Source organism: Watersipora subatra, chromosome 10 (genome assembly GCF_963576615.1).
Source record: "Watersipora subatra chromosome 10, tzWatSuba1.1, whole genome shotgun sequence".
Classification (NCBI taxonomy): domain Eukaryota; kingdom Metazoa; phylum Bryozoa; class Gymnolaemata; order Cheilostomatida; family Watersiporidae; genus Watersipora; species Watersipora subatra.
In genome coordinates this window covers 3,451,812-3,504,614 of record NC_088717.1, presented here as the reverse complement: position 1 = coordinate 3,504,614, position 52,803 = coordinate 3,451,812, and the positions used below count along the sequence as shown (strand labels likewise).

The 52,803-nt window shown below is 36.2% G+C and overlaps 2 protein-coding genes across 2 annotated transcripts; both read left to right on the top strand.

Annotated features, from left to right (window-relative positions):
• Positions 1–4,066: 4,066 nt before the first annotated feature.
• LOC137405772 (arylsulfatase B-like) lies at positions 4,067–12,283 on the top strand. The gene is made up of 13 exons (XM_068092164.1): positions 4,067–4,372; positions 4,912–5,023; positions 5,873–5,924; positions 6,277–6,380; positions 7,345–7,445; positions 7,559–7,629; positions 7,770–7,874; positions 8,342–8,420; positions 9,022–9,119; positions 9,229–9,478; positions 9,819–9,978; positions 10,876–11,051; positions 11,745–12,283. The coding sequence occupies exons 1-13, from the start codon at positions 4,078–4,080 to the stop codon at positions 11,978–11,980; spliced, it is 1,839 nt and encodes a 612-aa protein (XP_067948265.1). The 5' UTR covers positions 4,067–4,077; the 3' UTR covers positions 11,981–12,283.
• Positions 12,284–17,375: 5,092 nt separating this feature from the next.
• LOC137406389 (arylsulfatase B-like) lies at positions 17,376–52,488 on the top strand. The gene is made up of 13 exons (XM_068092965.1): positions 17,376–17,467; positions 17,830–17,881; positions 18,602–18,705; positions 19,808–19,908; positions 21,741–21,811; positions 22,216–22,320; positions 22,821–22,899; positions 24,872–24,969; positions 26,677–26,926; positions 28,276–28,435; positions 29,874–30,049; positions 32,188–32,337; positions 52,280–52,488. The coding sequence occupies exons 1-13, from the start codon at positions 17,448–17,450 to the stop codon at positions 52,306–52,308; spliced, it is 1,395 nt and encodes a 464-aa protein (XP_067949066.1). The 5' UTR covers positions 17,376–17,447; the 3' UTR covers positions 52,309–52,488.
• Positions 52,489–52,803: the final 315 nt, after the last annotated feature.

The window sequence follows — 52,803 nt, the reverse complement described above, 5'->3', positions numbered from 1 at the left end:
ACTCGGGGAAGCAGAAGACGAGAAGGTCTGTATTGAGAGACTCTATTGACACGCTCAGCCCAACAGAGTCTGAAGAACTTCAACCTACTTGACAATGATCTAGAATCAATCGTCTTCAAGATCTTATTATTTGTCATTCCTTCTTTTCAGGTTTTAGCAAAATTGAAACAGAGGTTGAGGGTTCGAAAGGCACTCGTCTTCCACTTTTTGGCAGACAGGTAGCCCAGGTCTTAACACCATAACGAATAAAAAACAGAAGACTGGCTTCAGCAACACATACTGTTGTACGAAAACTGAGATGCTTGTTTTTCCAGACTCAATGGTCAGACGGCCAATAGCGATTGATCCTTTGTTTAGTCTGGTGAATGTTTCTCATTCAATGGCAGTGTTTATAAGGAGTGGATCCTAGACACATACATTTTTCCACATTCTGTTTGTACATTCATAAGCTTCTTCTATGAGCTAATGTAATAAATACAGAGATAGATAAATTATTATTGCCAAGAAATGCCAATCAAAGCAAATTAGACTGTGAGAAAAATAGTAATGAATATTAAATTAAAATTATTATTAGAAAAATCACCTTTTGGATAATGCTGCTCTATCACACAGATTGGCAAGGTGTTGCTGTCCGGTATGTTTTTGTCTGACGCTATGGATACATGCCATATCAGCGGACACTGCAGAAAAGTACATTTTCAAAATCTTTCTGTTAGGCACGGTCAATATTAGATTTTATTTTAGCTACAAAAAACCTTTAGAATTTAGTCAGATATCTCAGGAGAATATTCAAAATCCCTTGAAATTTTCAACTCATTTGTACAAACTTTCTTCTATACAAAAACTATCGCATTAAGTCATAGATGTACTCACATGAATATTAAGTCATAGATGTACATATGTGATTATTAAGTTATATATGTACTCACATGAACCCTAAGTCATAGATGTACTTATATGAATTTTAAGTCATAGATGTACTCACATGAATCTTAAGTCATAGATGTACTCACATGAATCTTAAGTCATAGATGTACATATGTGATTATTAAGTTATATATGTACTCACATGAACCCTAAGTCATAGATGTACTTATATGAATTTTAAGTTATAGATGTACTCACATGAAACTTAAGTTATAGGTGCACTCACATGAATTTTAAGTCATAGATGTACTCACATGAATATTAAGTCATAGATGTACATATGTGATTATTAAGTTATATATGTACTCACATGAATCCTAAGTCATAGATGTACTCACATGAATCTTAAGCCATAGATGTACTCACATGAATCTTAAGTCATAGATGTACTCACATGAATCTTAAGTTATAGATGTACTCACATGAATCTTAAGTCATAGATGTACTCACATGAATCTTAAGTCATAGATGTACTCACATGAATCTTAAGTCATAGATGTACTCACATGAATCTTAAGTCATAGGTGTACTCACATGAATCTTAAGTCATAGATGTACTCACATGAATCTTAAGTCATAGATGTACTCACATGAATCTTAAGTCATAGGTGTACTCACATGAATCTTAAGTCATAGATGTACTCACATGAATCCTAAGTCATAGATGTACTCACATGAATCTTAAGTCATAGATGTACTCACATGACCCTTAAGTCATAGATGTACTCACATGAATCTTAGATTTATGCAGCAGTCTAAAGATTAAAATGTCTCAAGCAAAAGATGTAAAGATTTAAAGATAAACTAGTTCAATATTTCAGTAGATTTAGTCAGAAATCATTGATATTTTTTATCACTTGTGATTGTTTTTGATGTTTAAAGTGGTCTGACAGTCACAATGTTTCAAAATTAAAATTGATAAAACTTGATCTCGATAAAAAGCTCAGATCAAGCAAAAGTGCAATTATGGTGTTTATAGTTGCCAAGAGGCCAACAGAATAAAAACATGTGTAGCCGTGCAACTTGATCGTATTAGCCAATATCAACTATTGCAACGATAACAACTAACGACGCCATTTTGTAAGTATTTTCCTTCTGAGCGTTTTAACAATGATCAAGTTTTGGCAGTTGCAACTTGAAACATCTTGGTAGTCAGATCAGGTCGAACATCAAAAATAATCGCAAACAACAAAAAATCCCGACATTTCCTAATAAAATCTACTAAAATTTTTGATAAGTTCATCTTTAGTGGCCATAAATAGATTACGTGAGACTATATGTACTAATATTTTATGTTTGCATAGGTTTTTTTTAATTGCTGAAAAGTTGCAATGAAAAAAAAAGTTGTTATCGAGCAGCAATCATAATTATAGTCAAATCATTAGCATTTCTCAGAATGCACCTTATTTTACGCAATACAAACCATCAATGCATAGCAGCCACTGGCATTTCAATCACTCTATTCTCAGTTGTTTAACAATTTTATGAGATGCAAAAACTGTATTTTGATCAAGCTTTTATAATCCTTGCACTAATCTTAAGGATTCCAATGAAATTGTGAATTCTGAGAAAAAACTTCTTAGTTCCAAATAGGCAAAACCAATCTTAAATGAGGCATCAACTTTACACAGTTATTACTTTTTCATATTTTGATCTACATGTGCATTAATAAATCCCACGTTTTCATAGTGTGTGCGTGTGTGTCTGTGTGTCTGTGTGTTTGTGTGTCTGTGTGTCTGTGTGTCTGTGTGTCTGTGTGTCTGTGTGTCTGTGTGTCTGTGTGTTCTATGTAAATGCTATGTATACCATTTAAAATTTTTAGCCAATTTTATCCTAACTTCACAGGCATACGCTTAATGCCTTCCGCAATGTCGCTAAAATATTGTATTTTAAAACTTCAGTTAGTTCTCGAGAACCAGCTTCTCAAACATCCAACTTGTGGGTCATCTGATTTCAACTGAATGAAATAGCAGGCATCGCTGAGCTTACTGTAAAGTTTATAGTAAGGCAGGCTAGATTAAGGATAAACTTGCAAGAGCTTTTAGCTGAATTCATCATAAAGTATCGTATTTTTTTACCTTTTGCGATTGTTTTTTATGTTTGAGATAATCCGACTGCCGGGATGTTTCAAGATTAAAATTGGCAAAACTTGATCGTGGCTAAGACGCTCAGACCAAGGGAAAGCGCGATTAAGCCATTTATAGCTGCAAAGAGACAGACAGAACAGAACCTTGTCAGTCCTGCTATCGGAAGCCGCAGTTGAAAGATGGGAAAGATACTGGTTTGCAACGAATTGCAACTCGCGTCATTTGCCACCTAGCGCCCTCTGGTGCCAATCATCTTTCAGGACATTAGAATTATTGTGCACATTCCTATTCTCAGCGCTTTATTGACACACAAGGCAATATTTTATGGCCCACATAACGGTCTGGGCACTTGTATTGATTACATTGATAGGAAGCCGCATAGAGTAGGTATACATTTTGTAGCAATACATTTCTAAATTGTTAGGCCCAAAAACTATCGCATATATCTAGTTTTATTCCGAGTTTTGCTATTATAAAAATATAACGCTATCTTTAATAATGTTGCAGCAATCCACTTTGCAAAACACCTGCTGTGATAAAGCATTGGTTATAGCCTGAGGTTCTTTTTCTCAGTCAGGCAGATAGTAAGCTACATGGTCACATTTCTGACTAAAGCAAAAGTATGACAAACTGGTATAAGTAGTTCAAGGAAAAACTTATTTTTGATTGAAATAATTTTTTCTGTTCCATCTGGGGTGTGGAAAGTGTCATGGTTTTTTTTACCCAAACACTGTATTTAACAGCATGATTACAGTAAATACGTTTATCCTATGTAACTCAACTAATCTCCAAAATTGAAAATTTCCAAAGACTTTTTTGGACAATAAAGTATTTTAAACTAGTGTTATGTTTGTTATGATGGCTTCAGAGTAGTAGAAATGAGATCACAGAAGATGGTACATGTTGGCTACTAAATAGGACAACAACATTAGAGTGGGCATAGTGGGACAACCAGCATAACTGGCCTCTTCAACCGATCACATGACTTCCCAGTTCTCCTAGCAATTGGTATAAATTTGGGAGCCCGCCAGTAGTTTTCAGCATTCTGCATAGACACATCAGAATGAACACATTCAAGGCGTTGGCTCTCTTAGCGGTGCTTGTAGCACTGTGTGAGGCTTGGGGCAGCTATGGAGGCTATGGAGGAAGAGGTGGAGGCCGAAGAGGAGGTCGAGGAGGAGGTCGACGAGGAGGAAGAGGAGGAAGAGGAGGAAGAAGAGGAGGGAGAGGTGGATGGGGTGGATGGGGTGGATGGGGTGGGACCCCCGAGAAAGTTGACATCAACTCAGCTGATGACTCTTACAGAGATGCATCTGGCAAGCAGCCAAACATTGTCTACCTGATTGCGGATGATTTGGGTAAGAGAAATATTTTATACATTATTCAGTAAAATTTTCAGTAGACAGAACTTTGTGTGAGCGAAAATCATATTAAAATTTAGGCTATTGTGATTTTGTATTATTTGCTTGTATTCGTACTGTTTTCCAAATTCATTTAAACATGTATGCATTTAAATTAGCAAATATTAAATGTTTTTTGCAGATATTATAATATTGTGCTTGAGAAAGTTTTAAACAAAACGAAAATATAGAAAACATGAAAAATAGCAGATCATTCCATGATTGTGAGCTGCAGAAGCCTGTGTTTTGGTTATTATGTTTTTGCTTTCAATTTGTTAAATATGTTTGTTTCCAAATAACGCAGCATTTTAAATCTAATTTGTAAATCTCGTTAAAAGCACTACTATTTTATTTTTTAAATTCAACATTTAATTAAATTTTTCTTCGGTTGATTCGCTGAATAAATAACTATGAAGGGAACAATTCCAAATAGGCAACTACAGAATTTTACGACCAAGCTACTAAAATCTTGTTTATTTGTATAACTACAATTTCAGGATGGTTTGATGTTGGATTTCACAATTCCAAAGTTAACACTCCGAACCTAGATGCTTTGAGGGCGAGAGGAATTGAACTAACTCAGTCCTACATGCAGCCCGTCTGCAGCGCGTAAGTCTGTTGCTATTGAACAAACCCTCTCCTTAATTAAGGCTAAATGCCATACAGCAACAAAGCTAAACTAACGTGCTGATACCAGAACTAAGGCTACATGAACTAAATATATATCATTAGGTTACAATTTTGCCACTGATCTATGATCATCAGCAATTTGAATGACACACCAAGGAGAGAATAAAATTTTATGGAATACTTCATTTTTCTGCTGGCTAAAACAGTCTTTATAAAAAGAGCTTTCTGACTAATTGTAAACTTATATAATATTCCAGAATATCTTATTCCAATTAATGATTTTACCAAAACTTTGCATTTTCTAACGTAGCTTATATTAAATGTTTGTTTCATGTCAATTATAGGTTCCAAAATCTCTCAAGGTTTTTGTTCTCATTTTTGGGTGATAATTGCAGGTTTTCAACTCACTTTGGTTTACATTATAGCAACAAATTCCATACAACTTCAAACAACAAACAATTATTTTGAAAATATTATTGTCAGCTTTTTTAGTAATCTTCTAACTAATATCTGTTCTATTAACAGAGAAAAGTGTTTTAACTTCTCATGACAAACCATTTTTCATGCATTTTTTCTGATTTGATTGATTAACTGTTGTCCTTGATTTGTGTATGACATAAATTGAGTATTAAGTAATAAAGTAATTAAGTAATAAAGTGAGTAATAAAGTTAGTGACCATAAAGTAATAAAATATATACAAAAAATGAAAAATTATGTAGTTTTTTTATGTTTTGATTTTTATAGTAAGTTCTTAAGAGCCAACTTTTAAACATTTTACAAAACTTATAAACTGATTGTTTCGTTGACACTGAAGATTTACATTGTAGGTCAAGGTCAGCCTTCCTAACCGGAAAGTATCCATCCAACAATGGACTACAGGTATGCGAAAGCTAAAATGTGTCATACTACATCCATTTATTTATTTTATGTTTATATTAAATTTTAAGGAAAGCCATCGAAAGAATTTTTTCAACTTATATGCTGTTTTTAAAAACATACCAAGTCAAGTAATCCTTAAATTTCAACCATAAAATATGAAATGCTAAAAATTTCTATTTACATAATTGTTTAGGAAATTTTAGTGAGATTATTTTTTAATATGGTTTTGGCTGTTTGCTAACAGTAAATATAAATAAATATTAGTAAATACCTTTAATGAAATTGGTATGAAGTCTGTGGTTTGATTAAAATGTTAGTTTCTGTGGTTAAAATAATTTTTCTCTTGTTTCAGCTTCTGGTCATCATACAAGAAGCCCCAACTTGTCTCCCCACTGAGCACACAACTCTCTTTAATTATCTCAAAGATGAAGGCTATGTAACCAAACAAGTAGGAAAGTGAGTATATTTAAGTTTTTTTAGGTTTAATCCTGTAATTGTTTAAGATTAGTCATGACTATAAGCTTCTTTGCTTTATCTATTGTACTCATTATTCTATTATAATCTATTCTCATCATCTCTAATATTCCTCCGATCTATTGTACTGAACTCTCAGCTATCAGATTCGTATATCATTATTAACAAAGAATTTTTTTAAAAGACAAGATGCAAGCTGTCGAAGGATGTGTAAAAAAGAAAATGAACCCAACAAAGAAAATGAAAAATCGAGCTTCATCGCCTTGCCGCAATTTCTTTATTTCTGAGGCAGTTTTAATAGTTAACTACAACTCTAACTATAAATTTAACTTCGCTTCAACTAAAAGTTTTTTAGTTTGTTTTGAACTCTCCCTAACACAGTTTAAATACATGGGCATCAAAAAACTTGTACACTATTGTCTCCACTAGTACATACAGTAGTGTCATCCTTTTCGGGTGTATACTAGTAAATGTCAGTCAAAAATGCTAAACTAAATTTGGCTTCAAGCTATCCGAGACTGTAAAGGTCAATATGTCGGAAGTATTTCCTATGTACACCTTCCAATTTCATGTTAACTCTATGTTCAATGATAACTCTATGTTTCATGCTAACTCCATGTGCGACTTTGTCACATACTTCATCCGAAGCCTATCAACACACTTGACATGTAAAATTTGTTTACTGATAATTATCATTCTAATTACCATGTATATCTTATATCAATAATTTACAAATTAATACTATCATATATTTTTTTATCTATGTAATAACTATACATATAAGTAATAATGAACAGTTTTTTATGCCAATTACATGAACAATTTTATTTGTTTTTTTCGTGATTTTTACAAAAATTTGTAACATTAGACAATGAAGTTTACAAAACCTTGTGCGTGTTTTTTGTAAAGAATACTACGCTTAGAATCATGTGATTTAACATTGTAGATGGCATCTGGGTTACTGTGATGAGAGTTGTCTGCCCCATAGCAGAGGTGTAGATGAGTTCAGAGGAGTTAACACTGGAGCTGTGCTGTATTTCAACTGGAGTGAGTAGAAATACGGAGGCGTTTTTTTCAAAATGTTTTCATATGTCATCAAACACATTATTTATCTATTCTAGCGCATAAAATGCACAATAATTAGCTTTTGTGTGTTTTAGCTGATCATGGAATATTCCAAAGACAAGTTAATGGAGAGCCTAACACGGATAATGTTGGAACACATCTGACAGTAAGTCTATGTTTACATTAGAACCAACATACAGAGTCAGCCTTTTCTACTGTTCAGGTTTTTCCAGCAAACTGCTTTGAGTACATCCAAAAATGCTTGAAATAGATCAAAGAGTAAGAAATGAAATCATATAATTCTAGATCCAAGATGCAGCCGACGCAAGAGAGATGATCTTGGACCATCAAGGCAATGAAGCCCCACTATTTATGTGGCTCACACCAACAGCACCTCATGATCCCCTCGAGGTATGCTTCATACTTCAGATAAGCATTGCACAATAAAAGCTCGATGACAGCGTGATGACAGCGCAATGACAGCGTGATGACAGCGCAATGTGGTGATTGAAATCTGGATCTAGATGTGTAACTTTTAAGACTTTGATTTTGACCAATTTGTGCCAAAAGAAATTATTCTAACAGTAGTATATTATTTCTTTAAAAATCGTGAAATCTTTTGATCTGAAAGAGGTTTAAAAGTTTGGACGAGCCATAAATTGGACCGGTTTTATAACCTTATAAATCCTCATCTATGCATTTTCTGTGTAGCCAGTAGCAATATTATATTGTTCGCAATGTAGGTAGTTTACCACTGGCACCAGGTGCTGTTGGCAGTATTTTTAACAGGGTTTGCTTTCATCTGTCCAGCCTGCATTTTAACAGGTCTTGTGGACTTTCTGGCAAGATTTTTAATAGCTTTTGTAAATTTTCTCCAGCCTACTGAGGACCATTATAATGTGCATGACTTCTTGAGCCCGGATGTGGAAAAGGAGCACTACAGAAGACAATTTCTAGGCAAGTTCTATTTTACCAGTTTAAAAGAAAAAATGCAACAAGGCTGATTAATAATATGTCACACCTATTGGCTATTTGAGTATTTATCTTAATTACTCTTAACCCATATGAACTTTTGACTTCCAACAATTGCATTTCATTAAAATAACTTGGTTGGTTCCAGCCAATATTTTATAAAACACTTTTTAAAGCATCAAAATAAATATATTTTGATACATTAATTTTATATATTGTTTATTTATATTTACTTTGATATAGTAATAAATCAAAATAAATATATTGCCAACATTATTATAAACATGAATTTGGAAGCTTGCAAAATTTGACTGTTATAAAGATGTAATTCATTATAACAGCTTCACAAACACTTTTCAGTTAGTTGTTAGCTGCTTGTTGCTTGCCAGTCTAACAGATTTACTACAATTTAAATTCTTTTAGCTGTGATTAACAGAGTGAGCGCTCTGTATTATTCATAAAATACTCAAATTCAAGCCTTCTTAACACCATATATATATTTGCATATAGTAAACCCCTGACAAGGTTTATTTATTAAATTGTGTTTTGAAGTATCTGTCAGTTTACTAAATTCTTATGATAACAGGTCTAGTGTCCCATCTTGATGAGCTTCTTGGAGCTACTGTAGAGGCATTGAGAGAGGCTGGCATGGAAGACAATACTATCATACTTTTCACATCTGATGTGAGTTTCTATACTACTCCATGTGTATTATGAGTTATATATGTGTAATTTTAGCTTATCATTTTTCAATTTTAGATGTGCTAGCTTTGTATCTTTTGCATATTTGTAGAATGGTGGCGCCTGTGAGTCTGTATCATTTGCTGGACATAAATACTATGCCAATAACTACCCACTTAGAAATGGAAAGACCACATTTACTGAGGGTGGTGTGCGTGTACCCACGGTGTATTATGACCCAAGACTAAATCCTAAAACTAGGGGAACCTCCAGAGACTTCTTGATACATGTCACTGACTGGCTGCCAACCTTCATTCAGCTCGCCCGGCCCGGCCCAAAGGAGAAGAACTTCAAGATTGACGGTAAATTGCTACAATAAAAAATCTGTGTAAACTGTCTGTATATTTAAGATTTGGGTATTAAACTTATATATGAAATTTAGTGCAAAACTACCATAAAATTGAACATTTGCTAATTTTCTTATAAAATCTACATAATTAATTATTTTATTCCTTAAATATATATGTTCAACTGCCATTTTTAAAAGTTATACTTTATTAGCAAAACTAAGATAATAAGAAAATTTTATTTTCTTTACTTCAATTTGACTTTGAAATCAATCTTTGTTTATCAAACTCTTGTGTTGGTAAGACAACTCTCGCTTTATTAGAGCCATGATGAATCTAACCCATTTGTTTAAAGGATTAGACGGAGTCTCACAGCTGGCTAACTTGGGTTCGGAGTACAACTCAGCAAGTGAGAGGAAGTACAACCTGAGAGAAGAAATGCTCGTCGCTCTGTCTGATGCGACTGGAGACGTAGTGAATCCATCGACGTGTGCAACTGAAGATGCGGCCTACAGGTTTGTAGTGCTACTTTTAGATAACTTGAGAGCTTATTTGCCTTTGAGCTGCATAAGAAAACGTAAAATTTGCAGCCTCATTAAAAGTATACAGGAAAATGATCATAACAATCAAACAAATGCTGAATGCTGTTTGTTTGAAATTTGTTTGCACAATACCTAAGATTTCTAAAAGATGAACAATTGAATTTAAAAACAGCCCATTTTTTAGGCATTACTAAAACTATACTTTGAGCACTGCCTGTTGGTTTGGACTGTTCTAACTATTGCAATTACACTAATTATAAAATATTTTCCAGTTAGAACAAATTAAAAATTTTATATCAACTTATTTTATATCAATTTTATATCAAAATCTAGTTTCCAGTCTCACTTCTTCTCCTTGGCTCTCGATCTACGCTTAAAGTTCTAAAACTATGTGAACTTGCAAGAGTAATCAGTCAGTCTCAGGTTTATAAATGAGAATAATGATGACATTGTTCTTATATAAGTTAAGGCTTTAGGAAATTTAAAAAATAGCCGTTATATCAGGCAGCCAGTGGCTAACACTCTTACTGTACACCAGAGTAGCAAAGCAAGTTTTTATAACCAAACTAAACTCTTACATTAGCTAAAAATAGTGTGTCACCCACTGCTGGTCTAGGCTAAACCCTTATATAACTATTTGATAGTCTGTCACCATTGCTGATTTAGGCTGAACGCTTATATAAGCCCAGTAGTCGGCCGCATGTTAGCGGTTTAGGCTAAACCCTTACATAACCATAGCATAGATTGTTACCAGCTCTGCCTTTAAAAACTATTAATTACCAATTTATTATAACATTATTACAATTAGCCTTTCAATCAAATCACAGTTTATGCTTTTGTAAAAAAAGATGTCAATTTGATCTTTCACAGGTGGAGAGACTTCAAGCTGATCTATGGTGATCAGTACTACCTCAGAGACCCTGCTACAGTTGAAACTGAGTGGCCTTTGCCACAGGAATGGCCCGAGTTCCCTGCGATTGTTGGAGACGACTGTCACAGAACTATTGATGGTGAACGTGTTGTCAGGTGTCTCTTCAATGTTGTGGGTAAGATCTCAAAATAATGCTGAGGAGCTCCTGAAGATACAAAAACTAGAACAAAAAATGGTCATTGATAATTCTATTTTTCATCAAATATGGCTACAAACCGAAACCAAATTGCAACAAGCTTGTGACTATTTATCATGGTTGAATTACTGAGGTATGCATGCATATATATTTATATCAGGTATGCATGCATATATATTTATATCAGCTATAATACATGCGTATATAATTATATCAGGTATACATGCACATGGTTTTGTATCAGTTATACATGCATATAGATTCATATCAGATATAAAAATATATACACTCATATCAGATATGCATGCATATATACTTCTATCAGATAAACACGCGTATATATCTATACCAGCTACTCGACGTAAGTGTACAGTTCTGTTTTAAACCATCTGACCAGCCTTCATTTTAGTTGGGAGTACGTAAGTCAAATGTTCTATAGCATCTAGTTTATATTGGATTTCTGCTGATTAGTCTCTGTTCAATCTAAGTCATAGAAAATTATTGTTTATATTATATTATATCACCAACTAGTGAATAAAAAGTTATTATCAACTGATTAAAAAACAAGAATTCTCAGTCTCTTCTCATGTGTTCATTATTCAATAATAGTTAAAAAAGTATTTTGCAGTTATTTCTCATGGAAGCGTTTGGACTAAAGTTCTTTTGTTTTAGATGATCCTAGTGAGAAGACAAACCTTTATGATCAGGAGCCAGAGCTTGTCGAGATGTTGATTGAAAAGATTCAAAAGTACAAGGAGATGTCGGTGAAGCCCGTCTACAGGCGATCACTCGGAATTACCGATGAAACGACGGAACAGATGGGAGACTACCTCATTCCTAGACACGACTATTGCAACCCAACTTCTGATTTCTTCGCTCTCGAGCCAAATCCTTCCTCTTGCTACTAATCGAAGGAGGTTATCAGAGAACACCAATCAGTCGTTTTTTTTGTGATGTATTTCACAGAATTCTATTCCATTGTTGACATTATTTCTCTATCGATTACATGTATGTGATCCAACTATGTTGTTCAACCCTGGAAGTTGTAGCTTTAAGTAGTTTGTAGTTGTTAGTAAACTCAACATTTATACAAACAATTTCTTTTTGAATGCATCAACTGATTATATTTAGCGCTTTAAACCAAATTGTGTAACACATTGATGTATTTCATGGTGTGTAATACAGAATACAGTTTTAAGCACTGAAAAGCAGCAATATTTAGTAAAACTGGCAGATCTGCTAAAGATCCTTAAACATGAAGAAATATTCAAAAGATCTTTATGAAGTAGTCAGCTAATCTTTAAGTATGTCATAATTCAAACAGCTCCTTGCTTGAAAATAAGTCTGTATTTTTGCAAAAACTTCTACAAAGATTACAAGTGAAAGAACATGTCTTCATTATTCTAGAACATTCTGCGCACCACATGAGTGCTCATTAGATTAATAATCATCCTTCCTATATCTAGAACACTCTTTACATGAATGCTTATTAAATTGATAAATGTGTCAGCTCAAAAAACAAAAGTTGCTTTTTTACTTATTCGCTGAACATTGATGGGCAAAGCTGACTAAATGATGAATTCCTGTGAACTGATTATGTTTTGTCGAGTTCTATTGAATGTAATTTGATAACTGAGGGTTATTTTATGCTCTCATTCGGGCAATAAGCAAGTTTTTTCTAATTGAAATTATATTATTCGATGAAGTTAAAAGTCATAATGTTGTAAGTTGTGCTAAAGGAATGATATGACAGATGATTCATACGTCAATGAAAACTAGAAACAACATAAAATAACTAACTTTAGTTGTTTTGGACAGTTTAAATATACAATGTAAAATATAAACACCTAAAAACAATTGCTGGTTTTAAAATACATTTTAATAAAATACAGAGAGAGCAGCTGTAAAACGGTCAAACTTAGGCAGGCTTTTATACTATCAGCTGTTTTATTTTTAAATGATTTAAACAAAAAGTTTTAAAGATTAGTTATCTTTCTCTCCAAGCGTTAGTAGAAGTGGTACACTAAGAGAACAGATCTAGGCACTTACACTACATAAATAGCACAGACCTATAGGCACCTGCATCAACAAGATAAATTCCTAATTAACGATTGACAAAATGACGTCTAAATCCGGCAGATCCTGTTTTCTAAAGTCATTATTACAAGTTGCTAGCTGAGAAGTAAAATAGGCTTTGTTGTAGACAGTAGTAAGATAAATGTTACAAAGAAAGTTGCGTAGCATACTAAATTAGCTACTTAGTAGGATGAACTATTCAAACGCGCACGAGACATCTTCGCACATCTCGAACCTTTTATAACAATTCTGTTTTATGAGCAAGCTACAAGTAAGAATATATTTTCTCAAGTCTCAAGCAAGTCCGATGGCATAGACTGAAATCTGCTATACTATTTTATAATGCTTTGCAAGCTTATGTTATTAGTTTCGACCAGTTTTCATGTTCTATCTATGTTATATTTGTTCAAAGTATGTGTGACCTTCCAGCATTGTTACAGATGACCCAGCTAGTGGTATTTTTCAAACTCATCAGTAGGAGGAAACAGCCGAGCTAAGAAGTTGCTTTCCCTTACCTTATATCTATCAATACATTCGTATAATAAATAACCTGGTGAAAACTCCACGTTAAAACATGCTATTAAAAATTGGAAAAATGTTAATTTTCTTACATAATTTAACCTTGTTGATTATGTAAGAAAATCAACAAAGTCAAGACATTCATACTCTCAAAAAGAGTATTCATACTCTCACAAACAATTTTACTGTTTGTGAGAATATGAATATCTTGAAACTCTGTCATGAATGCCAGTAGCTCTGGTGCGAAGAGTTTTATGCGCCACATTGAACTCAAGAAGTACAGGAAAAGCAAAATGATATCCTTTCTTCTAATTTTGATACACTTCACTTAATTATGCCTCAGTAATAAGAGCTTGCTATTTTCTTTTACTTTTATTTATTATATTTAGTAAATTTTATTATAAATTGATGATACTTATCTGTCATAATCGATTGTTTTTGAGGTTTGAGGTTATTTAATTGCCAGAATGTTTACAGATTAAATTCGTGGAACTTGATCGCGGTTCAAACACTCAGATCAAGCGAATGTGTGTTTGTGCTGTCTATAGTTCTAAAGAGACCAATAGAATAGAGACGGGTAATGCTTCAACTTGAATGCAATAGCTTACATCAATGCAGTAACGATAGCAACTAGTGATGTCATTTTGCGCATTTTTTTTCTTCCGACAGTTTTAATCACGATCAAGTTTTGGCGATTTTAATCTTAAAACATCCCGACAGTCCGATCACCTCAAACGTGGCAAGAAGTTGTAAATGATAGAAAATACTGATACTTTTTAATAACATCTACTAAAGTTTTGTGCGACTCCATCTTTAAAATTCTGACAAGCTCTCGCCGCTCGAGTAATATAGCATTCACCCTAATGATGCCTCACTAAACACATGCTGGTACTTGAAACTCTATCATTCCAAAGTTAAACCAATAGATTTAGATTACTTAGCCGGCTGCAGATATACATCATAGCATCTAAGGCGGAGCTTATATAAGCCTCAACTAAAATTGTGTTCTTACGTGGTACATGCGCTCATATTCTTTGCCTTCTGAGATTTCAAGTACTAAATATGAATTATTTGATAGCACTTCACATACTCCTAGCTACAAACATTAGTTTGTGGTTTATAGTTTCATCAGAGTCTATTGATTTGGCCTCTGAGTGCAAATCCTTCAGAGAGAAATATACAACTCCTCCTAATATAGTATATATTATGGCGGATGACTTGGGTAAGTAAATTCTAAAGATGTCAGCTTATGTTTGTTGGTTTTTCTGTGAGCGATATGTAAGACAACTCAGATGAAAGTTTGCATAACTATGGAGTTGTGTTGCTTTCTATCAGAAATGATAGAAGCTGACTGAGTTTACCAGTTTATTTACTTACTCACCTTCTACTTAGTTACTTCCTACTTACTCACTTACCTTCTACTTACTCACTTACCTTCTACTTACTCACTTACCCTCTACTTACTGACTTACCTTCAACTTAGTTACTTACCTTCTACTTACTTACCTTCTACTTACTCGCTCACCTTCTACTTCGTTAACTCCTACTTACTCACTTACCTTCTACTTACTCACTTACCTTCTACTTACTTACGTTTTTACTTATTTCTACGAATCATAAGTTGCTTCTGCTAAGAAGCACTGGCTGATACAAACCTTTAAATATCTCAATATTTCAAGTCATTGGTTAGTCTGAATTTGTATAAAAAGCAAGTTCTTAGCTGTTTGTTCTGAGGAAGCATAAGACCTTTTTTTGAAAATAAACTATTGAACTATATTCTGTAACTTTCAAGGCACTGTCACTTACAAAATTTATACTTTACAGTTTGCTGAACATAACTAATATCTCAAAGGTTTTATGAAAGCGGTCACCATGTGAAAATGGCGTGGTTTTTTAACTGTGCAAACATATCCTTGTTGTTCAGGCAGTGCAATGAGCAACCATATACAATAAATGATCGAGTTACTCTTAGTTTAATTAAAACTTTTGATCTGATACTTTTAAAGATGTAATAATTGTTTAGTCATGGATGGCCTGTCAAGAAATGATCACAGAACAAATAGCTGCGATATAAGTGACATATTCAAGATCAGTTGATTTTTAGTTGAAGACAAGCTATCTGTTGTTATCTCAATACAGCTAGAGCCCATTCGCACACAACTCTCCTATCATGTTATAGTAATCGGCGAATAAAATCACAAGTCAGCTACATAGATCACAGCAATTTAAAATTGACAAAACTTGATGTATGTCTAGTTGGTTTGCTGGTGTAACTTCATCCTTTATTCAATTTATTTTTTAAAAACTTAGCTTTTATTTTATTAAAAACAAATTTTACTGTCACGCAAAATGTTACTTTATTGAATAAAAATGTTACGATAGTTAGCTTACCTAACCAGTTTCATATCAGCTTGACTCCCTATTCAAGTTTAAAAAAGGGCAATCTTTTTAAATATATAAATTCAAAACTCTTCAAAAGATCATTTTTTGAAATCAATATGAACTCACATTGATTTCTGTATATACAGTGTAAAGGCTGGTTTACACTACATATATCATCATGCATCATTGTTGATCACACAATACTTTGGTGATCGCTTGTAATAACAATGTATTCCGAACTGTCATGAACTGTCATGAAAGAAAATGGGGATCAAGCACTTCGCGACGACGAATCATCATCATCGAAGTGACACACAGTGCACAAGCTGTGGTGGTTGCCCGCCGAACTATCGGAAAGGTTTCACAGCTGCAATATTTTTCATGGTATTTGCAGTTCATTGACGATACTATCGGTTTACTCTGCACATAGTCGAAAAATAATTGTCAAAAGGACAACTCCATTATACGTCGATACAGGGTGAACTAGCCTTAACAAGTAGTAGTAGTAGTAGTAGTTCAAACTGTATATGAATAGGTTGCATAAGTCTAATGAGGGAGTGATATATGGGAATATCATTTCAATTCAAACAAGACTTGCCTCTCTAGGTTTAGTTGAGTTCTTACTCTAATGTTATGTTTTTCAATAAATTGAGGTTTATAATGTGATTATTTCAAAGGTTTGAAATGCTGAGTTCTTCCATTCTTTTAATAACAGTAGTAGTTTATTTATAACTTGAGATTAGACTGATGAATACGGAATAGGATTTCATTCATATAGCAATTTGTTGGCTTTATAGCTAGAAAAAGCCCAAGTATCCAAAAGCTTTAATTTAATGATAGAAATATAGTCTTTAGCTTTCGGTAATAGAATAATGGATTTCTTTGCTTTCAAGTATCTCAACATCTTAGCCTTTGAGTTGATGTGAAGTTCCTGGGAGACTGAAGAAAGCATTGCACTGATGAAAATTGGGCAGTCTATCGACTTTAGGCAACAACTTGCGCTTGTGTCCAAAGTGATTTATTTTCCGTCAAACTCGTTGATAAATTAGAAAGACTTTAGATTCCACAATTTTGACCTTTGCAAACTTCAAATAGTTGCAGGAATTTATGAATAAGGATACTGTCAACATGAATGATTGGAGGCCAATAATGGAGTATAACATCAATCAGTAAGTCAAGGGGGAGCGGTTCTAGAAGCAATTGAGCTATAAAGGAATGTCAATGACAGCTCAGTAAAGCCTTGTTGCTCATCTAATTAGCTTTATGTAACTCAATCATGACTCAGCACCGCAATGTTCTTCTCCAGGCTGGAATGATGTTGGATTTCGGAATTCCAAGATAAAGACACCAAATATTGATAAACTAAAGGCAAGAGGTATCGAGCTCACTCAGTCTTATATGCAGCCTTCATGCAGCGCGTGAGTTTAAACTTCCATAGTTGGCATTTTTCACCGCTGATTCTCAGCAGCATTCTCCTCCATTCTCTAGCATCCAAAGTTCAAGAACTTGCTCTTTCACTTCGTTGTTTAGGTTACTATTTATCTATTTATAATCTTTTTTAAGTTCAGCATATTGCGGAAGAGCTACGCTTAATGTACTCCAAACCTTCATTTCACCTTTCTTTGTACCATAATTCTTTGTACCATAATTCTTTGTACCATAATTCTTTGTACCATAATTCTTTGTACCATAATTCTTTGTACCATAATTCTTTGTACCATAATTCTTTGTACCATAATTCTTTGTACCATAATTCTTTGTACCATAATTGGTTTTGTAGATCAAGGTCTTCATTTATGACAGGAAAATATCCATCAAACAATGGGCTGCAGGTACTTTTTATTAATGTTCATTGTCTTTACTTCATAATTATAACCAAAAATCTAAACTTTGAAACAGTATGAACATTAAAGTTTTTCAAGTCTTGTTGATTTTATTCAATAAATTGAACACTAATCTTTCTGTAACATTTAAAGTTATTTCACAAGTTGAAGCAAGCCTTGGTCTAACAACTGTTTGTTCTGGTGCTATGCATGAAATTGAAACTGCTTCTTCCAGCTTCTTGTAAAGTTTTGAGAAGTTATCCGCTCAACATTTCTGATCACATGCACTGAGCACCTTGCTAGCGCCACTTTTCTACCAATTTTTTTAAGCTGTTCAAACTATCATTTTTTGCAAGATATGTGTATTTCTGTTTCTGTTGAGCTGATTTATAAAGTCATAAGTAAAACACATGTTAGTTTGTTTACAACATCGACTCATTAAAAATGAAGTAGGAGTTGTGTGATTAGATTATTACACTTCTGTCTAAACACAATCAGTTGTTTAACTTCCGGTGTATTTACCTGTGTGAACATGGAAAGGTGATCATATATGGTTTAAAAAGACTGACTTATATCATAGTTCATGTTTTTGGTTAAAATGTTGCACACGAATGTCTGTCAAAATAGTATTAGATGTTAAATTTCTGGTATATTTCTTTGAAAAGAAAGATATATCATTGTGATACAATGTTAATAGAGACGGACTATTGTTAATTGTCTATACTGCAGCTGCTAGTACTGATGAGCGCGAGTCAGTCATGCCTCCCTATTGAACACAAGACTATATATGACCACATGAGAGAAGAGGGTTACGTTACCAAGCACCTGGGGAAGTGAGTATTGTACCACTGTTCTATCCAACTTTGGTATAGCAACTTTGGTGCAGTTCGACAATTATTGCATGATAATATTAAAGTTATAGCATAAAAAGTTATTGATTTGTATTTCTAAAGAGTCGCTATCATAAAGGTTTAGACTAATTTAACCAATTTATAAAAATTAAAAATGTAATTTAAAATTTTTCATAAAAAATCAAAAAGAATATAACAATTTACTTGTTTTTGAACCATTCGCTAATTGAGCTAAACTTGCTGATAAACTGGAACTAAGTTTCTATACAGCGATAGATTAGCAACACGATGCCATGTGGCACTGCAATACCATAATGAAAACAGCCATGTCACTCTCACTTTATCGTAATTCAGTGTCGCTTTACGGAACGCGTAACACCAGTGTCATGTGTCATTTTTGTGCCAGAAAAATGGCCTTAGCAATCAATGGCATCGCACTGGCATTATTGTCATTTTAAGGATACAGCCTTGACATAAGGCGTCAAACAACCATTGCTCTACTATAGCGCCCAATGGAAACGTGAACTGCTTGTCAACCGTAAGCAGTGCTTCGGTACCGGCGCACCCGGGTGTAGCTACACTATCACTGTATAGAAAATGAGGATAACAATATGAACCAAATTTCAGACTACAGGAGATAACTAACAGCTTCTAGCAGAAGAGATATCAGATAAATACAAAACGTTTCTTTAAAAATTGGCGTCACGTTTGAAGCTGCGGAACCACAGACTTTGTAGAAAAATGATTTAGCTAATTATGGTTTGGATTCTAAAATGGTCTTTAACAGGGATTTTTAGAATTTGTTAACCAGTGGCTTTACTAGTAGACACAGTATGTATGTCACAACTAGTTGGGTACCCAGAAGAATACTCTAAATTAATTGGGTACTTTTACTAATAATAAAATGCCTGAGAACCAGAGAATATCTTTTTTTCCCTTTACAGGTCAATTTTAAATATTCTGCTATTCAATTTAAATCTTGCTAACAACCAGAACCATAAATTTATTAGAACATTATACAAATAAAAGTAAGTTTTCTTTGTTATTTTCAAATTTATTTTATATTTTTTAAACTCTATTTTAGATGGCATCTAGGAGATTGTGATGAGAGTTGTCTTCCCCAAGCTCGAGGGATAGATGAATTCAGAGGAATACTATCAGGAAGAGCTGATTACTTCAACTGGAGTTTGTAAATTCCTTGATTTGCGGAAGATAAATTTTTTTGATAGTTTATTCAAAGCAGTAATTTTTGGTGCAAATCTGCTTGAATTTAAAACAACCAAAGATTTTCAGTTGATTTTTAATTAGGAAAATTTAAAACAATGGTGTAATGAGCAGTCAAAATAGCAAAAAATAATTTTTAATTTATTTGACATACATATTTTAATATTCTGTGGTATATTAAACTTATTAAATAATATTAAGAATATTAAGTTATTTAGCATCTAATTATTTGTTGGATTTGTGTGTTTTGTAAAAGAATTATTACTGTAACAATAATATAATCTACATAACAATGACTTACAATGTAAGTGGAATTTTATTGTGTGACATAATGTTTACTTTTAAGTGAATGACATACATGTAGTAATGTTACGAGAAATTAATTTCCTTAAAGTTTAAGACAAGCTTATGTTATATAGATACTCAAACATTTTAAAGTGACATGTTACATTGCTGGGACACTCATTTGAAGGTAAAATGATGTTACATCGCAACGTTCTAGTTACATCGCATGTCAATGTTATATGCAGGTTTAAGCTCAAACATTCCAAAGTAACCTTCCCAGAACATTGCTAGGACAGTCAATAATAATTTTTGCTAACAATGTTATGATAACTTTAGCAAATTTTATTCCTGTAACATTTTTGCTAGCATATTACAGGAACGCATGATCTTTTTTTTGAAGTTGTCGCCCTTTGATACTCGAAAATTATTTACAATAAAGAACATTAATATTGTTACAGATTTTCTATTACAAGCATAGAAACAAGCCAATTAATGAAGAAAAATTATTTCAATTTCACTTGATTTATGGCAAAAAATTAACAAATTAGGCATTAGAAATTAATCATTACAAATTTCAATTTTTGTACCTCAATGCAATTATCGCAAAAATGAGTAGGCTATATTAGAACGCATTTTACGTTCGAGTGCAATAGTGTCAGCGTGCAACTGGGATAAATACTTCACCAATGATTATTAAAGCTATATTATAGCGTTGATATGTATTATTTCATGCTATTATATCTTATGATTTACTAACTTTAAAACAATATAGAAGAGATTATAGCTATGAAACTTGCTTGTGAATGGTAATGCACATAGTAGAGTATTCTACTGTTTGCGCATTTACCTTTATACCTTGAAGATGCATTAACTCCTAAGAAAGAGGTGTTTTCGGAAGTTTATGCTCAGTCCATTAAAGCAATGTTAGAAAAATGTTCTGCGAAATGTTATCAAAATGTTTAAAAATGTCTACACAGTTACATACCACTGATGTTGTACACCTAACATTGTGAGGATGCTAATTAATAGCTTTGAGGCAACATCATGGAAAGAATTTTGGTGGAATATTACATAACATTCTCCCAATATTGTATGAATGTTGTGCCAGATTATTTGCTGAGCGTTCCAGCAATGTATTTCTCACAACACTGTGGGAAATACATTCCAGCCCAGTATTTTCCACAATTTTGTTGGAACATTAAAAAGTTGTCTACAAATAATCTTACGACAATGTTACACTGAAACAATTCTGGGATTAATTCTGGATGTTTCTGGAATTTTCTGAGAATATAAAATTGTTAGTTAGGAAAAAGCAAATCATAGTCAAAAAATTAATATCATTCATTGCAGGTTTAAGAATTATGATACAGTTTAATGATTTTCATCAGCTACATAGTGTGATCAATGAGCAAGAATGATCAAGAACAGCTAATGAATAGATAAAAGATATCTTTGCTAGAACTATATATTTATATTACAATTTTATAGCCTCTAATATTGTTTTGTAGCAATGTTAAATGGGGTTCAGAGGCAAGTAGATGGAGAGCCTAGTGTTGACAACATCGGTGTTCATTTGACGGTAAGTCATTTGGCGGTAAGTCATTTGACAGTAAGCTATGGTAAGCGACTTGACGTTTAATTTCTTCCAAAATTCGTGTTATAGTTTTGTAGAGTTAACTGCAGAAAATGTGTTTTATGATGTTCCGAAAGTCCTAATAGCTAGTGAAAGTGTCAAGTGTTTTGACTTGACTCTGAGTTAAGGTGTCAGAAGAAAACTGATAACAAGTGTCTCTTTTGGAGCAGTTTTGGGTAGAGTTTTGGATTATCTAAAATGTTTACTGAAATGGTTGGTGTGTAGTAGTGGTGATTATAACTTGACGAGTTTTATATTAAAAATTTAGGAGTCGACATTATTTCTGTAGTAAATAATTAACCAGTTGTCGCTCATAGTACATTCTTGTTACAGAATATCTGGTGTTGTAGGTACTAGACAAAAGTGATGCGAGAGATATGATATTGAACCATAAAGATAACCCGAAGCCACTGTTTATGTGCGTTTCACCGACCGCTCCTCATGAGCCCTTACAGGTACCTTCAGCTGGCATCTCTGAACATCATTGCTGGCATCTCTAGACATTGTTGTTTATCATCTCCTTAATTTTATGTCAACTTTATTGTGGCTATTGTAGCTTGAAGGAAATACTTTTTTATGTTTTTTTTAAGAATTATCAAATTACATATCAATTTTTTGTATCTATCTATTCTTATCTAATCTACAAAATACCCTGATATGTTTTAAAAATCATGATAATTGGAGCACTAACAACTTTTATATTTTAATTTTCTAACACATAACTGTATAATATGGAATGTATGACCTTCATGACTTCATGGTATTAAACTCCCATAGTGAACATGATAGCCGTCTGATATGCTTATGGAGTACATATGACTTGTGTACGATAAAGGTCTTACATGTAAAGTTCTTTAGAGTTATAGTACTATTAGATTTATAGAATATCTTATGCACGTAGTTATTTGTTCCATACTTATAAAAGTTTTGTGATTCTTATATGTTCTATTTACAGAGTACAGAAGACATGTTTAATGTACATGATGTCTTGGATGCTAAAGACCCTGATGAGAACAAAAGAAGAATATATTTAGGTATGAAATATTCATTTTTTAATATAAGAAACTTGTGCTAATTAATATGAATAACAATGCATTTTGTCTTTATGGATTCTCATTAAACTTTATTCTAAGCTGTTTGTCTCAAAATCTTTATATCACAGCATTATCAAAACTCGAATCAAGTAGGATTTGTTTAGTATTAATTCATTACAACTTAACAGAACTAGTACAGTAATGTAGTGTCATGTCATCAAACGTAGATGCAGATATCATGTCTTGCACATTTTAAGGATGTATGCATAACATATAGAAGTTGTCTGCTCATGGTGAACATTATCAAGTCTCATTAGATATTCCTGTGTCCATTCCTTTGTTCGTCTCTTCAAAGCTGCAGCTGGAAGTTGTGAAAACGATTGCATCATACTGGTTTTGAACTTATAACATTCAGCTTAGCAGCCCTACACTTTCAGGCCAGGGCAAATTGTCCCGTTCTAGCCTACAATAGACACTTCTATAATGTCTACCTCCTCTAACCTAAGTTCCAAAAAGCTAAAGAGTTTATGTAAGTGTTCTGCTTTGTGCAATGTAAAAAAAATTTTTAATAAATAGTGTGAAGTTGGCAGGTGTTCTCAAATTAGATTTGAATAACACGCATATCAAGATTGGCCTTGAAAATATTGCGTTTCCTCTTGTCACACTTTAGAGAGAAAATGACATATAGTGTTATCTCTATTAAATATACTAGTATTCTGGAAGCATATAGTGTTATCTCTATTATATATACTAGTATTCTGTAAGCATATAGTGTTATCTTTACTAATATACTAGTATTCTGAAAGCATATAGGGTTATCTCTATTAAATATACTAGTATTCTGGAAGCATATAGTGTTATCTCTATTATATATACTAGTATTCTGTAAGCATATAGTGTTATCTTTACTAATATACTAGTATTCTGAAAGCATATAGGGTTATCTCTATTAAATATACTAGTATTCTGGAAGCATATAGTGTTATCTCTATTATATATACTAGTATTCTGTAAGCATATAGTGTTATCTCTATTAAATTTACTAATATTCTGGAAGCATATGGTGTTATCTCTATTAAATTTACTAATATTCTGTAAGCATATAGTGTTATCTTTATTATATATACTAGTATTCTGTAAGCATGTAATGCTATCTTCATTAAATATACTAGTATTTTGGACGTCTAGATCGCCATGAGAAATCATCAGCTGTGTCAACAAAGCACAATTAATTTGTGAAACTATTTGGTGTTAGAGTGTCTGTTTATCAGTTTGAATGTAACAAGTTGGAATATTGTCAAAAACTAATCCAGATGGCCTGATAGACAGATAAACATCACTCTTATTATAGTAAGGCTTTATTTTTGTTTTACTTTGCTTTAGACATATAAAACCTTTTTCTAATTCTTTTTGCAAAATTGACTTTGCTGCCGAGAACGAAAGCGAAATTTGATGTAAACTGACATGGAAGGTGTGTCTTCCTCTCAACTTATTGTAAAATTACCGTAATCATCGACATGAATGAAGAGAAAGTGATAAGAAAAGCAGAAAATTTGTTGATAGAAACCAATAATACTACAGTTATGATACAGCCATTAAATTAAAAAGTCAACTCTCATTTTTTCTATTTTTGAAAGACCAAAGGGGTGAGTTTGAAAAAATCTTGGAGCAAATTAGGCAATTTACATGTATTCTGTTGTTTGTACAACATAAAATCCCTATAACATAAACATTTTCAAAGAAAATTGTTTATTTTGTAAGAGCATTTACTGTATTAGAATACTTGTGTACATTCTTACTCTCGGCGCACCTATCAATAATTTCTGCACTCTAGACTGCCAAGCTACTCACCCAAATAAAATGTGAACTATTCTTTTGAATTGTTTAAGTATTACGTATTTTATAACGAGTTGTACAGCTTTACCGCAAGTTTTCTCATACCTGTCTTAATAAAGCTATTTATCTAAAACAGGGCTGGTATCAGCATTGGATGATGTAGTTGGTGAAACTGTAACAGCAATTGAAGAGGCTGGAATGAAGAATAATACCATTATAGTATTTACCTCAGATGTAAGTACTGTATGTTTGTAAAGCCAACAGCTTTGGGCGCATTAATTAGAGTAAATGGTAAATTTTGAATCTCACTTTTATCTGTTTTTACATGTACCTTTGAAATTTAGAAAGTGTTTCTTAGTATTATAGTAGTTTAGAGAGTAGTCATGTCAAAATTTGAAGCAATCTATCATGAACTGGGGTGGTTGATAGGAATATGTTTAGTTGTAGGTGTACTCATAAATTTGAAATGATCATCTCTATCAGGGTAGACTAACTCCTACTGTTAGGCTGAACATGACTTAGCCAGTATTCCGGTGCAACCTAACTTGTGGCAGCTTTTGCAAAAACATTAGCAGTAAAAGCATGTGTTGAAAAGATTAAAGTTCAACATTAAGTTTTCCTCTTGCCGCACTCTCATTGTTTTCCAGCATCACTTGCCCTGCTGTTAGCTGCTATTATTGATGTCAGTCTGTGCCAAGTGCTTGGTCACACTGCTTGTGTGAGCACTTTTTTTTAAGATAAAAATTCATAGCTGTGATTTCCACTCACAGACAAACACCTAAAGAATATTCTGTTGTTGTACACTTCTTCAATTGATCCTGGTGTTGTTGCCATTTTGAAGAAATATGTTTGCAATTGATCGTGTTATAGATTTTAATAAATTTACCTTTTATTGAGAATTTTGTTTTATTTAGACTAGTGTACCTTCTTGACTTTCTGAACTCATCAAATGGTCTAGTAATTCAAAGCTCTCGCCAACCAATGGTCTACATGTCGCTTCTGGGTGTTTTGTGCACTAAATCTAGCAAGATTTTCAAACCAACTATTAGCTTTCTTTATTTTGGTCTATGAAATTTGCTCTCGTTCTCCCTTCTTTGAATTTTTTTATAATTTTTAGTTTCGTTTTTATTGTAATCATCTTCTCCCTTCTCCCTTTGCCATTACTGAATACTTTGGGACTTGTGGCTAACAAATTAAAGATCGATATAAATACTAAAGGGTCTAATGTAAATATGATATCGTAAGCACTCGCATAAAATAAACATGGTGCAACACTCTTCCAATTATTCCTATAGCTGGCTGTGGACAATGGATAGTGTCTCAGATCTCTCTCATGTATTGTGGGAGGATTCCGGTCAATAGCGTATCAGCATATCTTAGTAAATTTTGGCTAAACTGTAGGGCAGGAAAATGTAGTTACTAAGGGCCAGAAAAGCACTATGATCACCATGGTAACCTTAAAAACAGTATCCTATAGACAAAATATTTAGGGGTTCGACTGTACCCTAATTTTAAAACAGTATTCTATAAACAAGGTATTTAAGGGTTTTACTGTACCTTAATTTCTAAAACTGTATTCTATAAACAACGTATTTAAGGGTTTTACTGTACCCTAATTTCTAAAACTGTGTTCTATAGAAAACGCATTTAAGGGTTCTACTGTACTCTAATTAAAAAACTTTATCCTATGGACAATGTATTTAGTGGTTCTACTGTACCCTAATTTAAAAACGGTGTCGTATAAGTTAATAAGTTAAGCCACTAATAAATTAATGTTTTAATTTAATTTGGAAATATTTTTAAGTTGAGAAATATATAAAGACTTATTTGAAAAGTAATTTAATGTCATATCGGGAATCAATACATCGTTTTTTAAGCATCTGAAGAAGTCTGGTGCTAAGTTAGAAGCATGAATGATTCAACGACAAAATTTATTTGTAGAATGGTGGGGCAGGTCGTAGCTCGTCATATTACCCATATGAACTGTTCTCTAACAATTACCCTCTGAGGAATGGAAAAGGTAGCTTCACCGAGGGTGGTATTCGTGTTCCTACCATTTACTACGATCCACGGCTGGATCGATCAGCAGAAGGAACAAAAAGAGATTTTTTAGTGCATGTCACTGACTGGTTGCCTACCCTGGTGCAAATAGCTAAACAAGGAAAAACTGACCAGTGTTCCTCTATACCAGGTAGTTTTTACTGCTCACTAATATACTGCCAAGGTGCTGATAAAACATTAATAAATTTGTTTAGGCAAATTGTGAAGTAGTTATATAAAACTCATAAAAATACAACATATGAGCCACTCCATGAAAAGTGCTTCAAAAAATTGTGAACAATTGCCAAGGTGGAAATATAAATTTTTTAGTCATTCTGTCAGCTATTTGCATTGATCTCTAATGTATATGTTCATTAATAAAAAAATTGGATGGTTCAAAGAAAAAGTCAATGGCTGTAAGCGGACAGTAAGTTTTGCAGGTTTCCCGATGACATTCCAACGCGAGGTTTCTGTTTACCATACTACAAATCTAAAAGTGAGCCCCAACGCCTTTCTTTTATGGAACAACCTCTATCAAAACCTACGTGTGAGAATTCAGAACTAGAGACATTAAGTTACAGAGAAGGAGTTATTCTTTCATGATAAGGATTCCTGTTAGCCTTGGCTTTAAAAGTTAGCCTTTATAGTAACAAATGAAATATTACTCCACTTTTAATTTTGTAATATTAAAGTTTCTGTGTATAACTGGGTATTGTGACACAGTAGATACTGAACATGGGTAGTTCAGTCTGTGAACCTTGTGATTCTTCTAGGAAGAAAGCGAGACACTACCATATCTGTTTTTTAAACATATTTAAGTCTTTTTGTTTGGCATGATGACAAACAACAGCTCTCCTATAAAACTAATGGCTACCAAAGGTTACACGTTACGTTGGATTCATCATCTTGGTACTTGTTTAATTTACAAATTTATTAAATCCAGAGCCGTCATATGCTCATATTTAAAGCCATTTAGCAAACACTAATCATTTAATCATACATCTATGTTTACTGTATACAGAACCAAAGAGGTATGTTTAAACAAAGTTTTATGTCAAAGGTCAAAGGTTAATCTGCAAAGTTGTTGGTTTGTATTTTCTATTTTTATTGCTTCAACTAATACTGTTTTTATTTTACTCAAACTCTGATTTAACCAATTAGTTCTTTCATTTTCAGTTTTTAAAGCATTATATTAGACAAAATAAAAGGAAACTACACTCCTACTAAAATTTTGATCATTACTGCATTTGAAATCTCTCAAAAAATGGTGGCAACTACTTTGGCAGTACAGCAAAGTGAGAGTCTGAAGTGTTTTATTTCTTTGCACGAGTCTCTTGGGACTGCACCAATTTAGATTAAACCTAACCAACTCTATTTCTGTTGCAAGTTCTTTTTAAGCATTTAAGACTGATTGCAATTTGCTGTTTTTGTTCATCTCCACTTCAAATATCTCCTGAGCGTGTCATCAGTCTATTACACATTTGCTGCACTTGCTCTCAGGTATTGATGGGGTATCACAGTTTGTCAATCTCCAGTCCGCATATGATCGGCCCCTAGAAAGAAAGTACAGGGTGAGAGAAGACATGCTAGTAGGACTGACAGAGGCTGGAACTTCCCACCATGGCTACTCCACTTGTGCCACTGAGGATGCGGCTTACAGGTAGGAATTAGTAAATGCTTCAATTCTAAGATCGGGACCAATCTATTGCATTTTCGGTCTTCGAATGGTTTTGGAATTGCCAGCTGAATTAATATCGTATAGTATCAACAATTCAGAGTAACACTAGGTAGATATTTCCAAGATTTGAATTGTATTCCTTTAAACAAAACTTTTTAAACTAAACAGGCTTTGCATTCACAGTAACTTTTCAATTCATACGTAGCCAGCTAGTTGAACTAAAAAGTGAATACTTTGTCGCCCTCGTGTGAACAACGCTTCCTTGGCATGTAACTGTTAATACAAAAGCAAAAGGTCAAGTAAAAACATTACTGAGAAGCATAAGAACATTTTCGTAGCAGAGATTTTTTGACTGTCGTTTGTCCCTTCGTCATCCACTTGTCGTCCATCCGCCATCTGTCGTCTGTCTGTTGCCCGTCTGTCATCTGTTAGTCAACGATCCATCGTCTGTCATTCGTTTGTCAATCACGCATCAGTTGTCCAGCCATTCGTCATTCATCCATGGTCCATTGTCTGTTGTCTGTCTGTCGTCCATTTTTCGTTCGTCTATCATCCCTCTATTATCCGTCTGTTGACCGTCCGTTGTCCGTCATCCGTCTGTCGTTCACCATTGTCTGTCCATTGTCCGTCAGTTGTCCATTCATCATTCATCATCCATCCAGCTTTTGAACGCCGTCTGTCATTCATTGTCTGTCCATCATGTGTTTGTTGTCTTTTTGTTGTTCGTCCGTCATTCGTCCGTCTTCTGTCATCTGTCATCTCTAATATGTCCAGTTATAGCATTAAAATACACACACAAAAAAACTCTTCTCACTGATATTGAACTCAGATTTACCAGTTTTGCAAACAGCCGTGCTAACCACTACCCCATGTGGCTACCACACCATTCAATAGAATAATTGTGGGCATAATTATTACACCTACCAATATTTAATTGCGATCAGTTAAAATAGGCACTCTTCATGCTTTAGCTGAACTGCTTGAAATACTAGTAAAAAAGTATGTGCCCAGATTTCTTCAATATGCTATAAATATATGTATATATACATTTATAGCATAAACTTAATTTAACTTATAATGCACACAGAAATAACCAAATACCTTCATTTAAAAGTTAAAATGGTGAATATTGTGTGATTGGATTGTAAATAAATTTTCTGTGCAAGTACTTTTTTTGTTACGCGGGCAACGCCTGGCATTCAGTAGTTATTAATAAAAAAAGATGATTTAAATAAATTTGAATTTTTTACTTTGCTCTGTGTAATGTTGTCTAATAATTTATAAAATGTGAAAATCTTCTGGCATATCTCTGCGACTATATTTGAGTTTTCTCAACTTTCCAAACAACAATTGCTATAAGAGCAGACAGCTCCGACAACTTTTGCTGTGAAAAGTCGAATGTCCTAACCTATTTGTTTAGGTGGAGAAATTTCAAGTTAATCTATGGCAAAAACTATTCTCTGGTAGACCCAGATACCAAATCAACAGAGTGGCCAAAACCAGAAGAATCTCCAGAACTTCCCAACATCACCGGTGACCGGTGTCATAGGATGGTAGATGGTGAGAGGGTAGTCCGGTGCCTCTTCAACGTCATTGGTAAGGTGCTAGGGTAACACTCAATTTCTTTAAAAAATTGCTCCAATGACTTTTTAAACACAGTTTTCCATTTTTGCTACAGTCTAGATTAAAAATTGAACTATATTATGCTAAAGAAATGAAGTCAAATACATTAGATGGTTTACGAGGTGAATAATACATTCAAGGAGCATTTAAGTTTTATGGATTTTACGTTAATATGTAAATTGCCTATTCATTCCAATTTCTTCTCAAACTCACCCTTTTAGCTCTTCATATAAGCAAAACTAAACTTAGACTTTTAATTTAATGGTTCTACAGTAACTGCTGTATTATTGGTTTGTATAGGTGAATTGTCCCTTTTTTCTTATCCCTTCCAGTTGAATAGAGTCCATGATTACAATATATTAACGCTACGTTAAGGTCACTTTAATGTCACTTTTTAGATTATTTTTTTCATTCTTCACCCACATCTTTGCTGTAAATAAAAATTAATAAAACATGCTGTAGTACATGCCTAAAATAAAGTAAAACAGAAATACGTTTTTACTAATAAGACCGATGATCGTAATATATAATAGAGATTCTTCTTCGGCAAGAGAAAAAACGGTACGTTTAAGGCTAACTGTGATACCCTTGTTACTCAAATCGAATTTGAAAACTTGAATTGATTTGAGGCTTTACATTATATTATATAAAATTTCCTATGTAATGCAAAGCAAAAACTTTACGCCAATTCTTTGTGTTAAGTGGAGTTATATAAGTGAAAGTTTTTGTAATACGAGCCTCTACTGTATAGTGATAAAAAACACTTGACTAGATTTGCTAGAATAACTCAAACCCGGTCTGAGTTATTTATAACTATCAATTTGTTAGACCGCTGCGTAGCCATCATTTGCTAGTATATCTATCAGACTTCTGCAAGAAGTCAGATAGAAGTCAGAAATCTTTCAGGTTTCTGAAAGATTCTTCCTAGTACTGAAAAAGTCTACCAAAGTTTACTGGTCAAAGTTGCTAGTACACAAAAACATAATATAAAAAATTGTGCAAAGCTTTGCTTTGAGCAAAAAATTAACAAATTTCAATAGCCTTTGCTTAAACTAAAACTGAGAGACAGGCTGACAGTATATGAGAATTGTATGAAACTGGTTGGTGCAAACTCTATTTTATTAAAACCATTCTAATAACTAGTCTTCCAAAATTGGTGATTTGTTAGGCAAATTACTATTACTATTCATACCATTTATGTTGGTAAAACTGCTACATTCAAATTTTCATTTAAATGATTGAGAAAAATTCAATAATTAACAAATAGTATAAATAATTATTATATACTAATACTATAGTTAAGAACAATTATATGCCTGCTAAAAGTCCTAAAAAATTGAAAGGCAGCGGGTAGTAAATGTTTTAGGATTAATGCCAGCATCTCTTGCAAATGTCAGTTTTTTCTCTCAGATTCGACCATTTTTCATTAGGCACTTGCACTTGACATATGAACTGCATGCAGCATGACTCAAAAACTATATTTTTCATGGGGTACCCGCACTTGACATATGAACTGCATTCAGCATGACTCAAAAACTATATTTTTTTGGGGGTACCTGCACTTGACATATGGGCTGAATGCAGCATGACTCAAAAACTATGTTTTTTACTAGCTTATTTAGATAATTTTATCATATTATAATTTTTTTGAAATATTTGTTTAAACAGAACATCAGTTCATGTGTACAAAAAGTTCATAACGTATTTTTAAAGAGGAAAATGTGATTTTGAACTAACTTCACCTCCTTCTGAATAGGTACTTTATTTTTCTAGAATTAGTTGAGCCAAGTTTAAAAATTATGAATTGAATCAAAAATGAACCATAAATCATAGTCGATGCCTATAAAACTGTAGCGATATAGCCTTAGCGAGGACTCAGCTGAGAAGTTCGCCTGAGCTATCAAAATTTATCAAATAGCCTTCTCAATCACAAATGCAGCATTATTGTCTGTCTGTTAGTCATAAACTCTCCCCCAGGTCAGGTAAGAAATCTGGAGTATTAACTGATTTTTAATTTCATTACCCATTTAGAATTTCAGGGAGTGGTACGTGTAAATAACATTCTATTGTCGAACTAGATACGATTTAAGCAAGTATCTTTCTACTTCCAGACGATCCGAGTGAAACTATCAATCTGTTCGATGAAGAGCCAGATATCGTTGAAACCATACTTGAGAAAATTCAGGAAGCCCGAAAGGTTTCTGTAAAACCAGTCTATCAACCGCCACTGACAGACTTAAGTGTTACAAGCAAACCATTTGGTAATTACACGGTTCCTAGACATGACTATTGCGTTCCTTCTATTCACTTCCCTTTGCTACCAAATGATCCGAAATGTTACCAGCCTATCCTCGAAGAAGATTATGCCAACAGCCAGCCAAATCAATCTGTAGGATCAGCTTACACACTATTTTTAGTTTGTTGCTTTTTAATGGTTGCTAATTTCGGTTATTTTGTCTTCTGATTTGAGTCTGTAAACACAATACATATTTCAATTGCTTGAGTTGTGCTCCTTTGCAAAAAGATGCTAGAAGTTCTAAGAGCTGGATAAACACAGTTTACATTATCAAAATTAAACTACTGTGAGTCCTTAAAATTAAAAGAGATTGCTACAAGTATGGTGAGCTGCTTTAAGGCCTTTTATAAAATCATTAAATTAGTTTTACAAGCACAAAACTTTTGTCTTTATAGCCTTTTATGTATCGTGTCAAGAAATAAATTACATGAATTTAATAAAGCGTGAAAGTTTATATCAATGCTTTATAACAATTTTTCAGTTAACTAACCTAGCCTATATTTGTTCTCTAAGCTAGTGTAGGTCAGAATTTATGAATAGAGCATTTACAAGTACTAATATCATTTGGTTTATAGCATTTATGAAGAACTACATGTATGTTGTGATGGAAACGTTATGTTGCCATCCCCTTTTCTTTATATCATTTGGAGTTGTGCTCCCTTTTTCATTTGTGTAACCACGCCCCTAAAGGAGGCTGGCCTTTGCTACCTTATTTGCATAATTGAATGTATTTAAGGCAGAGCCTCGGCTCTTTTATGTTGTTCAAATATATGCATTGCATTTGGAACCATACTTCTTCTGTTACCTTGAGCGATAGCAGAACCACACTAAGCATATAGCTAACTCCAAAGACCTAGTCTATGGACTGTGCTGTGGTGATAAATTCATAGAAGCATCGTCGACCCCGTCGACCTCCGGTCGACCTGGTACAAAACCCACTCTGGGAGCTATCCCTTGTGCAAGGTGGTTGATGTTGACCGGTGGTGTAAGTCGACCTAGTCGCCTCCGCGTGTTGGTCACGGGCAACCCGCACACAGCCCCGGTGAAGGGTGAATGCAGACCGGTAGAATAAGCCGACCTAGTCGCCTCTACGTGTTGGTCGCAGGATCCAACACAGTGTGTATACATATATATGTATATATATGTATACACATACACTTGTATGTGTATGTGTATGTATACACATACACATATACATATGTGTATACACACGTATATATATGCACTATCAAAGTTTGTGTCTGTGTCTGTGTTTCTGGGTCTGGGTTTGTCCAATTATAGCTATCAAAGTGTTGGAATTAAAATTCTGCGTTCTGATAGATATGAACTCACGGAGATTGCAACCACAATACAGCTTAAATCTACACGCTCTACCACGGAGCTATACAAGGCATATTGATAAGAGACCTTATCATATACCATATAGCGTATGCACACGCTAAATGATGTATTATTTGAAACTCTACGAATTCTATTAAATCTATGAAACACGATGCTTTTTTTCGCGTTTTCGTGAATTTCTATTTCCAGTGATATATGTATATATAAATTATGTATGTACATATATATATATATAATATATATTTTTTTTTTGTATATATATATTATATATATATATAAAAAGTTTTGTACTGATTATATACGTTACCAAAAGATATACGTTGTATCAAAATTTCGTAGTTTACATACTTGCTATTTATTTCACATCTACATTTAGTTAGTTCTCTACTAATTTATTCCAGCTGTTCAGAAGACTTTTTTTCAGCTATATTATGTTTCTAGAACTATATGATTTGGTACCTTATGTTCCACAATTGTTAATTACAAACAAAATATTTTTCTTTTATTTATTCACGGTTTTTACGTTATTTCTTGGAATTGAAATAACTTCTTCAAGCAGTTCGGTTTAAAAAGTTTCATTTTTTGCACGAATATTTTCCAATTTTTTGATTTAATGTTTATTTTAATATCGATATAGTATATTAACATGCACAATTTCCTTTGCTCAACAGACGAATATTGAGTTCGTTATACGTGTTTCACAAAAGTTCCTATCAGTGCTTGCTTTGTGTATTAGCTTACACATATTTTTTTCTAAACCCAACCAATTAGCAATTTGTAATTAATTTCACATTTTACAAAAAAAATATATGTAAGACTACTGTAATATTCTTTGTTAGATTATCTGTAAGGTTTACTGTATAATTGAATGTAAGATTTTATCGTATAAGGTTACAAGTATAAGCTGTTCATCACTCTCTTATATTTACATTCATATATACAGATTTACATTCTCTTATTACACTTATAAACTTCTTATAACTTTTTAAGTTTATAATTTAAGTTTTTAAAGTTTGTTTCATTATCGTTACTATTTCAATTTGCTTTTTTAAACATATTTGGAATTTCATGTTTGAAGCTTAAACATTCATTTTTCCATTACTGTTATTATTACTTAGTTCTCAATCTTTATTATTAATATTAATTTTTCATTCAACCATTTTTTTCAAACATTGTTGTAATAAAGTTTGGACTACAAAATACCACCATATTTGGTCATACTTTTTCTAATTAACCTGCTGAATACATTATTCTCAGAAGTTACATACTATTTACATGTAATACCTTCAAAGAAAAGAACCTGCAATGATTCATCAGAAGAAAGAAAAAAAAACCGACAAAAGACAGGCTGAGAAAAGCCGCTGCTAGAGCCTTGGAAGCTGAACAGCAAAGAAACCGGATGCTTAGCAAAGGCCAGAGAAAAGACAGCACAACTTTGAGCATCACAGACTGATCAGGAACATCAACTAAGACAAGCGTGTAATCGAGAGAGGATTGCAATTATAAGATCTTTGGAGACTGACAAACAACGTGCATAAAGACAAGTGTGTAATCGAAAAAGTATTGCAACTGCAAGATCTTTGGAGACGGATGAACAGCATGCACAAAGACAAGCGTGTAATCGAGAGAGGATTGCAATTATAAGATCTTTAGAGACTGACAAACAACGTGCATAAAGACAAGTGTGTAATCGAAAAAGTATTGCAACTGTAAGATCTTTGGAGACGGATGAACAACATGCGCAAAGACAAGCTTGTAATCAAGAGAAGATTGCAATTATAAGATCTTTGGAGACTGACAAACAACACAAAAGGAGGCAGGTATGTGAGCGCAATGGAACTGTTGCAAGAAGATGTAAATCAAAACAAGAAAATTTTAATGCAGCATTTTATATGACTGCTCCTTTAACTATGAGAGTGATTTTTTTGCTTGCTAGGAAATATGGATAAAGTTTTTCACAATTGTCACGCAATCAAGTTGAAAAACAAAGCTCCAGGCATGTGTTGCGCCAATGGAAAAGCCAAACTACCAATAATTGCTAAACCCCTAGAACCATTGAAAGGTTTAATGCTTAGATATAGTGCATTTTCTTGCCAACTTTTTTGTAGTTTTTGCAAAGATAACTATTTTTTCAGATGACATCTTTTGAAGCTTCAAGAAAAATTTGCGAGCAAGGTTTCGGGCCCATTTTTAATGTACAAAGACAGATTTATTATTTGCATGGAGCGCTTTTGCACTAGTGTACATACAAAATAAAGCTATACTAGTTCTTGTTGCAGCTGAAAGCAACAAGTTTTTTAATGAGGATTCTGATGAGGAATTGAATCAGATATGTCAAATTGTCTCAAGTGTCAGGCATAGCATTGTCCAGGATTTGCAACACCTTTCTCACTGCAACAACAACTACGTTCATGAATTTAAAATATCGATGGAAAGTCTAACAGATGACAGTTGAAAATTGCAGTTTGTGCAGATCATCGAACAGCTGGAAGACATGAACAGAGATATAATGCACCCAAATTAGACAAACCAGCAATTATTATTGCAGGACAGAACTTTGATAAAAAGAGATATCGTGTTACACAAGCGACAATCAGGACATACATGAGTTTCTGAAACGCATATGCTGCAATGCACTACAGTACCCAATCATATACTGGCAAGGACAAGATGGATATCATCTTACAATTAGGCAGGTGGACCCAAATACAGGTAATGAAGTACAAAGGAAGACAGTATCTGCCCTGGATTTTTATGCTTTTAGGATAATGATATGAAACACAGGATCAAACCACTTGCACAGATGCAAACAGGGGCTCCATTATTTTTTGACAGACATGTTTGAAAAAATTGAAAGTAAAAGATTGTCTTATGTTAGGCATAATCAAAAAAGACTTAGAGCTGACAGCTACATTCACCTAAGAGATGCTATGCAAAATGATGATGCACCCACTGGATCATCATTTTGCCAATTGTCCAATTTGGCCAATTTTTCATTTTTTCTTCTTCCTTTACTGGTGGCTCTCGATACATGCATGAATATTTCCAAGATGCTATTACTTATGTGAGACAACATGTAAGGCCAGATCTCTCCTTAACATTAACATGCAATCCAAAATGGACGGATATCAAAGAAACTCTCATAGATGGGCAAGCAGCTCCTGACAGACATGACATTGTAGCTAGAGTGTTTACACTCAAAGTAAAACTACTGCTCAACTCGCTAGCAAAGGGAAACTTTTTTGGAAATGTTCAATGTTTCCTTTACTCAATTGAATGCCAAAAATGAGGTCTGCCTCATTGTCATCTTCTTCTATGGCTGGTAGAAAAAACACGCTCAATTCAAATCGACTCAATAATATCCGCAAAAATTCCAGATAAAGAGAAGGATCCAACTCTGTACAGCATTGTTACCAACCAAATGATACATGTACATGGACCATGTGGCAACTTCAATCGCTTTCTCTCTGCATGAAAGATGAAAAATGCATCAAACAATACCCGTGAGAACTTATTTATGACACTCTGACTGCTGATGATGGATATCCACAGTATAGAAGACGAACATTAGGCATGGGAAGACGTTTTACAAGAATTCAACATCGCGATACAGAAATAGAATCCGACAACAGATAGATTGTGCCATACTGCCCTTTTCTATTGAGAATTTTCAACACCCATCTGAATGTGGAATATTGTCATTCAGTTAAATCGATGAAGTACATTGGCAAATACATTCACAAAGTTAGTGATCAAGCAGCTTTTGTAATAGAAAATAACAGGGATGAAGTGACTACCTTTCAAACGGGTAGATATATTTCCAGCATCATGGCTGTTTAGAGAGTTTAAGGTTTGCCAATTTATCAGAGACATCCTATAGTAACACACCTTAGTGTACATCTGGTGAATAGACAGTGAGTATACTTCAATGAGGACAACATCGACTAACGTGCACAAGAACCGCCAAGGACTACTTTAACAGACGCTTTTAAAGTATGCGAAAGCGATGAGTTTGCTCAAACTCTACTATATCATAAAAATGCCTACTAACTACACCTGGACAGCACAGAACAAGCGGTAATCCAAAACTCAAGGAAAGGTCGTTAAAAACTGGCCTCACATATGTGCATCAGATGCGCTGGGAAGAGTGTATACCACTCATCTAACAAAGGTAGAGTGTTTTCACTTGCGCATTTTACTACACAAAGTTACAAGACCTATTTTGTTTCAAAAGCTTCAAACTGTCAACGGAATCGTTTGCTCAACATTTAAAGAGGCATGTCTCAAACGAGGATTACCGAAAGATGACAGACAGTGGCACAATACTCTTCAGGAAGCTTTAGTTTCAGGTTCATCTTCTCCGTTTCGTAATCTATATGCTGTTATTCTTACTAGGTGCAATTTGTCTGACCCAAAACAATTATGGCTAGATCACAGAAAAAGTATGAGTGAAGAGGTACGTCAACAATTGAATCAACTTTAACCGCAGATCTCTTTAGATTTTACAAACGAGATTTTCAACAAAGCTTTGATTTTGTTAGAAGACAAAGTCATTAACATTTTCAGCAAGAGACTAGAGAAACTCGGATTCACATCGCCATGCAAAGATTTAGACATGCTTTCACAGACAGAGTTCCTACAAGAAATAAAATATGTCATAGAAAACTTAAATAAATTTGTTTGCAGCACAGAACCAAACCTTGCATTTTATCAGACTTAGGTTTATAGAAAAGTTTTTTAAGCTGTAGATGGTGAACATGAAACAATCTTTTTCTTGGACACTCCCGGTGGAACTGGTAAAACTTTCTTGCTCAATCTTTTGCTTGCTAAAATCAGATCTAACTGACAAGTCGCACGGACAGTCGCATCTTCAGGTATAGCCGCTATGTTATTGGAAGGTAGAAGAACGCCTCATTCCATGTTTAAACTACCATTAGATATAGGAGGTCTGAAGACTTCTGTTTGCAAGATCGCAAAGGTACTAGATTGGTTCAATAGTACAAACCACAAAACTAATTGTTTGGGATGAATGCGCTATGACATATGAAGCTACATTGGAAGCTCTGAATTGCACACTGAAAGACCTTTATAACAGTGACAAACTGATGGATGGTGTATGCGTACTCATTGTTGGAGATTTTCGTCAAACCCTATCAGTCATGCCTAAAAAAACTCCAGCTGATGAACTCAAAGCTTGTTTAAGGAATTCTTATATATGTGTAGAAGTGTGTAAACTAATGACAAGTCTGAGAGTGAATCTGAGACGGGATGACGCTTCGGAGTTTTCTGTACAACTTTTAAATATCGGTGAGGGAAAGCTACCAGTTAACAATGGGCCAATATCTTTTCCTGAAAATTGCGGGTTGATTGTACACACAGAAGACAATTTACTACAAAAAGTTTACCCCAATATTCAGAAAAACTATCTTCATCACCAATGGCTGAAAAAGGGTAATTCTGGCTCCTAAAAATGACACTGTTGACCACATAAATGATTTACTTCTTGAAAAAATTCTTAGGACTACAACTTCATTCCTTAGCATAAACTGTGTTGTTGAAAAGAATGACTCTGTCAATTATCCTACAGAATTCTTAAACTCTTTACAGCCTGTCATTATGCCTCCTCATCATCTTTAACTACACGTTGGTGCCCCAGTTATGCTTCTTCAAAATTTGGATTAATCTAGACACTGTAATGGAACAAGAATGATCATCACAAATCTCTCACCAAATCTTATTTTTGCTACACTGCTTCCTGGGGCTGCGATGGGTGAACAAGTTTTTATTCCTAGAATTCCACTAATTTCAGTTTAAAAGTATTCAATTTTCTGTTCGGCTTTCATTTGCATTGACTATCAAAAAATCTCAAATTCCATCACTAAAAGTTGTTGGTATTCACCTACTAACACCTTGCTTTTCGCATGAACAGTTTATTTTCCTATCCTGAGTAGGCAGTAAACATGGCTTATACATTCTCTCGCCAACCGGTCAGACAAAGAACATTGTTAACCCTCAAGCGTTTCAGTGATACAAAAGCGGTATGCCCAGCAAATTTTCAAGAATATCTTCGACAGCAACAGTAACCTTTCATTGTTATTATTCATTTAATTCATTCATTGTTTTTTGGTTCTTTCATTTTGTATATCATATTTCTATCAATTCATTTTTTTACAATCGTTGTAGTAGAACATACTAGATGTAAGTATTGCTTGCTAATTATTTCACGTTCAAACACCTTTATTGGTGTCTTATTCATTGTATAAACTAATTTGATTCGCCCAAACTGCCCTTCTCATGAAACATTTTAGAGAATTTTTATTTTTATTGTCATGTCATGCAATAAATTTCATGTAAAACAAACAAATTCTTGAATTATTAAATATTGTATACATTTTCAGTGGTTTATGTGCCTGCTGGGAAATCCACCACCTTAAAAATGGGTAGTGCGCCATTTGTCTATTTCTTGGGTGGTGTGGAAATGACTTAAGGCCACTGATATTGAAAAACAACAATTTCCCGAGCAACACCAAGTAGTACAGCTAGTATATATACATTTATACTAAAGAACAAACTTTGAGAAATACAGTCAAAAATGGATAACTCGCCCTCGAATAGCTCGAACACATGGTTAACTCGAACGGTTTCTTTGGTCCGTTCCCACGGAATGATAAATTGCTTTAGATAACTCGACCTTAGCTCTGTTAACTCGAACAGTTTTTTTGCCCAACGGCTACCGAAACGGTTGTTATCGCTTTAGAAAATCGCTTCAATTTCAAGTCATAGAGGTAAACCTCAACTTTTCGTAATTCATAGGCATCGTTATTACCACCATCGGCAAAATATTTTTGTCAACGACTTTTCTAAAGGTTTGGTGAAATTTGATTTATACCAAACATCCACTTAGCGATGGCCCTTCGGAAGCAAGGAAAAGTGAGGTAAGCTTTGCATAAACCTCAAGAAAAATCGGCAAAATTGATCTTGGTTAAAACGCTTAAAAGTAAAAGATGTCTTTTCTTCTGAGCATTTCAACAACGATCAAGTTTTGCCAATTTTAATCTAGAAAACGTCCTGGCAATAACATCACCTTAAACAACAAACCAATCTCAAATGATAAAAAAATCTCTATACTTTTTGATAAAAAAGTTTTAAACTTTACATTAGAAGCATTTAATTTGAAACAAGCCATTTATGCTTTTGATTTATATTATATTTTGTATATGTACATGTATCTACTAATAAATAAATAAATAAATACATGGACTTGTGACAGTGCTCTGATAACTTGAACGCTCTGATAACTCGAACACTTTTGCTCGGTCCCGTGAAGTTCGAGTTATCCATGTTTGACTGTATATATATCTACACATATATACATTCTGTACTACCCGGCGTTGCTCGGGTAATAAAAAAGTCTTTGGACAAAAAATCAATTTTTATTTAACATATCATATATAACATTTACCATTAAATTAATTTTAATGAAGCCTAACTTTTAAAATTCATATCATAAGAAAATAATTCTAAGCACTTCAAATGAATTAAAAAGAAATAGAAAACAACTGTAAAGATTTTCGAGCTTTTTTAAACAACTACAACTTTTATATTTCATATCATGAAAAAAGTTTTTTTGCGGAAATAAATTATGAGAAGAAATAAAACTGTAAATGTGTTTAAATATAAATGTGAAATAATCAGCAATTAATGGCTAAATATAATTTGTCTAATTATAGCTAATTTCATTTTAGCTATGATTAAAATGAAAAATTATTTGGTATACGATTATATGATTTTAATTCGTTTCAGTGTTGGCATCATAAGGTGAAAATATAGTATAGACACTTAGTGGTATAGAAACCCAAAGCAATTATCTAATTCAATCACTGCCTGTTAAAAATCATCATAATCACCATAATTGAAAATATTAACAAAACAACATTTAACCTTAGTAGCTATAATTACCTACAATAACTCTGGTGCATTTTGTGGGTATGATCTACAAAAATCATAACATTACAATGTTTTACATGCAGAGTTCTTACCTTGACGACAGACATGCAACATATACGCTGAATCTAACTTACCGTAAAGCCTCTAATTGAACGCCGCTTCTACTTGAACGCCACCTCTATTTGAACGCCACTCTCCAAATGAACACCACTTTCATTTGAATGCCACTTTTCTAATTAATGATCAAAAGTATTGATCATTAATTAGAAAAGTGGACCTATTGCTGCTTCGATGAACTTTCACGCTTCGAGATTTACTAACAAATATACGGCACATTTATCTCAAATCAAACACGTGGTAAATACTTATATGTAGACCATGCGCACATAAACCTACTAGATTGAGAACTTTGCATTCAACTAAAATGTACCAACCGCATATTTACATAGTTGCTAAACTTTCGCAGAGCATCACGACAACTTAGCATACATGTTAAGCAGTAGCCAATTCGACGAGATTACTCCATTAAAATGAACTAAATATGATCAGCAATTTAAGCTGGATGTTGCTTTGTACGTTGAGAAATATAATAAAACCAAGGCTGCCAAAGATAAAAAGGTCTCTCGGTCATGTGTAAAAGATTGGACAAAACAAAAAGCACAACTTGAAGCACAGTTGAAAACGTCTTATGCTATCTCGTCAAGCAAAGAACTGCAAGGTGCAGGACGTCCTCTGCATGACAAAGACTTGGACGAGAAGCTCATCAGCTGGATTCGTCAGCAACATCAAAAGAAACTTCATGTCAGTCGAACAATGATTCAGAGAGAGGCGCTCACATTTGCAACAGATAAAGATTTCAAAGCAAGCAATGGCTGGTTAAAAAATTTTTGTTTCATCCCAACTTAGTTTCATGCCATCCAACAACTACTTGCCAGAAAGAGCCAGATGAGTACGCCGAGAAAATAGTTAATTACTTACTATTTGTCAAAAAGCAGCGTCAATTGTCGAATTATACCTACATCTATGCTGCTGACGAGACTGCTGCCTATTTAGATTATTCGAACAGTCTAACTGTTGAAAGTAAGGGAGTACAAGAGGTTCCTGTAAAGATGAGTGGTCACGATAAGCTACATGTTACTGTCATGCTGAAAGCTAGATCTGATGAGTTCAAATGTTGACCATATGTACTGCTAAAGAACAAGCGACCAATTAAAGAAATCGTCAAGAAGTTTAAACATACTCTCTGTCTGTGTTGGGCCGGTCGCTCTTTTTTCAATGTCGATCTGACTGCGAGTTTTTTGCAAAAAATCTAAAGCTATTCTTTGTTTGGAGAGCAACTCGTTTTTCTGGAACTCGTGCAGATGTCACATCAGCGATAACACAAAGAAACACTTAAAAAAGCTCCGGATTGATACGACCGTTATTCCAAGAGGCTTCATGAAGTTTATCCAGGCACCTGACATCTACTAGAACGTCCTGTTTAAAAATAACATTAGGCAGTCTTACGAGGATTGGATGGTGCACGGCAAGAAGAATTACACATCGTCCGGAAACATGCGAGCCCTATCAATGGAGGTATATTTGAAGTGAATTGTCAATGCTTGGCATCAATTACCAGATGAACTAATCATCAAGTCATTTAAAGGATGTGGGTTAACCAACGCTCTCGACGGAACTGAAAATAAAAAGATTCATTGCTTTAGATCAGATGACTCCATTAGCACCGAACCGGTTCTTCTCAAACAAGCCTGGGCTAATGCTGGCAATAGCAATGCACATGGAATAATTCAACAACTCGACGCTGACACAGAAGCTTTTGAGAATGACGAAGATGATTGTAATAGTGATGTGTCACTTGATTTTAAATAGTGAATATTTTATTACTCACCAGTAATCATAATGCTATTTTGTATTGTACTTTTTGTAATACAATTATATGCCAGATGTTATCATGAATTAAATTTTATTTACACTATACATACATGAAAGTGCCCGATTCAATTAGAAACATAATTAACACACTGCAGATAGACCATAAAGGTGAACACCAATGACACTCACACAGACAGATGATAGTCATCCAATTATTAATTAACCATCAATCGTTCCACAATAAATATCTATTTTAGAGAATCTAGTGTTCAGACAAACACTTGTATATACTATCAATTTATTTTGCATCAGTTATCCCGCGTAACTTATTTGAAGTCATCCTCTCATGTAAATTTTCTTTCAATTCTTACACAAAAATTCTTAAACTAAATATGAATTGTTCGCTGCTATCTTGTACTCATGTTACTTTTACAGTTTCCATTTTATTTCATAATAGGCATGCCTGCAAATAGAGGTATTTTTGTTATCAACAAAATAAAAGATTACTAGCAATTACCGGGAAATTTACCAAAAATATTTTCCTGAAATTCTCACTAGCTAGTTGACAAATTGATCGCCACTTTCAAATTGAACCCCACCTCTAATTGGCCACCACTATGAAAAGAGGGTTGAAAAATAGAGCGCCATGGCGTTCAATTAGAGGTTTTACGGTATTTGAATTTAGCTTACTAAAAACATACTTGAAAGAAGTTTTCGTATGCACTGTAGTAACTTTTAACTAAAGTTCTATCACTGTATATCATCTGTTTGCGAACTATTTTTATTATAAAAGACGAGGCTGAACTGAGATATCATCGCCAAACTTCAACTTCCAAAGAAATTATCGTCGATATCGTTTTGCGAGAAACACATTACCTCTAGAACGAAAAAGACAAAAAACTATTGTTTCATAGAGTCAATGAAACTCTTAGAGTTTTAATTAACACATCATTTAGCGTAGAAATACCTTTAAATTAATGCACTATTGTCGGAATTAAGAAAACGTAAAGTGGCCGGGGAAAATTCTTCAGAGCAGCGGAAATAAATTAAGAGACCAAATACATGTAGATGTGAAATAAATAGCGAGTATGTGAACTACAAAATATCTTTGCAACATATATATTTTGGTAATGTATATAAATCAATACACGAATCGCCAAATTTTAAGTTGGAGGTAAATCATTAGCTCTAATAAAAAAGACAAAGAAGCATCGCGTTGCATATACTTAAGTCAAAAAATATTTCTCAACAGAGGCATCGTAATTAGCATGCGCATCGGCTATGGGGTATATGAAAGCGTATTTGATTTTAATGGCTAAAGCTGGAATAACAGGCAGATCCACAGATGACATACTTCAAGAAATATATATATATATATATATATATATATATATATATATATATATATATAGACTAACTGTGCTACTCGGCATTGCCCAGATAATAAAAAAGTCTTTGGACAGAAAATTGATTTGTATTTAAAATATAGCAAAATTTGCCACTCTAACTGACAAACTACATATCATGAGAGAAATTTTTTGTGTAATCGAAATAAATTAAGAGTGAAGATAAAAGCAACTGTGAAGGTTTTCAAACTTAGTCACACAACAACAATTTACAAACTTCATATTATGAGAAAAAGATTTTGTGCAGGACTACTAAACTACAAATAATTGAAACAACTGTAAAGGTTTTCAAACAACTGTAAGTTCAACTTTGAACAACAAAAGTTTAAAATTTGAAAGAAGTGTTTCATTGAAATAAATTAAAAGAAAAATAAAAAATGTAAAAGTGTTTAAATGTAATGTACCATTTGGTACTTTGTGTATATATATATATATTTTATTATTATTTTCAGTAATACTATTCTTGCATTTTATTTTGTATTTTATTCCTTCTGTGATGGAAACGTATGTTGCCATCTCCCTTTCTGTATATCATTTGGAGTTGTATTCTCTTTTTTATTTATATAACCACGCCCCTAAAGGAGGCTGGCCTTTGCTACCTTATTTACATATTCAGCTGTATTTAAGGCAGAGCCTCGGCTCATTTACGTTGTTCAATACATGCCTTGCATTTGAACCCACACTCTTCTGTTACTTTGCGCAATAACAGAACCACACTGAGCACTTACTTTACTCCAAGACTCAGTCTATGGACTGTACTTTGGGAGTAAAGCCACAGAAACACTGTCGACCCCGTCGACCTCAGGTCGACCTTGTCGAACCAGTATAGTACCACTCAGGGAGCAATTCCTGTTGTAAGGTGGTTGATGTGGACCGGTGGTGTAAGTCGACCTAGTCGCCTCCGCGTGTTGGTCACGGGCAACCCTTACACAGCCCCTGTGAAGAGTGAATGCAGACTGGTAGAGTAAGCCGACCTAGTCGCCTCTACGTGTTGGTCGCAGGATCCAACACCCTGGTGGCAGCAGTGGGATTTGACCACGGACTTCTAAGATAAACCTTGTAACCATGCCAAGCAGCCGACGGAGTGCTACCAGAGATCTGGCTGAGGCAGAGTTACACCAAGTCGACCAGATTGGTCAACTAACAGAGGCTATTACTAGAGCCTTACAAATACCCAAGAAGGAAGCTAGCTTCAAGCCACCGAAGTTCGATGGGAGTGAAGATGTAGAGTTGTTCATCTCCCAGTTCGAAGAGGTTGCGGAAGCTAATGAGTGGAGTGAGAAGGCCACTCTCCTCCACCTGCGTGAGACACTGAAGGAGGGAGCCAGAAGCTGTAGTCGAGGGGACTCACCTGCCTCCATCTTCGCGGCTTTACGCACAAAGTACGGGCTCTCCCCGAGAGAGGCTAAGAGTAGGCTCCACCTCAAGAGGGAACCAAAGACGAGCCTCCAAGAACATGCCACAGAAATGGAGCGTCTGGTGAAGATCGCGTACGCTGACCTTCCAGACTCCTACCAGTCCGGTATGGCCATGGATGCGTTTTCCCTGACCCTGGGAAACACGCCCCTCCAACGCCATCTTTTAGCAATGAAGGCCCAGAGCTTGGAGGAAGCAGTGCAGGCAGGGAATGAGTTCCTGCAAATCCAGCCCACTCTTCCTCGGCCTGGTGCCCGACCCATAATAATGACAGTGGAGGAGGAGGAGACTACCCCTGCTACAGTAGCCCCCGTCCACTCGGATCCCCCATCAGCCACCCTGAATGACGTCCTGATGGCTATAAAAGGATTAGCGGATGGACTAAGGGAAGGAAATCTGTTGGGACAACGGGGAGTGGAGAAAAGGGGACCAAATTGTTGGGGTTGCGGCCAGACAGGGCACATCCAACGCCGGTGCCCTCAAGCCTCCCAAGGACAACCACCTCAAGCCACGAGGTCGGGAAACGATTACCATCCACAGCAGTAGGAGGAAGTACTGACTGTGGATCGAAAATACCCCTGCAAGGCCAGTGGCAACGGCCACGACGGACTAGGCGACACAGGCTCCCCCCCTGCTCGCCACCGGTCCCCTTGCATAACCAGTATCAACCCTTACCTGAGTGTGCAGGTCTCCCACCCTCAGAAGCCAAGGACGAAACGTACGTCTGGCCAAAGCCGTCTTGGCCTTCCAAAAAAGGCCCCTAGAGGATGAGCAAAGCCAGACGAACGCACGGAGACGAATCATGGAAGCCGCATAATAGCAGCTATTTCTTGCCAGGTCGCATCGGAGGTCAGCCCGTCCAGTTTCTCGTGGACACCGGATGCACCTCTAATTTGTTGGGACGACATGTCTTTGAGCGTTTACCTAAGGATGTCAAAAGCAAATTGGAGGTTCGGGAGGACTATGGACGGATGGCAGATGGTACCCGGCTGCAGTTTCACGGACTCATCACTCTCCCAGTCAGAGTCAGGAGTGTCCAGGTTACTGTATCTCTCGTGGTGTGTGCCCTGAAGGAGGACGCGATCCTGGGCATGCCCTTCTTGGTTGATCACCACTGTGAGATGAACTTCCAGCAACCCACGTTGGTGTTAAATGGACAGAAGTTGACTTGTACTGACCGAGAGGGTCGACCTCTGACAAGTGGAGTTCAAATAATGCGAGCCACAACGCTTCCCCCTCGAACCGAGGTCCTGGTTGCCGGACGTCTCACGTCCTCATCCTATCAACCAGTCGGGTTAATCGAGGGAATAAGAAACGGTTATACGGTGGCCGCCAGCCTACATCAACCCGGTGAGAAGGGGAGAGTGGCCATCCGCTGCATGAATCCCACCGACCATCCCGTCAGCGTGACGGCAGGAACGGTCATGGGACAATACACTGGAGTCGGGCCGGACGAAATAGGGGTCCGCTGGACAGCGAAGGGAGAAGCCGAGATTTCTAAGGAACCTCCCCCTTCTGTTTCTAACGTACCTCCCCACATGCTGGACTTGCTCAAACAGGCGGCACCACATTGCTCGTCCCCTACCGAGTACCGAAGGATGGAAGACCTTTTGGTCCGTTATGCGGATGTATTTAGCCAAGGAAGCGAGGACGTGGGGCGTACCACCCTGGTACAACCCGAGATCCCCCTCCTTCCAGAGGCACAACCCATCCGTCAACACCCATATCGAGTAGGACACGAGAAAGAAGCCGAAATCGAACGACAGGTTTCGGCCCTGGAGAAACAAGGCATGATTGAGCCCGCTCACGGGGCCTGGAGCTCTCCGGTGGTCTTGGTGAGGAAGAAGGACGGGGCGTGGCGACTGTGTGTAGACTATAGAAAACTTAATAGTGTCACTCGCCAGGACGCCTACCCCCTCCCCCGGATTGACGAGAGTTTGGACGCCTTGTCCGGCAGCAGGTTTTTCAGTACCTTGGACATGATGAGCGGATACTGGCAGGTACCCCTCTCCGCCGAGGCCCAGGAACGGTCAGCGTTCGCCACACGCAGTGGGTTATGGAGGTGGAAGGTGCTCCCCTTTGGACTGACCTCCGCCCCGGCTACCTTTCAGCGGCTAATGGAGCGCGTCCTCCAAGGGCTACACTGGAAAACCTTGCTGTTGTACCTGGACGACATCATCATCATGTCAGCAGACTTCTCTAGTCATGTCACTAGGCTGGCAGAGGTGTTGGAGCGATTGAGACAAGCCGGGCTGAAACTAAAGCCCTCTAAATGCAGTCTGTTCCAGACCCAAGTCAAGTACCTGGGCCACATAGTCAGTGACACTGGAGTGGCTACCGACCCTGAGAAGATTCAGGCCATCAGTGGATGGGCAGCACCCCAGGATGTGACGCAGTTAAGGTCATACTTGGGTACCACTGGGTACTATCACCGATACGTACCTGACTACGCCTCGATCGCCAAACCTCTCACCTTGTTGACAAGCGAAGGGGTCCCCTGGAAGTGGGAGGAAGAGGAACAGGAAGCTTTCCTTAGGCTCAAATGGTCACTGACACACGCTCCAGTACTGGCATATCCCGATCCCTCCTTGCCCTACGTGCTAGATACCGACGCTAGTAACGTAGGGACCGGGGCTGTGTTATCCCAGGTCCAGCAAGGCAAGGAGCGACCCATAGCCTACTATAGCAAGACCCTCTCCTTCGCCGAACGCAATTACTGCGTAACTAGAAGAGAGTTGCTGGCAGTTGTGCTGGCTGTCCGGCATTTCCGGCCCTACCTATATGGCAGAGAATTTACAATCCGGACCGATCATGCCTCCTTGGTTTGGTTGCACCGGAGGAAGGAACCCTCTTGCCAGGTGTCCCGGTGGCTGGAGAGCCTGGCCGAGCACAAGTACCGAATTATCCATCGAAAAGGCGATAAGCACGGGAACGCCGATGGATTGAGTCGACGACAGTGCGTCGACTGCCGGCAGTGTGCTGCCATTGAGAAGCGAGATCAGGGGCCAACGAGGTCACAAGTGTGTGACTCTCTAGTAACCCCAAGAACAAATTGGGAAACTGCTGTGCCAGTGGACCAGGTTCCGGTACAACCACCAAGAGGTACAGGAACACCCAGCCCCAACATCCGCCAGTTGGATGAAGATGAATGGCCTCGACTACCCAGCAGCGGACATGCCTTAGGGCCCGGCCTCCCGATTCCCACACCAGCCAGTCCAGTCCCAGTACGGCTGCCAGGCGGTGCGGGGTCACCAGGAGTGTTGGACGACCCTCCCAGAAGGCTTCAAGACCCTCGGTTACGGGCCATAAAGATGGCAGGTGAAACCGGAGTCGTTGAGGGAGCTGGTGAAAGCACGGTCCCAAAGGTCCCAGAACGATTGACAGTGGTGCAGACTTCGCTAGATGAAGTACGGGCATTACAACAGAGACCCGCCACCGACCTAGGGATAATTTACCAGGCCATCAGGAACCGGAAGAGAATAGAAGAGGCCGTGCTGCAAGTAGGCAGCCCCGAGCTGCAGCGATTGGCCCGGATGTTCCACCAGCTCCAGCTCGACGAGTCAGGTGTATTGACCCTTCATCTCACTCAGAATGGGCGAGAAAGGGTGGTGGTGGTATGCCCGCAAACGCTGAGACAGGAAATCCTGTGGAAAGCCCACGAGCAAACGCACTGCGGTGTGGAGAGGACCTTGAAACGCGTCCAATTGGACTGGTACTGGCCGGGCATGGCTGGAGATATCCGGAGGACAGTTCTCTCTTGTGAAGTTTGCCAGAGGGCCAAAACAGGAAAAGGCCGGCCTCCGGGAACAGACAACGGCTGTACGCCGGGAGGCCATGGCAACGCCTAGCCGTAGACTTGGTGGGACCCCTACCTCAGACCCCTCGAAGAAATAGCTGGGTGTTGGTGCTCACTGACCATTTCACTCGGTGGTCAGATGCTTTGGCCATCCCCGACGCTACAGCCCCAACGGTAGCTCAGGTCCTGGACGAGAGAATATTTAGCTACTTCGGTCTGCCCGAAATTATCCACACCGACCAGGGGAGCCAATTCGAGTCCTCTTTATTCCAAGAGCTATGTGACTTGTGGGGAGTCGATAAGTCTAGGACCACTCCGTACCACCCCGAAGGGAATGGTGTGGTTGAAAGAAATAATCGTGTATTGGGTGACTCCCTACGAGCCCTCTTACTGGGCAGAGGACATGAAGATTGGAATCAGTTACTGCCACAAATCATGCGGACGCTGCGAGGTTTACCGCACTCCGCCACTAAGGAAACACCCAATTACCTGATGTTGGGTCGAGAGCTTCGTCTTCCTGACCAGTTGCTGTATGGAAACAGGCTGGAATCATTTACAAGCATACACGAGTATGTCCAGACTGTCCACGACGGGTTGATGCAAGCCCACACTCTCCTCCGAGATAGACAGAAGGAAATTGTGTCAACCGATGTGAGAGAGCCTCCGCTATTCAATGAGGGTGACCTCGTGTGGTTACTAAGCAAGCGGCGGAGAAGAGGGGAAAATCCGAAACTAGCGGCCAAGTATGTGGGACCCTATCGCGTACTAAGGAGTCACGAAAATCATACTTACGAAATAGAAAGGTATGGACAGCGATCCATTCAAGCTGAAGGAAGGTTAAGACTCTGTCGCCCTAGTCCAGTGCAACAAGGACGAGCCCCAGTTGAAGTCGAGCCTGCCCGACGTCCTAACATGAGAGGTCAACCCCGAAGACGAGTCTCACGAGGAAACCATAATCCGGATGCCGCTATTCTAGAACCACTCCTGCCTAGCCGACTAACGGAGTTATCAATACCCCAGTCGCCGGGAAGATTGGAAGCACTTCGGTTTCCCGGCGAAGATTCCTTGGTCTCTCCAGGGGAACGCAACCCTAACTCGATGGCTGACCCCGACCCTGGCGGCGAATTGACAACCGAGGAGGAAAGAACCACGGGAAATATAGGAGCCCAGGCTAGTAATACCGGGGCTGGGAACGCTTCACGGCCCCAACGAATAAGAAGGCCTCCCGCGTATTTGACCGACTATGATACCAGCGCCGTCCAATCAGGAGAAGCCATCAAAAGTCAAGGTCAGATCTCCGACGGACGGCTCGCCGTCTAGAAGACCTGGCGAACAGAATGTCGACCCCATGAAAGATACGAAAGACATTGTTTATCCTTATTTTTCTTGGTATGTTTTAGTTAGTTGGTGTCTCTCATATTATTGTATTTTTCTTTTCTTTTGGTATGATGTAGCTAGTTGGCGTTCTCTCATATTATTTTATTTTTCTTTTCTTTTTTTTGGTTGGTTTTATATAGCCGATGGTCGTCTATAGGGGCGGCGTGTGTGATGGAAACGTATGTTGCCATCTCCCTTTCTGTATATCATTTGGAGTTGTATTCTCTTTTTCATTTATATAACCACGCCCCTAAAGGAGGCTGGCCTTTGCTACCTTATTTACATATTCAGCTGTATTTAAGGCAGAGCCTCGGCTCATTTACGTTGTTCAACACATGCCTTGCATTTGAACCCACACTCTTCTGTTACTTTGCGCAATAACAGAATCACACTGAGCACTTACTTTACTCCAAGACTCAGTCTATGGACTGTACTTTGGGAGTAAAGCCACAGAAACACTGTCGACCCCGTCGACCTCAGGTCGACCTTGTCGAACCAGTATAGTACCACTCAGGGAGCAATTCCTGTTGTAAGGTGGTTGATGTGGACCGGTGGTGTAAGTCGACCTAGTCGCCTCCGCGTGTTGGTCACGGGCAACCCTTACACAGCCCCTGTGAAGAGTGAATGCAGACCGGTAGAGCAAGCCGACCTAGTCGCCTCTACGTGTTGGTCGCAGGATCCAACACACTTCTAAAGATAGTATTGCCAAAATTTAATACTCGTTTATAAGCATAATCAATCATATTTTATAGGTGGTGGTGTGGTGGATGGGAGGCCATGACATTGTAATTCATGTAGATATTTTCATATGTTATATCTTGCATTCTGTGTTGTTCTTTTTATTATGTCGTTGTTAATTTGCCCATATACAATATCGTTATTTATCGCTGTATTACAACCATGCCAACGGATTAGCGATTCTGTTTATTACTAATGCTATATGGTTTTTGCTTGGTTCCATTAGCCGGAGCGGGCGAGTTTGTTGTATATAAAGGAGCGTGCTCACTCAGTTGGGCGGAACAAATATTTGTACGCTCCTCGGCTAGTGTAATTTATTTCTATGATAAAACCTGGAATGAAATCACACGCATTTTATTTCTTTATGAAATAGTCTAGATCGTGTCAAGTAAAGGCCGGCAAACTCCCTTACACTGGTGGCAGCAGTGGGATTGCGCCAAATCCAGCAGACACCATTTAAAAATTTAGAAATCAAATTCCCTTCCCTCCTTGCCAAAGCCACCTCAGTAGAGGAAAACTGGAGTAGTACGGCAAACAC

Excerpts from the sequence above, each read along its gene's own strand:
- LOC137406389 (XM_068092965.1), top strand. The coding sequence starts at position 17,448 with ATGCAGCCTTCATGCAGCGC. Across the intron at positions 22,900-24,871 it reads CAAAAGAAGAATATATTTAG|GGCTGGTATCAGCATTGGAT; the intron begins GTATGAAATATT and ends TATCTAAAACAG. Across the intron at positions 24,970-26,676 it reads TTATAGTATTTACCTCAGAT|AATGGTGGGGCAGGTCGTAG; the intron begins GTAAGTACTGTA and ends ATTTATTTGTAG.
- LOC137405772 (XM_068092164.1), top strand. The coding sequence starts at position 4,078 with ATGAACACATTCAAGGCGTTGGCTCTCTTAGCGGTGCTTGTAGCACTG. Across the intron at positions 6,381-7,344 it reads GTAACCAAACAAGTAGGAAA|ATGGCATCTGGGTTACTGTG; the intron begins GTGAGTATATTT and ends TTAACATTGTAG. Across the intron at positions 7,630-7,769 it reads ATGTTGGAACACATCTGACA|ATCCAAGATGCAGCCGACGC; the intron begins GTAAGTCTATGT and ends ATATAATTCTAG.